This window comes from Podarcis liolepis, assembly GCF_965112155.1.
Source record: "Podarcis liolepis genome assembly, chromosome: 4".
NCBI lineage: Eukaryota > Metazoa > Chordata > Lepidosauria > Squamata > Lacertidae > Podarcis > Podarcis liolepis.
Genome location: NC_139558.1, coordinates 35990532 through 36062620, shown reverse-complemented (window position 1 = coordinate 36062620; position 72089 = coordinate 35990532). Strand labels below are relative to the sequence as shown.

The following is a 72089-nucleotide window of genomic DNA, read 5'->3' as shown; positions in this document are numbered from 1 at the left end:
GCCTCCTTATGGACCATTATTGGACAACAGTCAACATTAACAGCAATTTTCCAGAAGGGGCCTCACAGCAAGAAGCAGGGGCAGGTTTAGGACAGTGCGACCAGTTCGGTCTCTCTTATCCATCTTCATGGTCACCTGAAGGTCTTGTAATTGATATTGGGACAAGAATCGTTGGGTGCCAGCCTTCCAGCATTTGGTCTGTTCCCGTTCTGTGTAAGACATAGTGGAGCATCTCTCTTTTGAAAGAGATTGAAGTCTTTTCACATAATGTAGGTTCAGGTAATCAATTCTAGCCTGTATTGTTGTCACATCAGCTTCAGCACAAAGAAGAGCAGCTGGGGTCCCATTGGGGAGCGAGAGCCCTTTCCTGAGGAATTTGTTCTGCACTATTTCTAAGGCTTTGTTAGCCTTTGGGTCCCTGCCCCATATTGCTACTCCATGGAGCATCTGGGAAACCACTTTGCTGGCAAAGATTTACCAGTTCGGTCATACTGGGCATGGAGCCTCAGGGGGCACTGCCAGGAACACCACAACTATTATTTAGAATGGAGCATGAGAGGCAGTGGTGGAGAATATTAATGTTCAGTGCGCCATTGAAATTTGATACCCCCAAGGTCCACCACTGCAAGAAACCCAGAAATTACAGACCTATTGTCCTAATTTTGTGGAAAGCATTAAAGCTAAAAGCTCTGCTGCAGAAGAAAAAGTGGCCTCAAATATGCAAATGGATGTCTTCTGCATTTCCTTTGGGATTTCAGCAAACACAGAGAGATGGGGAATCTGACAGCCATCACCTCCCACCAAGAGGCACAAATACCAAGCACCAGCTGCATTTGCCTTTAAACTCAGTTCCCATTGTTTAATTCATATTCCATGGAGATAGGCAGTCAAGTTGTGTATCCGTAGCAGTGACCAGAGGAGAAATTACCGCTGGGAGGAGCGCAGAAAGAAGAATTGCCATGCTGCATCTGCAGCAGCACAACCAGATGCCTTCATCTGCCTTAGCTGCAACAAAACATGTCTCTCCTGCATCAGTCTCTACAGCCACAGCAGGCACTGCAACTGTCCAACAGCTTGACCTCGCCCCCCAAAGCGCACTCCTCCACTGTCTCCCAAGACAAATGGATACCAGCAATACAGTTTGCATTCTTCTTCCAGATATTCCTTTCACTTGAGAGGCTGCGTGCTCTTCTTTCTAGCAGTTAGTTTGACCTTCCAACTGTTTGTGGTATGGCCTTAGAAAAACATCACTGCTTACACTTTTTTCATTTCAAAGTGGCCTTGCAGAAGTAGCATTAAAAAAAAGAAAGAGATTCTCTATGAAGCTTGTATTGTCATGTCCCAACCAATGCCAATATATATATATTTCTCCTTGTCCTGCTTTTATGTTTGGCCTCTAAATAATCACAGAGAAAGAAGCCCTGCAGCTATGAAGAAAGGAAAAGATTTGGGATGAATGCAAATGACTTGCATTGCCAGCTTCCAATGGCAAGGGCACGAGCCAGCTTTCCTTTGATTGTATAATGCATTCATGATTTGATGCCCCAGGTAAATGAAGAAGGAAGTGATGATTGCGATATTGGTATATGCCTACCCACAGCATCATTTGGCAGGTGTGGATACACTCACAAACTCTCTCACACAGAGACACCCATTGCTGAGACTGCCTACACCTGTTTTCATATAGACACATTGTAGGGTAATCCAAAATCAATCTGCAATGAGCTTTAATTTTGAGGAAAGAACCCAGTTTTTCCATGAAGCTCTATTATTATTATTATTATTATTATTATTATTATTATTATTATTATATTTTGACAAAGTAATAATCATAAACAAATAAGAATAAAAATGTCCACCCCACCACAGAGACCATTCCATTGTCCAACCTCCCAAAATTTCAACACCTCTTGCAATGATTTGACCCCTTTCTATGTTAACTGTACGAATTCTACAAATACCTTCCATATCTCCTCGAAATCATTTCTCCTGCATATTCCCTGTCTTTCCTTAATGGAACTTGTTAATTTACCATTAATAGCTATATCCCACACCTCTTTATACCATTCTTCCATTTTATATTCTGCATGCGCCTTCCATTTCCTAGCTATTATAATTCAAATTCAATAAATTTGCGGGCAAGTCCTTGATAGGCTACAAACCTTCCACCCCATCGTAAGTTGATAATAATGCTACCTCTGGACTTCTGGTCAGCTTTAACCCAGTGATTTTTGTTATCTCCTTAAACACCCTTTGCCAGAAAAATTGTACATGAAGCTCTTTTCATGACAGAGACAGAGATTTGTTCAGCCCCCCACTAAAATTTCAGCCAAGATCCAAGAAGCCTAATTAAAAGCACTACTTTGACGACACTGGATGTCAGGAAAACTGCACCATACCATGGCCTTCCCTATCACCCATCCACCCACAGTGCTGGTGTGGCTGCAAGGAAAGGAGCATGAGTCTCTTGTCCTTATGTGGTAGGGCTGCAAACAAGTAGATGGCCTTTGGACGAAAGTCTTTTCTACATCTCCATCATTACAAACCAGTAATTAGGCCCAGATCCCACCAGAATGGCTATTTTATCAGTCTTCAAAGATGACATTTCGTCTGCACATTCCAGGGATTTACTAGCACATCTGCTGGCAGCAGCCAGAGCAGAGACAGCGCTCCATTTCAAGGACATGGCTAGCCTATTGTTTCAAGGCTGGCTGGACAGAATTTGGCATATTGTGTTATCCAAGGAGCTCACTTGCCATGCAAAAATGATCCACATCAAAGAAGAATCATTTTGAAACAATCTGGCTTCTCTTCATAGACTTTGTTAACGAACATCAGCATATTTGTACACCAGCGTTGCTCAAAGTCGTAGGCACTCCGATCTGTCTTTGGTGTATTTCATTTTGATGACTCTCTGTATTGACAATATCTTTTTATTCTGCCATATGTGTAAGGCTGATGGGTTGCTTCTAGCATTCACCTGATGTAACCTGTACTGTATTGTTTTGAGAAATTTAATAAAAACATTTCCAGTGACAAAAACGTCTGTGCAGTCCTCTAGATTGTGTGTGGACAACATAGAAAAGCCAAGTACTTGGTTTCAATTGATTCTAGAATAAAGATAATAATTTATTATCAACACAGCCTTATTGATAAGCACAATTTTAAATGTGTTGATTAATTAAGACACACATAGTAAGACACCCGTACATGTCACAGGGGACCTTTGAAGAACAGATCTGAAAGGTGCTTGTTTTATGTATTTATATACTCTCTTTCAACCAATTGGCTCCCAAGGCAGTTAACAGCAAAACAAAGCAGTAAAATGACAACACAGAGCAATTCAAGATAGCATCAGCTCCAGGGTTTTGCAGGCCTTCAAGAAAACGTCACCAGAGGTCCAACTTTTCAATGCAGCATCTCTGAGAATTGGATGATAATAAGAAAACAGTAGTTCTGATGTTTATTGTTATTCTTCTTCTTATTAATGCTTAGTTTTCATGCAGCACAAACACAGTCTAACACATCCTATAATCAGAATAAATTACATGCTTTAAAAAAAATATCAATAAGTGATTTTAAATAATTGCTTTTATGCCAGATAAGATTGCTTGGTTAGAGTAAAGCATTTTTTATTTTAAAAAAATGCTTCAGTTTTTCCAATATACTGTTCTAATTAAGTTTACTATGTAGAATTGAACGATCTCCACCCACACAGCTTAGTATTAGTAATCATCTGACAAACCCTAGGAAGCAAAATTAGTTTTGTTGAAAAGTCATTACCACCAAGTCATAAATAAGGGTTGAGAAAAGGCTTACTTCCACTCGTCCAAGAGCGTAGAGTGTGGTTGTATGAAGAGCATCTTCAAAAATGAAAAGATCTTACTTTTGCATACATAATATTCTGCAGCTTATTTAGCACAAATCAATTTAACTAGCCTACCTGATCTGGTTTAGTTCACGCTTTTAACATTGTCAGCACACCTTTTGAAATAGTCTTTTGAAGTATCCATTAGGCTAATAGGTAACTGCAGCCAAGTTATGCACCCAAACTGGCCAGATGTGTGTCCCCCAACACTATTGTGAACCATGTTCACAAGATAGATAGATGATAGATAGATAGATGATAGATAGATAGATAGATGATAGATTAGATAGATGATAGATAGATAGATGATAGATAGATAGATAGATAGATAGATAGATAGATAGATAGATGATAGATAGATAGATAGATGATTGATAGATGATAGATGATAGATGATAGATGATAGATAGATAGATGATAGATAGATAGATAGATAGATGATAGATAGATAGATAGATGATAAAGAGATATAGATAGCTATAGCTTAACAGATAGATAGACCTTTAATCATCTGAGTCAGATTGTTTGAGAATTGTAGCTCTTCCGAGTAATTCTTCAGGGATTTTCTTGTATCACTTCTCCTTGGGATGAATCAGTGGATTTTGCTAGAGGAAATCTATTCAGTCTACCAATAAATGCTCTAAAAAAGTTGACATTAACAAGCAGCAGCAGCCAGAAAAGTCACCCAAACAGCAAACACAAGGAAGAAAGGCGACATGCTTCTCTATGCTATATTTTTTTTCCTGAAGCAACATAATCAGCAACATGAAAACCTTTACCAAAACAAGGCATCATTTTATCAGAGGTTGTTTCAGACAGTTCTGCAAACATAATTTTGATGTATGGCGCCTACCTTGCAAAAGTCAGCTTTTTTGTGCAATGCACTACAAGACGTGTGCAAATAAATAGAAGCAGAAGAGAGCAAGTGTTACAAATGACTGGAATTACAGCACAGTTATGCCTGAGACAACAAAGGAAGTGGGTAATTTTTATCCTACAGAAAAGGCTACTACCATTTTATAGAAAGGCAAAAGAAATTCAGAAACGCAAGGAATAAACATTGAAAATATATTCAGTTACGTCCTCAGTTGACCTTCCAGAAATGGAAGGGACCCTGAGCCAATCGAGATTCCTGCTGGCAAATGGGGGAGAGGCAGTTCCCCCCAATTTTCCCTTCCCTCTGCAGCCCCTCACACTATCCCCATATTGCTCTGGAGGTCCCCAAACCCTCTGAGGTAAATTTGCAGGGTGGGACAGGATACTTCCCCATTCAGCTAGTGGGAGCATCCCACTAGCAAAATTCTGCTCATGTGATCTTCAAATTAAAGCCAATATATGCATCATTGCAGAGCCCCTGGCCCATTCCCCATTCTCAGTGGAAAGGATGATTGGAACAATGAGTGAAACATTACAGTGGTGCCCCGCAAGACGAATGCCTCGCAAGACGAAAAACTCACTAGACGAAAGGGTTTTGTGGTTTTTGAGCTGCTTCGCAAGACGAATTTCCCTATGGGCTTGCTTCGCAAGACGAAAACGTCTTGCGTTTTTTGCAAGTTTGTTTCCTTTTTCTTAACACCGTTAATACAGTTGCGACTTGACTTTGAGGAGCAACTCATAGAACGTGGTGTGGTAGCCTTTTTTGAGGTTTTTGGTGATTTTTGAAGCTTTTCCAAAACTTTTCCGACACCGTGCTTCGCAAGACGAAAAATTCGCTAGACGAAAAAACTCGCAGAACGAATTAATTTCGTCTTGCGAGGCACCACTGTACTTTATGTCTCTGCTTCCTCTGCTGTTGCTAGGCACTTCACCCCCTTAGGAAATATGAGCTCACCCCAATATCTCCAGTCAGTGACAGACAAGTGCTTGACCATACCATGCTGACTACAGATGTGGTGGGTTTTGTTTCATTGCTTGTTGCAGTGAAAGAAATAAACAGCAAAGCATTGTTATTAGCTTAATGTTTGCCCTGTATCCTAGGTATTCAGCTGGTGGGCTGTCACTCTTTTCAGTTGGCATTCAGTCACATATTGGCAAATTCAGGTTGTGTAATTGCAGTTGTCCAGGAGATAGGGAAAGTGATGGGTAAGTCCAGTGGAAAGTGTGGGATCCACTACAGTGGTGCCCCGCAAGACGAATGCCTCGCAAGACGAAAAACTTGCTAGACGAAAGGGTTTTGCGGTTTTTGAGCTGCTTCGCAAGACGAATTTCCCTATGGAAATTCTTGCAAGTTTGTTTCCTTTTTCTTAACACCGTTAATACAGTTGCGACTTGACTTCGAGGAGCAACTCATAGAACGCGGTGTGGTAGCCTTTTTTGAGGTTTTTTGTGATTTTTGAAGCTTTTCCAAAACTTTTCCGACACCGTGCTTCGCAAGACGAAAAATTCGCTAGATGAAAAATCTCGCGGAATGAATTAATTTCGTCTTGCGAGGCACCACTGTAGCTTTGGGGCAGCATCACCTAGCCTCCCCACAAACAACTCAGAGTGAATGCTCATAGTCAACATCGTCTTATCTCCTTGCAAAGAAATCAGGATGAATGCTCTGTAAACAGATTGTCTGGAAGCACCCTAAGCTACATTTGAGGGCTGGTGCAAATTCCCACCACCAACACCATGACATATTGTTTCCTAGCTTTTCAGGAGATATGCCTCCATCCCAAATTCATCCTTTATAACCCCACCTCTAACTTCATGCTCTGTAACTAGGCCTTTGGCTGATTGAACATTCTATGGCTTTTTAAATGTGTTTGTGGGAGGGAGATTATTGGTTTGGTTTGGTGTTGTTATGTATTTGGCATTCTCATCTTGTATTCTTATGTTGTGAACCATCCTGTGATCTTTGGATGAAGGGCGGTATACAAAATTAATAAACAATAATTATAATAATAATTTACGTCAGCATTGCTTCTCTGAGACTTCACAGGATGTGCCGAGTTGTGTCTGCATATGTACTGAAGTGCTCAGCATGCACAAATCCAATTATTCTCTATAGAGAGAATAAATTACCATTTACTTTATTTAATGGGATCTACTTATCACCAATCTTACCTATTATAATCCTATTTTTATTTAGCAGTTTGGAGCAAGGAGCTGCCATCCACTGAAGCCTAACATGTTCACAGTGTGCTCTGTGAAATATCAGTACCGATGACAAAACACGCCAACACCAGCAATGATGATAACCTTCATGCTATATCAAGACAAACCACAATCATGCAGCTGGTGAACAGTGGCAGGTATGCCTTCATTTTGGTTGTCAGTCAATTGGCAAAGAGTGAGTGATGAGTAATCAAATGCTAAAAAAACATCGGTAACAAATTCCAGAAGCGCAGCTTCATGAGTCCCTATTGGCAGGAAAGGAATACAACATCCAGGCTGCTGTTATTAGCCAGTTATCACACTTGCAAATAACACTGACTAGAAAAATCAGTCCTTCCCAAAGCTTCATTGTTGATTTCATCCATTTGTTCACAGTAATTATACAAGAATAATTTAGCATTATTCTGAACAATTGCTTAGAAGGGAACTTTCTTTTCAATGGAACTGCATGGGAACAGTGCTCTTTGTGCAAATCCATACTTGTTTAGACAGAAGGAAGTCCAACTGAGGTCAGTGAGACTTACTCTGCAGTAAGCATGCCTAAGAGTCCTCTTCAAGTTATGTTTATATGGCCAGAACCCTGACAAGTTCCCTCTTTAGAGGGTTAGCAACCAACCTAAGAAACCAACCAATCAGCCTCAGCAACCAACCTAAGCCTGGGGTGGCTCAAGATGTTATGGCCATTATGACAAATGTGGGGCTGTCACAACATGTCATCCACCTGATGATGCATATGGCAGACCTCAGCTTACCGACTGGGCAGGAAGAGGGTGATCTGAGAGTGGGGAATTTCAACACCAGTCTCTCTTTTCATGGTCAGGGTCTTCCTGTTTTAGACTTTCAGTGGCTTCCCCCTCTGCAGAAATCGGGAACAGATAAGAATGGCCTGCCCTTGGAGACTGATCGATTGACTTGGTTTTCAGATAGATCTGGGGGATTTTCCAGAAGATTTGGCTGGCCCTCCTGCTGAAGCCTTGGTGGAATATCTGTGGGAACGATTGAAGCCACTGACATGATCACCCCTGAGTAGTATAGAAATCAAATAAATAAACAAAACTTTCCTGGGTAGTATGGGATCTTTTACCTTCTGGCCCAAAGGAGGTTTGCCTCCTGTGACTTGTTTTTCAAAGCATATTGAGGATAAAATTGCCTGCATCCACTTGGACCTTGACTCTCCTATTACAGCCGGTGAACTTCAGGAGGTATCCAGAGCGTAGTCTAGTCCTGTTTCATTGGATGCATTTCAGTTGGTATGGCTCTGTGCTCTTCCACAGAGACAGATTTTATCCCCCGTGCTGCTTAACATCTAGAGATTTGAACTACATTATCATCAATATGCTGGTGACACACAACTCTGTTTTTCCTTTATGTCTGCAGTGCAGTGGTGGAGATACTGAATCACTGCTTAGCTTTGGTAATAGACTGGATGAGAGACAATAAACTGATGCTCAATTCAGCTGAGACTGGTGGTTCCCTAAACCAGATAAGTAGTGTTCCACCTGTTGTGGAAAGCATTGCACTCCCCCTAAAGAAGCAGGTGTAAAGTTTGAGGGAGCTTCTGGGTCCATTTATAGCTGGAGGCACAAATGACCTGGATAGAGCAGAGTGCCTTCCATCAGCTTCAGCTGATGACCCTGGGGTCACTGTCTGGACAGGAATAAATTAGTTTCAGTTGTCTGTGCTCTGGTAAGTGCTACGTTAGATTACTTCAATGTGTTATGTGTGGGGCTTCCTTTCAAGATAGTTTGGAAACTACAGCTAGTGTAGAATTTAACGGTCAGGTTATGAACTGGAACCAGAAGATCTAAATATCTTATGCTAATTGTGATAATTTTTATTAATTTTTCAATTCTAATCCAATGATAGCCTCATTATAACAATGCCAATTTAAAATACAATTACTAATACCAATAATTCAAATACCAAATTATATAATTTAGATAAGGTGCCCCCCCACATGCTAGAATAGATGATTTTCTTTATTTCTGTGTTTCAAAATCTTATTGATTTCAATTACATTCCATTACATAATAATCCCTTATACGACAGCTGCAATATTTATAACTGCTATTCCTGTCGACACATTAAATGGTTATAAAACTACAAGTGAGGATCTCATACTGTATCATTGTTTTGACTGTGTGTGACATTTTTCTGTCCTTGATGTTTCTTCCTGTTCTTGTAAAATGTTGTCTATCTTTTCCTGGTTGTTGCTGTTATCCATCATGCCTTCAGCGGAGTTGCTATCCCAATGTTGTTCCAAAAATGTCTCCCTCTTAAGCCAATTCTGGCCTGACTGCACTGGTTACCAGTGAGTTTCTGCCTCAATTCAGAGTTCTGGATTTGGCTTTTGAAGTCCTAAATTGTTCGTAACTGCAATACCTCAAGGACTTCCACCCCCCATACAAACCAGCCTGAACTCTGCAGTCTTCGTCAGAGGCCCTTCTCCATATGCCCCACTTGAGGAAAGTGGCCACATGAAAACAGGCCTTTTCAGTATTGGTCCCCATTCATGGAATGCTGTTTCCATGGAGATGAACCTGGAACCATCTCTGCCAGCTTTTAGGCACCAGGTGAAGACTTTTCTGTTTGCCCCAGTTAATTATTGTTGCCTCCTGTGGTGGTAGGGCTTGGTCCTTACTAATTTATTGTTGACCATTTTATGTGTCTTGACTTCCTCGGTCCAGTATATCTGAAGGAGCATCTCCACCCCCATCGTTTTACCCGGACACTGAGGTCCAGCACCGAGGGCCTTCTGGCGGTTCCCTCACTGCGAGAAGCCAAGTTACAGGGAACCAGGCAGAGGGCCTTCTTGGTAGTGGCGCCCTCCCACCAGATGTCAAAGAGAACAACAACTACCAGACTTTTAGAAGACATCTGAAGGCAGCCCTGTTTAGGGAAGCTTTTAATGTTTGATGTATTACAGTATTTTAATATTTTTTTGGAAGCCGCCCAGAGTGGCTGGGGAAGCCCAGCCAGATGGGCGGGGTATAAATAAATTATTATTATTATTATTATTATTATTATTATTATTATTATTATTATTATTATTAAAGTTTTTCTGGTTTTACATGATGCATTTTATTCTTGTTAAGTCTCTTGGAGATTTTTTGCTGCAAAAAGCGACTCATAATTAAATAAATAATAACAAGAACAATGATAACAACCTCTCCAGCACTGCTATCCTTCCCTGTATAAAGGCACGTTCTCTTCCACTCGGTGAACAACTCAATCTAACAGATGCTTTCAGCTTAGAGAGAGAGAGAGAAAATGTATGCAATAGTGGAACTTTCAGTACATTCAAGGAGACAGTTGCTGCAGGGAATATTAGGCTCTTAGTATACACTATCATTCTCCCTCTCCCTTTTGGCTGACATTAGCTACAATACATGATGGGCAATTTTGAGGGCCTAACAGAGGCTGCTTCCATGCTTTCACTGGAATTGTCACCCATCATTTGCAATGTTGTATTCAACCAACCACATGCCAGATTTTCTGTGATACCTGCCCATCTATTTTCAGGTCTGATTTGTGGTATACACTGTAACCTGTCCTGTGATCATGTGTCAAAGGGCAGGATGCACATTCTTACACAAATGAAAACACCATGCACAATCTTCTACACCTCTATTATGTTCCCTGTCTCTCACTTTTATTTTCTAAATTAACCCCCTCCCCCATATGTAGTAACTTTTTCTCATAGAGGAGTTGTTTCAGCTCCTTAATAATTTTGATTGTCCTTTCCTGAATGTCTTCAACTCTGCAGTGCTCTTTACAAGGCAAGGCAACCAGAATTGTACAAGTATTCCAAGTGTCACCACGACATTGATTTGTATGAGGGGATTATATGTTATATTTGCATAACAAAAAAGGCTGAAATCCTGTAGGCTGCTTAAATCTAGGGCTGCAATGTTTATTTGATGCATCCTTTTATATATATATAAAAGATTAACTAAAGAGGTGCCCCAATTACTGAACCAACAGTTTTTTGAAGAAAATGCTAACTTAAAAAACTACTTATATTTACTTTTATTTATAAAAGCTGCTGACCAAACTGCCAGAGGCCTGGACTTAGGCTACATTTCTAGCCCAAAGGCTAATGGGAGGAGACAGATCATCCCTCAAGTTTGCACCCCTGGTAGACTAACCAGAGCTCCTGACTGGTTGGCCAGGACAGACTCACCGAGATCCCAGCATGCATCACAGACTCTGGATCCTGGCAAAACTGCATCCTCAACAGGGGGACCAGCTCCCTCCTCCTGCTCACACCAGGGCTCACAAATTGGGCTCCCCTGGTGAGACAGGTGCCTGACATTTATAAAAACTGCAGATGGCAGGTGCCATCTTTAAAAGAGGTATTGTCCCTTCCCTCAAACATAGGCAGGAATTCCGTTTCTGTTATGACACCCATGCATGAGGATAAAAAGGTAAAGGTACCCCTGACTGTTAGGTCCAGTCGTGGACAACTCTGGGGTTGTGTGCTCATCTTGCTTTCAAGCGAAGGGAGCCGGCATTTGTCTGCAGACAGCTTCCAGGTCATGTGGCCAGCATGACTAAGCCACTTCTGGTAAACCAGAGCAGTACACGGAAATGCTGTTTACCTTCCCGCCAGAGCAGTACCTATTTATCTACTTGCACTTTGAGGTGCTTTCGAACTGCTAGGTGGGCAGGAGCTGGGAACGAACAATGGGAGCTCACCCTGTCACGGGGATTTGAACCGCTGACCTTCTGATCGGTAAGCCCTAGGCTCAAGCCATTTGCCTCAGGCGGCGGATTCAACCCCCTCCCTGCCATTATGCCAATGCCAGCTTCACCAACACAGCTGCATTACCTTTGCCACTGTGCCCTCACTGCTGCTGTGTCATGGTGGCAGCAGTGGCACAGCCATGGGTGAGGGCACAGTTGCATTGATGGGACTAGTGCAAGTGGGCACAACCACAGGGGCAGGGAGCGGGCAGGGCAGGGACCTGGATCTGTGGCAGTGGCATCAGCATCAAGATGGGGGAAATGTCAGGGCATTTTGCCTACAGCAGAAAAGCATCTTGGACCAGCCCTGTTAGTAGAGTTTGTCTGCCCTCTTCAATGGCAGCCATAATGGACACCAGCCTTTACTATAGGAAAAAGAAAATTGGGTAACGGAGATGCCCAAGGCTAAATAAATGCAGCTCCTTGAGAGCTGGCATCTCCTGCCAACTCAGTTGCCAACTTCTGCTACCTAACATGCACATAAAGATCATTTATAGTAGTACCTCAGGTTACAAACACTTCAGGTTACAGACTCTGTTAACCCAGAAGTAGTACCTCGGGTTAAGAACTTTACCTCAGGATGAGAACAGAAATCGTGTGCCGGCAGCACGGCAGCAGCGGGAGGCCCCATTAGCTAAACTGATACCTCAGGTTAAGAACAGTTTCAGGTTAAGAACAGACTTCCGGAACAAATTAAGTACATAACCAGAAGTACCACTGTAAAGCACATGTATTTCCCCAAAGAGTCCCGTGAACCATAGTTTAAAAAACATATAAATCCCAGCAACCTTAACAAACTACAGTTCCTATTATTCTTTTGGGGGGAGGGTGGGGTTCTTTAACTATATTGTGTGTACACAGCCTCACTGAAAGAAGGTTCTGGACTTATTCCCCAGTACGTGTTTATGGGGTTTCAGCCTAAATAAAATCAAATATCTTGTATACAGATGTGCTTGGTAATAATGCTCTGATTCAACAATAATAAAGCTCACACAACACAAAGCGAAGAACCGCAGCAGATTGGTGTTTGTATCTTAGGGCTATATAGCTGCAGAAAATGGCTCCTTTGTTGGAAATGAATTGTAAAAACCATGATTAATTCCCTCACCCCCCGCCTTTTTTGGTGTTTATAATCTGAAGAGGCTATTCAGCAACATCACTTATTTATACCCATCACAGCACTGAGCTATTTTATTATAGTTGCACTCTGCTTTGTGACAGAAGTCAGCAGAAGTTAGTTTAAAGCTTGTTGCTTGGTGGCTAATACACTTATTGTGCTGTATGGAAAGGAGAGGGATGTGGGAGGGTGTGGGAGGGTGTGTGTGTGTGTGTGTGTGTGAGAGAGAGAGAGAGAGAGAGAGAGAGAGAGAGAGAGAGAGAGAGAGAGAGAGAGAGAATGGAGGAGGCTTGCCTTGTCTATGCTTTCAATATGCTTTCCGGGTGGAAAAATACATTGTTCCACATGAGGGGGAAAAATACACTGGTAGTTACACAATGTAGTTTCTGATGAAGCAACTGCAAGCTTTGTAACATTCTGGGTGGTGTTTTTTTAAAACAACCTTCCTTTGTATTTCTTGGACCCAATGAGTTCAAGTTGCAGATAGGAATTGGATATCCGTTTTGGTGTCATGGTTTTTTCCAACCTTAAATCCAGTTCTCTACATTTCCACACCAGTGTGTGATTTATAAAAAAAATCTTAATTATAAAAAAGTCCCCATGAAGCTCTGTCAACATTTTAGTGTGAATTTCTCCTAATATACGGATTTCTCTATGCTGCTTTCCCAATGTAATGCATTTTTTCCCATGCTGTTTTCACTAACATACGCATTCTTGTGCACTCATCACCCTAATAAAATGCATTTTTGGACACCTTACTTGGCTGGAAAAGTGTGCAGCAGAATTAAGAGAAGTGTGAACTTTGAAGGGTGCTTGTGTTTAGCTTCACGTATTGGTTCAAGATGTGTGACTTAGGCAGCTTCTCGTTAAAACGAGGGGGAGGGGAATGAATTTCTCCTCCATTCCTAATTTGCCAGTATGCAACTGGATCCCACTCCCAAAATAGGAACAGTATGGAAGCAGCCCTAATCGTGGCCAGACTGCTGAACCCATCTCAGAGCCCCAGCCAGGATTGTGCATGATTTGTGTGGAGACCCTCCATGCAAATAGCTTCCAAGAGGAACAGCTGTTCCCTGAAACATCAAACAGAAGCCATTTTGGGCAGACATCTTGTTGTGTGAATTGGCCCTTAGAGTCTGCAGCTTAATAGAATATCGCTCTTGGACAAAAGTAAGCCTTCAAAATGATAAATTGCCCTCTGGCTTTTCCCTTTGAACCGGGGCAGCCCCGGTTGGAAAAAAAAAATACAGAGGGGAAAAGGTCAATATTACATACCTGGGGGAAATGTTATTTTTCTCCTGAGCCACACACCAGGTGTCCTGGTACAGGAGGCTGATAGTCCCTCTGGGTAGGCATGTCTCCTCAGCAATCATAGTAGTAGTAGCAATGAATGTGTGGCTCAGGAGAAAAATAACTTTTCCCCCAGGTATGTCCCCCAGAGGAAAATTCCTCTGTATTTTTTTTTCCAACCGGGGTTGCCACATTCAGATTTCCAAAGAACCTTCAAAGATGACCCATAAGATGAGAAAACGTTTGCCTGTTCGGACTTTGTATTGTTAAAATGAATGCTGTCAAGATGTTGTTGTTGTTTTCCCTGGCATCCCAGGAGAAGGGTATATGAGGCACAATGGCATTATGAAGTTCTGTTAAGATTTGAGAGATATGATCACAATAAATGTAAGCATGGAAATATATTACATACTTTAATTTTGAGCATGCAACAAGGGTGAATAACGTAACAGAGAACATTAGGTTTGGTTTCAGGGGAAGAAGGCTTGACCTACTTCCTTCAGACTTTCAAGTGCTGGCAGAATGAATTTTTAATGCATCAAAGTCTAGAAGTTCTTCTCTTGTACAGTGGAGTATTTCTCAAGGTCAACACTGGTGAGTCTTGGTGTAGGAACAGTCTCTCCTTTTTGGATTAGATTGGCAAATCCAGATTCCTAATCCTAAATAAGTTCCTTATGTGTTGTCCACTTTTTTGAGATCAAGATGGAAATAGATAGTCACTTACTTTATGGCCACTCATGCAAACTTTTCCAAATGTGGCACATCAAACTAATTTACCACAGATCCAGGGTGGCCAACTTCTGTGTCTCACACAGAGAGCAGTACCAGGCATCATGGTGGGGACCACAGTATTCACCTGACATCCCAACAACTGAGTCTCTGCTTCTTACTGGGACAGAGAGTGGGAGAGACAAGGTGGTGGGGAGGTTGGCTTGATGCAAACACAGCAGTACAGCCAATCCAATGATTCTACCACTGTGTGCAAGAGCCTTTCCACCACCTGAACACTTTTCCTCTCCTTCCCAATAAGGAGCAGTGACTCAGCTGTCAGGAGGTCAGGTAAGTGTCAGTGCCCCATCATGTAGTCCACTCCTGATACTAATTTTTGTCAGTTTGCATTTCTTAGTACTGAGAGTATTGATTTGATGTGTAGACTGATGTGTAGAGATTGTTCCTGTTCTGCTTAATTCAAGAGGGTTCTTGAAAGTTTTCTTTCTATGTGAAAGAAACAAGCAGAAGGTTCTTGTTTGGGTTATTTCCTTCTGGGAAACTGAGTACAGCTGCTTTAAACTGGTTCTGTTATCTTTCTGTCGAGGTCGTGCTGACTATAATAATAACACCAGAAGGAGCCTGGGCGCTCACTTACTTTCTCTTTCTGTCTCTTTGTTCTGGTGTGGTGTTCTGGTATGCTATAGTGTTAAGGTTTAGTCTTATTATAAGTCATTGTAAGTTTTTATTGTTAAGTGCTGCAACTGGATTTCTTATGGATAGTGCCAATCCTGAATGTATTGGATTTGTGACCATTATGCTCATTTGCCTTAAGTACCAGTAAGATGAAGTACAATTGCCTCTGGTCTGCTTTTTAGGAACTCTGCAACATGTTTAAGTTTGTTTTCCCTCAGCACAACAATTTTATCTACCAAACAAACAGGGTAGCATCCTATAGCAGTTTAGTAGGCAATTCCCCATTCAGACAGAAGATAATAAAATGTGTGTTACACAGATATTTTTGTCTTGCTATCTCATTCTGGAAAGACAGAAGACCACGGCCAGTCTATTGATTAAAGGGTTCTTTGGGGAAGCACATTTTCTCCTCAGCAACGCTTCCAAATCAATGACCTCACAAGTAATGCAAAGAAGCCATAGACATTGCCTGGCCACCCATCCCCTAGCCCACCAGGGGGGCTACCAGAAACCACAAGCAGCCCTTACTCTCACTTGGCACATTCCCCTGGCAGGAGAAGCAGTTGAACCTGTGGGAAGGTGCAGTTCAGTCACAGAGTCATTCCCACCCTTTATCAATTAGAAACATAGACTGCAAAATGCAGGCTTGATTTTGTTTGCAAATCAAGCTTGTTCCTTTTTGGTCCACTTTTTCTCGGGGAAGGGCTGCCTCTGGTGACAGAAGTTGGTCACTCCCTGCTATAGGCAGAGTGGGATAACTATTCTCAGATAAAGGGCTCTGCTGTATGGGATAAACTCGGCAAGGCAGCAATAATTTCTGCAACAATATTCCTTAGTAGCCTTTAGTTGAAGCCACAATTGAGAAAGGTACAAACTGAAACTTAGGGATTTTTTGGGGGGAAGGGGGTTCTTTTATAAATATTGTAAAAAGGTAAAGGACCCCTGACAGTTAAGTCCAGTCGTGAAAGACTCTGGGGTTGCAGCGCTCATCTCGCTTTACTGGCCAAGGGAGCCAACGTTTGTCTGCAGACAGTTCTCTCCCCCCCCCCGCCCCCCGCTCATGTGGCCAGCATGACTAAGCCGCTTCTGGCGAAACCAGAGTGCACGTAAGTGCTGTTTATAATAATAATAATAATAATAATAATAATAATAATAATAATAATAATAATTTATTATTTATACCCCGCCCATCTGGCTGGGTATCCGCCAGAGTGGTACCTATTTATCTGCTTGCACTTTGACATGCTTTTGAACTGCAAGGTTGCAGGAGCTGGGACTGAGGAATGGGAGCTCACTCCGTCATGGGAATTCGAACCACTGACATTTCCGATTGGCAAGCCCTAGGCTCAGTGGTTTAGACCACAGCGCCAACCATGTCCCTACAATAAATATTGTACTTGCTATTAAAACATACCTACCTCAGAAGCGGTTTCTAGATTTGTTTAGTTAAAATCAAATAATAAATAATGGATTCAAAACAGATGTTTGTGTTTTCTGGCTGAGAATGTCATACCGTTAATGTTTTTAAACATTTATTAGCTGCTTCAGGACTGACAACAGTCATAACGGTGAGGTGTCTGGGAATAGATGCTGAAGGTACTCCAAAGGAAATGGCACAAGACTTTGCTGCCTAAGATCACTTGGTGATGCTGTAAGCTCCAGCTATGTGGCAAAGCAGACGTTACACTCACCCTTCCCCGAATTTCAGAATGGGTCAGGAGCATGGTCATGATGTAGCCAGGTGTTTTGTTTTAGTCAGTCCGTCATTTCATTCCCATGCCTCTCTTCTAAGCACACAAAACCACGATCAAAGTGGCTTGCAATAAAGAAAACAGGAATGCCTTTCAAAACCAAACCATGCAAAAACATAATAATCACAGGTGCCAGGTTGCCCCCAAGATTGAGGGGGCCAGTGCACATCATGCAGGTGTGACGTCACACAACACCACACACAATTCCCAACACTGCGTAGGCTGAACCAGCACAGCCTAGCAGAAGGATACACTGGCCTGCATGGTGCGGGGAGACACAGCACAGGATGCTGCAGACTTCCGCTAGGCCACGCCAGTCCCCACAGTGTCGGGAGATGTGGCACAGGCCAGTCTGACCTTGTGCCAGGCCAACACTGCACAGGCCAGTGCAGCCCAGGGGCGTAGCTAGCTCCTCTGGCAGGGGTGAGCTGCCTATGGGGGTGCTGCAGCAATCTGCGCATGGGGGCGCCACATGGGGGTGGCACAGTGATCCGCGCATGGGGGCGCTGCATGGAGGAGCCATAGCAATCTGTGCATGGGGGCGATCCGCCCAGGGGGGGCATGGCAATCCACCCAGGGGGGCGGTGCGGCAAGCTGCCCACAGAGTCCACCTGGTGGACGCAAGGCCCACGCTGCCATTTCGGGCAGCGCAGGGCTCCGAGCCACCTCGTCACTCCCAGGAGAGATGCATGGCTCTGGCGCACTGCAGGTCAGCCCCTGTGGTAAGTGCAAACCCCCACGGTGTGCCATTTTGTCACACACACCCCTCAAGGATGACACCCGGGGCAGCCCACACAGCCCACACACCCCTTCCTGTGCCCCTAGTGCAGCCTTCCATTGATGCTGCATCATGCTCAGCTTAGCTATCGTCATCCTCTGCCACCTCAATATTTGGGGGGGCTGAAGGAATATTGAGGGGGTTGATGACACCTCAGCCCCCTAGAGTTGGTGCCCCTGATAATAACATAGCAAAACAACACAATAGAACATGCAATATACATAAACCAACATTTCAGTACTACAAAGATAACATGATTACATAAACAGAGGACTAGTGTCCTGTTTGGTCCAAATTTTGTTTAAAGACAAAGAACCCTAAGACAGTGGCGGAGCATCATGCTTCGGCACTGGGGGGCAGAGAGCAGGTGCAGACATGGCTGGCGCATGTTCTAGGGGCGCATGTCCTGGGGATGGGGTATGCCGCCTGCAGGGGCATGGCGCCCAGCTTGGGCAGGGGGGCAGCTGCGATGGCACCCTACCAGGATTGTGCTGCTGGGGGCGGTGTGCTCCCTCCTGCACTCCTCTTCCTCCACCAGTGCCCTAAGAGAGGAGAGCAGGGGCTTTGAAGTTGCCCATCAGTAGTTGGTCTGAATAATTTACTGAAAATGAAAAAGGCTGCAGTTGGGTTTCTGTAGACTTCCCTTCGGTATGCAAGATCAGCTTCTTTCTCCTGTTTGGTATGTGTAAAGCTTTCCACTCTCCATATTTCAACCCTGCTGGCATCAGCTGGTTAATGTGCTATTTGTATGAAGAAACACTCTGTTTTCTCTATATCACTTCCTGCCATAAACAGCATGTAAATATAAGATGCATGACAGAGCATCAGTTCAAACTACAGAGCATTGTTTATATCAGGCAGCCATCAATAAGGTCTCCTCAATGTCACAGGCTGTCTGATAACAATTATCCCTTCTGGCCTTTCCTTAGAAGAGGGATTTCATTAGAATAAGAGCAAAAATAAGCAGGCTGCCCCAGCCCCAAGAATGATATATCTTCTCTTTTGAAAATATACATGAACAATATTTATTCCAAGGATGTTATGAAAATGCATCTCATTTGCAAATGGAGAAGAATTGGGCTACACCCTTGAGATTAAAGATTTCTTTACTGCAGGAAACTGTTTTAAAGATACTCTTTTTTAATTTCCTGAAAACTTTTAATTAAGCCCCTTTGAAAACAAAGACAATTATGCAAAAAGCCAAACTGCACCAAGGCAGAGATGACGGATCTTGGAAGAACCCTCTATGTTTCAATCCTCAGGCTGTTATAAAAACAGTGACGATTAATAAATGCCACAACTGACAATGAATCTGGATTCTAAATTTTAACCCTTGGGGCACTTAAATAAGTGTGCTCATATTGACAGACATCTGGGCTGCATTTTTTATTAGGGTCAGAGATATTCCTTTCATTCAGTGCATTCCACCTTCTCCTTCAAAGTTTTAACATATGGATAAATTGTTCCTTTGGAAAAGTAACTGAGAAATATATTTATATTTAAAAGAAGCCAGACACTAGCTTAATCCCCCAGCAGATTCATTCTCTCAATAGGGCAGAGGTAGCCAATTTGGCACCTGGTAAGTGTTTTGCCTACAACTCCCATCTGCCTAAGTCAGCAGGGACATGGTCAGAGATGATGAGATCTGTAGTCCAAAACACTGGGAGGCTAGCATCTGCCTAACATCAATCTACAAATGGTTGACATTGAATCTGCTCCCCCGAGGGATAACCCCATTGATCCTCTGTGACCAATTCCAGTCAGGCTGGTCGACTGCAGTCCTGAACACCCTCCAAAAACTGGGTTTTGCCCCTCAAGCCCTTCTAAGTCTGGGCTTGGGCCAGGCAAAAGCTATGGTCAGGCAAAGAATATTAGACACTGAGAGACAACAGGACTGCGCAAGGTGCCCCGACTATAAAATTGGAGAAATCGAGAGGATATAGCCGCACCGGCAGCATATCTCTTCTTTCTCGTATCTAGAAATGCAAGGAGGGCCTTTACACTCGCCAGAAGCTCAGCTCTTCCCTCGCGGGTTCTGGATGGAGCCTTTAGAAAAGTCCCCTATGCTCAGAGACTTTGCACCTGTCCATTGGAAGAGATAGGAAGCCCAGAACACCTTTCCTTTAGATGTCCCTTTTATGAAGAGGCACGTAGTAAGATCATTGATCCCCTACTGGTGAGGCTCACTGACCTCCAGCAAAAGCAAAAATTTGACCTTTTGCTGTTAGGCAAAGATCAGAAGATGACCTGGATGGTCGCCAGATTCCGTCTACAAATCTGTAGGCGCAGACTATCGCCCAACTCAAAATAGTCCGGCATGAAAATGCCCAAACTCGGTTCCATGGGTGACTCTGAGTCAACTCCCTGGGATAGTTTACTGTTGTACATTGTTTCTAAATTTATTGTTGTACATTGTTTTAATTGTCTGTTTTAACCATATTTGCACATCAGTTTCTAATGTTGTGAGTGTCCTCTATTTCAGAGACTTCTACTCTGCAGCCTCTTATAGTTGTTTTAACTGCAAGTCTTTTAGTTCTTATGTTCTTACAGTTGTTTTAACTGCGTGTTTTTATTTGTTTTTAGTTCTTATCTGTTTTAATTATCAGTTTTTACCCATCCATTATCTGTGTTTAATCTTGTATTTTATACAGATGTTTTATCCTAGGCTTGTTTCTTTATCCTTATTTGCTCTAACAATTATCGTTTTTTTAAAAAAAAATCCTAACTGCTATTTTATATATATGTGGGGGTTTTTTTGTTTTTATCCTGGTCTGTGACCATAATAAAGTTCATTCATTCATTCACTGGGAGGCCTCTAGACTTGCTACCCCTAATGTACTATCTCCTCATGCTCCCCACCCCAATTATAGGAACAGTACTGTCAGAAGAGTTAACTGCACACAGCTAAGCAAGTACATAAATAGCTGGATTGGACTACAAAGTTCGCAACTATTTTGGTGTTGCTCTTATATGTTTGTACAGCTTTTAACATTTGCTGCACACTTTACAGCCCATCGGGGCCAAAAAAAACCTTTTACAGAGAACCTTAACTACACATTTGTCAAAAAATAACAATAATCCATGAATAATGAAGTAATCAATTTTTTGGCATTGATTAATGGTTTATACATTTGTCCCTGGTCAGTTATGTTCCACCTCCTTGGCTCATGGTATCTTGAGAACAGGCTAGTTAGTCAAACATTCACAGCAGCCTGGAGAGATGGCCTTTTTGTATTAGCCCATGATTGTTCTTTTTAGTTACTGCTCTTCAATCTCCATTACTATTTACTGAGAGTAGACACAGGCTAGGTTAACCAGAATATAATAAAAGAAGGCATTCCAAGAAGATTCTTCATGTAACCCGGGTAGAAATGCCATTTCACACCAATCCAAAACTTCACCGAGCTTGGCATTGCTATTCGTCACACATTGTTCTATGCTGTGAACTCTATCAGCTCTCAGAATATTACTTGCCGGAGCTATGGAAGCACCTGTACCCAGACTCTTGGAAGATGTGACCTAGGAAGGCAAGAATGGCTTCGGTCTCCCCATTTATATTCCTGTCCATTAATTAGAGTGAGACGCCACTGATTTAAACAAATGGTTATTTCTCCCTATATACATTGAAATGGCAGGCTGTTGTCACCAGTGCCACTCAAAATATAGTAGGCAATGGTGGACTAAATGGACTAAATGAAATCCGCAGACATACCTCCTTGTGATATTTTCTGCCTGAGGTACCCCACAACAAACCTTAAATACTCACGCTGCACCTTAACCTGGTGAGAGAGTCCAGAGAACCACTTGTTTCTCTACTTCAGGCAGCAATATCTCTTGAGCTGGCTTTGCTTCACACATTTTGTATGGCTAAATGGCCTCATATAAGTTCAAAATGGCTTCATTTAAGTTAGGTGACTTTCAATTGCTTCTCTCAGTTCTTTTGTTCTCTGTTCTCTTGCTCAGTTCTAGTCCCTTAAAAGTCAAGGGGATTATTCAAAAATAATCATTTGGAGATCACAGCTTTGTTTTGATACCCTGGCGCTTATAATCCTTTTTAGAAACTCCACCCACATAACTTTTTTATGATTTATTAATTCAGAGAGGGAAAAGGCAATAATCTTCTTCATATCTGAAGTCCAGTTATTAGGGGTTTTTTTGCTCCTGAGAAAAGATGTTTACCACTGATTTCAAAGGAAGCAGGGAAAAGCCTGTTGTTTTGACATTCATTTTAAAGTAACTAATATGGCCCAGAACAGCTGAGATAAAAAAACAAGAAAAAATGTACCAAGCGTGTTTAATTAAATCCTTTCAACCTACTTGAAAATATACTATTTGCATATCTAACTTTAAAATCCATTTTATGAGGAATTTGTCTTGTCAAATACTTCTCCAATTCTGTACTGCCTTCTGGATTATTCATTTATTCATACTTTCTTTCCGAGCATTTACCACTCTTTAGAAAAACAAACAAACAAAAAACACCCCCAAAAAACTAAGAAGTGTGTTCTGGAGCAGCAGCTGGAAAGTTATTGGCCTACCAGGGCGTAGCTGAAATCTGCCATCTTCTTATAATTCCCTTCAAGGCACATAGGCTTTGGAAGCTGAGCTGATACCATTAACCCCAGAGCAGATGCTCCTACTGTTCTTTCTCACAGGGCAAGTGGAACTGATGGTCTCTCTGAAGGGGAGGAAAGACCCGGACCACCTGGCGAGAGCAGCAGCAGAAGACAGCCGCTCCAGGCATAGCCAACAGAAGATGGCAGATGTTTAGTCTATTGTTTACAAGTTCATAATTGGGAAGGGAGGGATGGACATGCCTGGGTTAACTGCCTTGCTTTCTCCCCTTTTCATAGCCTCTGGAGCTGCCTAGTACAGAATCAGACAATTGCTCTGTCTGGCCAAGCTTGCGCCAAAAGGTACTAGCTCTCAAGGTTCTCTCCTAATACTAAGTTCCATTTTTTTGCTGAAGATACCAGACAAAGTCCTTTTATGTACAAATAAGCATGCAGCCAACCACAGAGCTATGGGAATGTGTAACCAGCATCCCCTATGGTCAGTTTTGCATTCTCTGTACCTGGCAGGGCCAAGGATGGCTTGTAGCATTTAAGACTTCTCTGTCTGGCCCTTGGAACTTTACTCAGGCCACAGCCCTCACTATCCTGACCTGCAATCTCATTGAACAAGTGCTTTTGCTTGGTTGGAATGTGTCCTTGAATTGTGAGACTGGATGGAGAGGGTATTTGTGGGTGCAGTGTGGTCCAGAAATCTCTGACTTTTGTATAGTTGGAATGCACTCTACAGTGGTACCTCGGGTTAAGTACTTAATTCGTTCCAGAGGTCCGTTCTTAACCTGAAGCACCACTTTAGCTAATGGGGTCTCCTGCTGCTGCCGCACCGCCGCCCTGCGATTTCTGTTCTCATCCTGAAGCAAAGTTCTTAACCCGAGGTACTATTTCTGGGTTAGCGGAGTCTTTAACCTGAAGTGTCTGTAACCCAAGGTACCACTGTACTGTAGAAAGGTAAGAGCAGGCTTCCTCAACCTCAGGCCTCCAGATGTTTTTGGCCTACAACTCCCATGATCCCTAGCTAGCAGGACCAGTGGTCAGGGATGATGGGAATTGTAGTCTCAAAACATCTGGAGGGCCGAGGTTGAGGAAGCCTGGATAAGAGTCAATCTGTTGCTCCACCCACTTTTGCCTCTGGCCCCACCCACCATTGTCATGTGGTCCCCAGGGGGATTTCCATGAGAGGATGCAGCACTTGGGGTGAAAATGGTGTCACGTTCCTTCTCTACTATAGACTCCTCTCAGTAAAGTACTGCAGATGAGGAGAAGGTTTGTTCTTGTGCTGTTAGTGTATTGAATCTAAAGCTAAGCATTAATGTATGAACCCCCAGACCTGAAGGCAAGCAGAGAAATGTCTCACACTAAATGATCTCTGATTTGATATTATTTCACAGTTAATACAAATCAGTCAGTGAAGCTGTCCAGGTCTTACATTACTGGATGAGCATTTCAGTTTTTAGATTCTGATGTTGTAAACAAGCTGATTGGTCAAGTCTGACCCTGGTATTAAAAAAATTTTTCCCACATCTTTTAATTTAATAGTATGCTATGATTTTAAAATTACTAGTTCTGTGTTTCTTTAAAATAAAATATTTATTCCAACTAATCATTGCTGCAATGTTTTTAATATATTCTTGTCCATTTTAAAGTCTATTGTGTTGATTTTAAAATCTCCCTATGGCTGCTTCCAAACTTGTCCTACTATAATTAAGTTTAGGGGTGTTTTTTTACTTTTTACTTTGCCCAGAGAAGTCTTGCTACTGGGTAGCTAATACACTGAATGAATGAATGAATGAATGAATGAATGAATGAATATGCTGGATTTTATAAGGAGGCAATTCAATGTTCCTTACATTGTTTAGAATAAAATTAATACAGCTTTAGATGGTTAGCCTTATAAAGTTTGTCATGGAGCATGTTTATGCACAATATACTTACTCTCTGTGCCAAAAAAACTGCAAACTAGCATTAATTGTGCATATGTGTGTGGTTCCCCCCCCCCCCACTGTGGCCTTTGGTAATGAAAACAAGATATTTTCCAAAGGCAATGGCTGCAGAAAAGATCAAAAGGAATGAATAATGCATCTAGTTTGAGTACAAGCAAGACACTATAGAATTATGCTAGAAAACAGCTCTCGAATAAGAGGGGATTGGATTAATTTATCAAAAGTGGGAATTAAGTGAAACTACCTACAGCTAAAAAAAAGAAACCATTTGCAATCCTTTTAAAAACAAGGAGGCATCTAAAGTAATGAGACATCACTGGTTACGTATTCATGAATGGTTATTATGAAGTTGTCACTTAAATTGTATCCTGTCCCAGTGCTCTGTCTGTCATTATTATTTACCGCAAGTTTCTGTTGTTTTAGAAATGTTTATGTGTTGCATCCTATACAGACATCCCTGTTAGCCTCATTCAAGGGTACAATTGCAACTGTGGTGACTTTTATGGCAGTGTGTGGGCCCGTAAAGAGGTGGGGAGACAGGATATCATGGGATGGTGATCCCAAGAGGGAGAAAGGGTTGAGGTGTTTAAAAAGGCCTTGCCCACAACAGCATAACTGTCAACTATCCTGGACAAACTGGGATATCACATTTTGTCTCATGAGAGCACAGCAGCCATTGTGGGCGTCATGAATTTGCACCGCAATTTCCCCCCAAAAAAGCAATTTTCTGGAGACGTGTTGGGGGGGCTGTACCCCTAAAAAGCATTTTTTCCAGGGGGGAAACATGGCATGAAATTGTGCAAAATCGCAACACCCAAAATGACCACCATGCTCTTGTGAGAAAAAATGGGGAAAGTAATATCCCGGTTTCTGCTTCCAACATATTGGAGAGTATGCAAAAGTTTGAGGCCATTTTGTCCCACAAGCTTCCCCTCATCCACTCTCAGCTTTAAAGCCTCACTTGGGTCACTGGTTGTCAGGGCCAGAAAGAAATTTCCCTACCAACCTCAATTGGCCCCTGAGTTGGAGTCTTTTTCACCTTTCCCTCAGTGATTCCAGTTTCAGCCCAGCATTAGATGTCTTACCTTGTGTTGTGGGAGCAATGCAGGAGACAGAAAGCATTAATCACCTGCACTTCTTTTCACAATTCTGCTCTATAAAATCCAAATAATGAACTTCTGCCAGTGTGGTGTAGTGGTTAAGAGCGGTAGACTTGTGAACGGGGTTCGCGTCTCCGCTCCTCCACATGCAGCTGCTGGGTGACCTTGGGCTAGTCTGAAGTCTCTCAGCCTCACTCACCTCACAGAGTGTTTGTTGTGGGGGAGGAAGGGAAAGGAGATTGTGAGCCACTTTGAGACTCCTTTAGGTAGTGATAAAGTGGGATATCAAATCCAAATTCTTCTTCTTCTTCTTCTTCTTCTTCTTCTTCTTCTTCTTCTTCTTCTTCTTCTTCTTCCTTCACTAAACTGTCAATGGAACTCTCTATGGTTTGAAATGCATGAAATTGTACCAGGGGCAGGCTTTGACTGTTGCAGAAGAAGTACAAAAACAGGAATTGCAAGGGATCTGGAGCATCACAAATGAGGCTTGTTGTCATGATATTTAATTTTTCTGATTCTTAACAGGCACTAAAATAAATAGAAATCCACAGCAGTCTCTGCCCACAGTCTTACCGTCTAACCACATCTGAGCCCTTCTCTTGGGCTATTTATGTCAACATCCCATCCCTGTTAAGGTGGGAGAGATGAATGCAGAGGCAAGACATCTGTAATGCAAATAGAGAATTCTGGCCAATGTAGATTAATTCACATTACAAACCAAGCGAAGAAAGAATTGCTTTTAGCCTTGCATGAATATGCCCTTGCTCTTGCTGCCTCCCCAAACCACCTTAAGCAAGAGCTCATGTTTGAAACCCAGCCACAAACCTTCAGAAACAAGGTCCAGATTTGAGGGACCCCTGAGCAAGGTGCTCTCTGATTGGCCCCCTCTTCTCTCTATCAGTCCTGGTGGACTCACTTGGTGGCAGGGCTGAGCAGAGCTAGGCAGCTGGCTCCAGCTACCATTTGAATTCTCAGAGTGGCACTACAGTGTGGGCAAGATGGGAAATTTAAATAATGGGTAGTCCCAACTATCTGGCACTGCTTGGGGTGCCAGTCCAGAAAGAAAATACTAAAGGGGACCCAAGGGAGGTGGTGGGTCTTGCTGGTGCATTCAAAGCACCAAAGGATGCCAGGGCCAGTGGCATAGCGTGGGGGGTGCCAGGGGTGCCGGCCGCACCGGGTGCAACATCTGGGGGGGGGGCGCGAGTCCAGAGGGAAGGGACAAGTTCCTTCCTCCGCCGGGCTCCCCGCCGCCACCGCCAGCCTTGCGCCCTAGCACACGCGCGCCCCCACCGCCGCTGCGGCTGCGCTCCACTCACTGCTTGCAGGAGGAGCAGCCGCTGCAGCAGCGCCGACGACGCCACCGACGCCTGGCCGGGCACGGGCAGCCTCCGCACCCCGACGCCGACGCCATCCCCTCGGCCCAGCCACAGACGGCGGCTGCTTCTGCCGACTGGGAGGGAGGAGAGCTCTGAGGGGCCTCGCCGCGCCCTGCACTCCCCAAAACCCTCCGAGAGGAAGCCGGCGGGCGGGCGAGGGTCTCCCAGCAGAAGGGGGCGCCGCTGGCTCTGGCTCTCAGCGCAAGTCTCAGCCGCGGGGGGGGGGCGAGGAAGGAGCACGGCTGGAAGCCCCCGGACCCGGCCGGGAGGAGAATAGGCGCTCGCCAAGCCCGGATCTGGAGCTCCACCTACAGCCCAAGGAGAGGAGGGGGCGGGGAGGCGCCCGAGGGGAGGGGGCTTCGGCTGCCTCGGCTCGCGGGGGCTCCGCAAATAATAAATTTAATAAATTCCTGCTGAGCCTTTGGGGGGGTCCTTGGCTCCTTCGCTCGCCCCCAGCCCCAGTGGCGTAGCAGGGTGGTGCAGGGGGCCGGGCGCAACATCTGGGGGGGCGCGCTCATACTCGAGTGCTAAAATCCACAGGTTAGGGGGCGCAAATTACTTGCCTTGCCCCGGGTGCTGACAACCCACGCTACGCCACTGCCAGGGGCTAACATTAGCCCTCGTCAGAAAGAAGGAGGATTCTGGTGCTGACAGCATGCAAGCTTTGGTCTACCTAGCCTAGCCAATCAAATTCCACAAACAAACATATGAAATCTTTGATTCCTATTGAAAGATACACTTGTCTGACATGTAAAGAGGCAAAAGCTTTCTGGGAAATGATATATAATGAGTTAAAGAAAATGTTTAAAAACACCTTTGTTTTTTTTTAAAAAAACCAGAAGCTTTTTTATTAGGTATAGTGGGTAGAGAGATACCGAGACAAGATAAAAAATTGTTCTTATATGGAACAACTGTGGCAAGAATTTTGTTAGCTCAAAGGTAGAAGCAACAGGAGCTACCAACAAAAGAAGAGTGGCAGATGAAAATGATGGACTTTGCAGAACTGGCGAAACTGATGGGAAGAATCCAGAACCAGCGAGCATTCCAAAAGCACTGGAACAAATTTATATTATATTTGAAAGAAAACTGTAAGCAATTAACATCATTAGCCAGGGTTATCTGAAGATCTGTAAGGTGAAATTGCTACCTATTCAGGTTGAGTAGTATAATATTTTAGGCAATGAAAATATTATTCTAGGAAACGAAGCGAAATGTAAAGATGTAAAGTTTAATTTTGTAAACCATCAGATGGGAAGTAGGGAAGTCATTAGGCTCAGTCAAGCCAAAGAGATAAAACAAGAGGATACGATGTTATGTAATATGATTGTATGTAAAACCAATAAAAAACATTTATAGAGAGAAAGAGAGAAAGAGAGAAAGAGAGAGAGGGAGGGAAAGAAAGAAAGAAAGAAAGAAAGAAAGAAAGAAAGAAAGAAAGAAAGAAAGAAAGAAAGAAAGAAAGAAAGAAAGAAAGAAAGACTTGTCTGTTCACAAACTGTTACCATACTTAAATCACAGGACTGGTTTATCCCATCAGACACCACAACACTGCCACAACGCTTTCCTGTGGCTCTATAAGCTCATTGCTCAATGGCTGCATGAACAGGTCTGGACTTTCACGTGAGAATCACAAGTCAAACAGTGCAGACAAAGCTGGCACGACAAGTCATCTGCTATGACTTCATTTCAAACATGGTCCTTTTCAATGGAGGAAGTTTTCATGCTGAAATACAAGTCTACTGAGTGAAAAGCCAGGGAGCAAATGGGCATGGAGTGACGTACGCTCAGGCGTGACTCATTCCTGATTATCCCTTTAATTAAATACATCGTACTCTGTCACTGCTTCTGAGTCACCAGTAAAAGTTGGCCCACAACAAATAATATAATTATGAAAAGCCAAAACATCAAATGACATGGAGGATTTGACCCTGGTTGGAAAAGAAATCTGCAAGTAACACAGGACAGCAATACTACTCATCTCTGTCATAACCCAGGGCTCCATAACTCACTCCAGAGATTCTCTCACAGACTATTTCTGTTTAACACACACACACACACACACACACACACACACACACACACACACACCCTTCTATCCTCAGACATTGTCACAGAGACAAATTACAGACTCATCAAGGATCTTCCTGCTAATTAACCCATCATCAAGACAAACCGCAGATACGCCATGTGCAGAGATGATTTATGTGCTCTGTTAGATGTTAAGATATTTCCAGTGCTTGACAAGATAACCCAGGAGTAAATAAAGGGAGTTTCGCTGCAAGACTGATTTACTTGTGGTTTTTAGCTGCTGCTGCTTCTACCTGCCAGGAGCCATTAGGAAATCTCAAAGCAGTTCTCGGCTGACATTTCATCAAGCACACAGTATACTTGTGGCGGTGGAGAAAATCACAGAGGAGGATAAGAGAAATCCATATGCTGTTTCCATACTGGATGCCACAAGGCGTTTTCTAATAAATCTTCAGTTACCCAGCATGCCTGTCTCCACCTGAGTTATATTGTGCATGAGAGAGCAGAAAATGAAATGCTAAAATATTTCTGGCTACCTCCCTCACCCTTGTTAAGGCAGCTTCTTCTGCCTATCTAAGGTGCAGTAACATGTCTGTCTTCCCAGATCACTTGCCATTGTATCAGGCGCCCAAGGTTTGTTCAAATGTTACACCGAAAGCAGGTAAAAGCAGTCTGTACACATGAGCAAGTGTTAGTCTGAAGGAGCACACACTTGTTTGTGTGTATAGCTCAGCTATTGCACATGCAGATTGTAACACTTGTTGAACATTACGTATAAATAACTATGAGTGCACAGCTCACATGTTTGGGTCCACAGGGTTAGAGATGGAAAAATTCTATTTTGCTTGTGCTTTAATGCTTTTGTTGCATTTTATTTATGGGTTTATGTTTTATTTTGCATTTAAATTGTTTACTTAATGATTGTAAACCACGCAGAGAAATTTTATGCATGCAAATGCCAAAAAAAAAAAAAATTAAAAGGTATTTTATTTCATTGTGATTTACTCCTTTCAACTAAGTTTCCTTAGGGTTGCAGCTCATGTCAGCACAAAAGCCCAAACAGATAAGAGACAGTGTGGAGGCAGGAAAAGGAAAAATTCCATCTTCTGTATATATAAAAAAAAAACTGATCAAAATGTACACATTAGCAGTCATATACAGATGAGGTGTAACCAGACCTCCAGACAATAAGAACCTCATATGAAGCATCATATGGTTTCCTTCAACCATGCATTATAGAATTGACTCTTAATTCCTGTGTTTGACAATCCAGCTATATGTCACCAGGTTTTATCTGCATTCTTATGTGAAGAACTAAGCCTACTAGTATGAATAAAAGTAATAAAATAAAAACCTATGTCTAACATATGACATTGCTGAAAATGTAAATTCTCCAGACATTTAAGCAAAGAAACTTAGTGATTAAAAGGTGCATTAGACAGCACTGTCCATGTGCCACAGTGCATGTTTTCTTTGCAACTGTCAAGCCTAATTTAGAAGGATTTCTGTTTTCCCTACTATGCAGCTCTTCTGTTTAAGCCCTTCTACAAATACTGTATGCCCTTTGGCAAATCGGCATTTTGTCGTAGAGAAATGCAATAGCTACACCCCATGGCAAGTGTGACAACTGCAGTTACTAAACAAAACCCTACGTTCTTCCTGGTAGAGCCACAGTAACCAATGTCCTCCCTTTTTAGCTGCTTTTTAAATGCCTTGCTACTGTATCATCACACTCTGAGAAGCTAGCCTTTGTGAGTGCAGTGCACAGAACAGCAGACTGACTTGATGTCCCAATTCACCCATAAAAATATATCAGGGAGCTCAAATCCTCCAGGAGATTGAAATAATGGGATAATGCCCAAGCCTGATTGATCCTTTCCTTTAAAAACCAACAAGGAATAAAAGTCCATAACCTTCTTCATTAATTTGTTCCATCTTTAAACTATTCTTAATCTTAGTTATCTTGGGTTTTATATTAACAGACAACTTCATCAAAATAAAGCATAACAGGTATAATAACTTACCTAATCTCACTGAGTAATAAAACATTTAGTAGCACCTTAAAGACCAACTAAGTTAGTTCTTGGTATGAGCTTTCGTGTGCATGCACACTTCTTCAGATACGCATGCACACGAAAGCTCATACCAAGAACTAACTTAGTTGGTCTTTAAGGTGCTACTGGAAGGAATTTTTTATTTTGACTATGGCAGACCAACACGGCTACCTATCTACTACTGAAAACATTTAGTAGATAGCTTCATTAACTCCCCATCCCTAGGACTATTGTTAAGGTTGACTTAAATCATTTCTTACTTTTGGACAGATCAAAATAGCACTGTGGATGCTTATAGTTTCTCTGTGTAATGGGGGGGGGCTGATACTCCCTGATGGGTACAGCCCTCACACCAACTTCTGGAGGTTCAAAGTGCTGTAATAGGAAGACTAAGTGCACATGAAGCCACTTTAGCTCCAAGCCACTGTTGAGATATGGCGCCTGCAATATGTTGTGTGAAGTAAATTTTATTGCTAGGTACTAGCCAGTAGCTCTGGGGAGAAAAATTCTGATTGTAGAGCCCACACACACACAAAGTAAGATATCTCTCTCTCTCTCTCTCTCTCTCTCTCTCTCTCTCTCTCTCTCTCTCTCCAGAAACATATTTTTCCCCACCCACCATTGGAATGTAGCCCTCAAGAAGGTTGGACAACTTCCAATCCAGCCCTCAGGCTAAAATATATTCCCTACCTCTGGGATCTATATAATTTCTCCTCTCTAAAGGCTCAAGTATCACTACCATACTTCGTGGAAGCTCACAGGTCCTTGGCAAAGCTGGGTTAGCAGCATATTCTCTCTCTCTCTTTAACAAACCTGTGCTTCTAGGAACATCTAGGGAGTCCTCAAATACATAGAAACAACCACTTTAAGGCGGCTATGATGCTTCCGGTTGGATAGGCACTTGACTGCCCTGAGTTTGCTATTAGAGAAGATGGTATATGCACGTTAAATGAAGTGTGAAGACATACGTAATTTCAGTAGTGAGATTGAGGTGCATCTGTGCTCACCACACTTCTGACACACATACACACTGTTCTCCTTCAGATCAGGGACAAAGCAGGCCTGCTTCTGTAGTGTGAGCAAAAGCCAGATTTGCGGTGCTGATTGGACAGCTCCAATGTCACTCGTGAAGCAGCTTCCCCCCTGTCTGGAGCAGGGCACTGACTGGTTGGCTCTTATGTCAGTCACAGAGTCACCTCCTCTTTTCTCAGAACCACTAAAGTATATGTCTGGTCTGGAAAGTGTTTAGGAAAGATATTTAGGTGAATAACCATGGAAGGTGCTTTGGGAAAAAGGGGTGGTTCCAAAGCAAGTGGCACACCTGAAACATGGGGCAAATGACAGCATTCAGTCTAGAAGATAATAGAATTATAGAGTTGGAAGGGACCCTGAGGATTATCTAATCTAACCCCCTGGAGTGCAGGAATCTCAACACATGGTCCCCCATCCAATTTGAAACCTTTACAGCAACTATATCACATAACATGTAAAAATTAAAAACCAGATATCCTCAGCTAGCTATTGACAGAATATGCCTTCTTAATTGTCCTAAGGTTCCCAAAGCACGGTAAGAAAGCCACACTGAGATTCATGTCTCTTAGTCCTAAATGTCCCTCTAAATCAGGCAAGGGTGCCCACCTGTCAATCAGATGCACATGAGTTGGCTGAGGAACAAAAAGGAAGACACCTGCAGAGTTTGCAGTTTTGAGATATATCACTGTCAACCCATCAGTGTGGAAACAGTTCTCATAAACTGTTTAGGTTAAATTTTATTGTACACAGTGACTGGGATCCAATGAAAATAATTAGAGAATAACTTGAGTTTAATCTCCGAAGATCAAAAACCAGATCAAAAGACATTTTTTTCAGGTTTCTGTCACGTAATATATTTTTCACCCTTAACAAGGACAACTCAGTTTGACACACTTTTTTATGTTTCCATTGACTAGCAGAAAAAGCCAGACTGCATTGATGACCCTCAGAGGGAGAATAACCGACATAAATGAATAGATACAAACGGTTCACAACAACCAATACTTTGCTCACTTCAAGAGGGAATCAAAGGAGATATTATGCTGAAGCGGCATTTCAGAAAAGTAGATTGAAGGTAAAAAATGTTCCTGGCCTATTTGTTAGCTGGCTGATGCCACCGTATAGTTTCTTTTTCCCTGTTTGGCAATAGTACTGTATTGTAAAAGGATGTTAAACGCAGTGAAGCAGCTGGATACTTCCGGACTCTACACTTACTGCTCTTAACAAGCATTCTGTGCGTTACTTCAGTTGTAAAGCACAAAATTAACATTTCTCTTCCCATCGTCATTCCATGCTTTACAACTGCTTCTACATACCTATTAGAGCAAAAATCCCCCCACTACTCAAAAAACAACAACAAAAAACACAACTCTGAAGAAAAATAATATATACGCAGGCTTCCCCCACCAGGTCTCTCTCAGGAAGGTCCACATATTCCAGCAGCCTATCTCACGATTTCCCACTTACACTAGTGGCCAAAATTGTAGAAAGCTTTTGGGGAAAGTGTATTTCTGAGGTTTGATGGCTCATAACACCAGTTCTTTTGGAGTAATACCATAAAACTATATATCAGTGGAAAGATAATTTAATGAACAATCAGGTAGCTAGCTGTGTTGGTCTGACACAGTCAAAATAAATAAAAAATTGTCCAGTAGCACCTTAGAGACCAGCAAAGTTTGTTCCGGGTATAAGCTTTCATGCGTATGCACACTTCTTCAGATACATCTTATACCCAGCTGCTGGGTGACCTTGGGCCAGTCACACTTCTCTGAAGTCTCTCAGCCTCACTCACCTCACAGAGTGTTTGTTGTGGGGGAGGAAGGGAAAGGAGAATGTTAGCCGCTTTGAGACTCCTTAGGGCAGTGATAAAGAGGGATATCAAATCCAAACTCTTCCTCCTCCTCCTTGTAAAGTAACTTGCACACACATGGGTTATGTCAGTTGAGCTAGGGTAAGGGACTTATCTATTGATGAATCAATGTGTGCCTGAGATATGCTGAACCCAAACGCTCCCATCCTACCAGGTCTTGGGTTTGGACTGTGCTGTCAAAGCAATCCTTTTAGTGAAATGTGTCTGCTGTTTTAATGCAGGGGGCATGTGATCCAGCTCTCAGACATCTGGGAAACACTAAACATCATCCCTTTCTCTTTCATAAAGAGCACATGCACTCCCTTGACCTAAGCAAAATGGCTGCTGTCAACTGCCGTTAAGGAAAAGCTGTGAGTCAGCTACTCTTTTTAGTCTGCCGCTCAGTCTGTTCCATTTTTAGTAGCGTCTCTGTGTTTTCTACACATTCACTACAAAAGGTTGCTCTATTGTTTATGGAAGCGGGTGCACTCAGAGTGAATTACTCATAAGGAAGAGCAGCTATTGGCAAGGTCACCTTTATGCCTCATAACTCTCAGGTACATCTCTGAGTTTCAGAGATGAAAAGCAGTAAAATATATATCTATAAGTTCTGTTCTACCAAGCACTCCTGCATAGTATGGATCTGTGGAGTTTTAAAGCCTTAAGGCAGGAGGGAAAGTACCTTACATAACCTTCCTAGATAACCTCACATTATACTCCATGAGTGAAATCCAGAAAAAAGCAATAAATCTCCCTGTCTCCATCCCACAAGATCTGTAGCTGCAGCAGGCCTGGAACTGTAGGCTGTTGAAACAGACATGATAGGAGCAAAATGCAACTGGAATTCCAGAAGATTTTATTTTAGAACTTAAAACTGCCCAAAGAAACTTGATTGGATCAGCAGCTAGAGGAGGGGGGCACCTTTTCCCTGCACTGCTTTTTATCAAAATGCTACCCACTACTAGAAAAATAATAATAAAGCCATGATACAGGCACAGTGGGGGGCTAATAATTGTTTAAAGCAGACCAGTAGAGCAGGCATCCCCTCCCTCAGCACCACTACTCCAACCGAAACCAGAACCTCCCTCACATTAATATATCTTTAAAAGTGTGGAGAGATCCTGTCATGTATCTTCTATTTTATGTCTGTTTCAGAGCTGTGCTCAGACCAGAGAAGCCATATTGTTACTGGACTACAACTCCCATCATCCCTGACTATTGACCATGCTGGTTGAGGCTAATGGGAGTTGTAGTCTAGCAAGGTCTTCAGGGCCACCGGTTCCCCGTTTGTGTCACAATCTAAATTACCCTGCCTTTATTACAAGTCTAGAAAGGAAATGTCTGCTTTCTGTCCAAGCATCCCACTCCCACCTTTTCCCTTGTGGATGCTGCAATGCTGTCATATCTCTGTTTTGATACTAGGGGGATGGCACTGGTTCTTTCAGGAAGAATCTGCAAGTCCCGGTAGCTTTTGAGTTGTTTCAAACCCTGAATTGACTGTTTTTGCAGAAAGACACACTTCCACGCATTCACAAGGTATTGACAATCGTGCTAACAATAGCCTATATTCTCACATCCTGCTCCTTGTCTACTTGAACATCTCCTGTCGCTGTTACCAGCACCCACTCTGCATTCAACACTCTTATTGATCCAGGCAAAAGTCTCAGTCAATCGTTGCAAAGCAATATTGCTGAATTTTAACAGTTTTAGAAATGGCATGCTGCTTCCTCGTTTGAATTCCAGCCATGCTCTCATTTCAGGCAAGCAGAAAATGATGCACAAGCAAATAACTGTCTAGCACCTTTCACTTGGGTGCACAGCCATGGAAAGCATCTAAAATTACTTGTCAACTGACAAGGCACGCAAGCCTGTTTCATTCTCATCTTGAACCAAGCAGGACTACTTTGCTTTACAGTATCAGCCCAGTAAAGCAAATATATTCTAGAGAGCAATATTTGTGGAGTCCTGTAAAATATATATAGTATAGTAATTGGATATATTTTGTGAATATAGGGTTCCATGGCTCATGAGACAAGTGTTGTGAGAGGATGGAGGGCAGCCATTTTGGAAAATGGCTTCCATAGACTTCCCTCAACATGTTCAAGATGTTTACTTACGTTTATATTGCTTCAAACCAGGGATTTTGCCTCATATAGGTCAGCCATAAAATTCCTACATTGGTTTATTCCAGAGACATGATTAATAATAACCTAAGAATTACAGCTACGTTTCATTTTAAAAGCCACTCCTAAAGCCATTTAAAGGCCTGCTGAAATAAAAAATGTCATGAGAGATCTGGTCAAACGAACTCCTCAGACAGGGTCAGGCCTGGAAATGCATCACCTACAAGTAGAGATGGAGTAGAAAACTGATTTTGTTTCTGTTTTAATTCACGCTTCTTGAACCAATATGCAAACCAAAATACAACTGCCCTTCAAAATTTGCATTTCAAAATTTACGCCTCTTTGAATTTTCAATAGTGTTCCCCAACCAAAGAATATGTACAAAAATCATTATATTAGTGGGGAAATGTGCATAAAAACATATATATTAGTGAAATGTGTTTTTAAAAAATTGCTTGTTCATTGGTAAATGCATTAAAAAACTGACACTGACAAGCTGGTGAATATTCACTAGGTTCTTTTGTTTCGTTTCTTTAAAAAAATACAAATTGTTGCAGAAATGCAGAGAACTGAATTTAAGACTGGAAAATTTAGAATCTTAGAGAACCAAAACTGACAGATTCACCCATCCTTACCTGCAAGTTTTGTCCAGGTCACCAAGACCTCTGCACCAAGTAACTGTCCCCTCTTCTTTCGTCCAGAACTATACAAGACTTTGGATGAGTTGCCACTTGGTGGTAGGCTAAGGAAAAGCTTTAACTGTGCAGAATACAGCCTGCAGCTCATATCCTACCCTTTCCTGATGAAGGCACATGACAACCCCTGAATATAAATTGACAGCTACCTGAACATTATTGCAAAATTATGTATTTTTGGTTGGACCAAAGTATTGCTTTGCTTTAGCCAGTTTCTTACATATCTCTAGATTGTTGAATCTGTAGAACAGTTCTATCTTCAAATAAATGGTATCAGAAAAGTAAATTTTTGTATGTACGTATACCTGGAAATAGGGACGCGGGTGGCGCTGTGGGTAAAACCTCAGTGACTAGGACTTGTCGATCGTATGGTCGGCAGTTTGAATCCCCGCGGCGGGGTGAGCTCCTGTCATTCAGTCCCAGCTCCTGCCCACCTAGCAGTCCGAAAGCACCCCTAAGTGCAAGTAGATAAATAGGTACCGCTTTATAGAAGGAAGGTAACGGCATTTCCGTGTGCTGCGCTGGTGCTGGCTCGCCAGAGCAGCTTCGTCACGCTGGCCACGTGACCCGGAAGTGTCTTCGGACAGCGCTGGCTCCCGGCCTCTTAAGCGAGATGAGCACGCAAACCCAGAGTTGGACACGATTGGCCCGTACGGGCAGGGGTACCTTTACCTTTACCTTTATACCTGGAAATATAGCATGTTACTTTAAAACTATGGAATGAGATTCCACTTACATTTCACAAGGAAACACTCCATGATAATGGAATGTTTGCTCTGCAGAATTAAGGAGCAGGGTGTTTACAGCGGATTTGTCTTGGTTTTAGCAACTTGACCTCAGTGCTGAACGTCATCCTTGAATGTAAGTGGAGAAGTGCTGGCCAGCATAGACATTTCAGAACCAGTCACAGGGTACAGCTGAAGTATAGAAGAACAGCACCATCTAATGGCGAATGTGATACTGTTTCGTGAGAGAAGTGTTGGTTTGTTTTCAAGCTCAGTGCCAACTTGCTCACTTACCTTCTTAAGACATTTTAATTTACATTGCCTCTCCCCCCCCCCAGCCTCATTGCTTATAATGTCACCTGCCAACTTAGGATGACACTTCACGTGTCTGGTGTGATGAAGTAGACTCCAATTCAGCAAAGCTATACTGAATAGCTTTAAGGTAGCCTCCTCCAAGCTGATATCCTACAGATTTGTTTGGACTGCAAAGCTCTGGAGGGCATCAGCTTGCAAGAGGCTGCTTAGAAGTGCCAGAATGCTCTTTGTTTTGACTGCAACAGACTGTCCCCCCCCCAAAATCATTACACAATACAGTAGCACATACATCCATCTTCCAGGACTGTTTTGCATTTAAATAAATCCTGCTCATTAGTTATTTCTATTAACTAATCCAAGGGTTAAAGTATTTAATTGATAAGTCTTTTCTTTCTCTCATTAACGAATTGCCATTTGCAAAATAATTCATTTCAGAGAATTTTATTATAGAGCAGGGCTAGTCTGAACAAAAAAATAAGATATCACCATTTGTCAAAAGGTTTTCTTTTGTTTCATTTATTTTTGGAATATACCGCCCATATCAGAGTAATGTGGTGTTCCTTAAGGGGTGAATCATGCTCCAGAAATGAATTAACACATTTTTAACTATTAACTACTTTTGTTTTCATTACTGTGTATTTTGTAATAATGTTTTAAACTTCTGTTAGCTGCCTTGAATCCAAATTTGGGAGGCAGGCAGGATATAAATGCGTAAAATAAAATAAATAAAACAATTAAGTCTCATTCTTTGCAGGAAGAGGCCATGGAGGCAGAGTGGAAGAGACATAGGGACTGGATTTCTATCATGAAGCCAGCAATACTAATGTCCGCTTGACAACTGCACACACAGAAATGGGCAAGAAAACATACCCCACCATTTACCAGACCCCATAGCAGACTTGGAATTTGCTTTTCAACATGTGAGCGAAGTGTCCTCTGGCCACTGACTCTATCCTAGCCCTCTATCATGACCCACCACCTCATTGACCCTGCATCTCCTGTACGTCTGTCTTAAGACATCTCCCTTCACCTGTGTGATGTTTTCATTTCCCTCACTAGATTAGCATTCCATGACTGATTTTTTGTAACACTTCACATGACATCACAGTGGCCCAAACCAATGTCTAGTAGAATATACCTATGAATATTCACTATGTGGACTGTAAGGCATGCTTAAGCTGAAAGGGATTCTAGACTGAAAAGGCCAAGCAGGCACTCTCTTTCCCTAGGCTGCAATTAAATAAATTAGTACTGTAACATTTGACAGTTATTAGATTGCTATTGATATTATAATTGCGACTGTGAGTTGGATAGATATTTTTAACTTAAACCAAACCCTATCATTATTATTCTTGCTTTATTTGCCACGTCTGATAATAAGCTGTAGAGACTATATTATTTTCTTCCTAAAATGGCATCATACAGCTTTCCAGTTTTCTTGATTTCAATCTCCCTGAAGCCAGCTGCTGTGAGGAGGCTGCTGTACTCTGCAGGGGTCCGCTCTTTCCCTTCAGTCTGAACCAACATATTAATGGAATAGAGCTGGCTTTCTAAAGGTCCGCTTCTGTCTTCATTCAGAAGTGTTTCGACTAGTAAAACGCCACCACCTGGTTGGGGAAAACAAGATTCATTTTGACACATTGCCCGGCCTCTTCGTAATCCTATAATGAGTCTATAACCTCAGCCTAAGATTTCAAGAAAAAGAGAGCACCCAGGAATGAAGATGGAGCTACGTGAAACAGAACAACAAGGATTTAGACCGGTAAGTGAAGTATGGATCTCAATACTCATCCTATAAACCAGAGCTAGCTAATGTGGTGCCCTCCAGATACTACTGGACTACAACTCCCATTATCCCTGACATTGACGCCGATGGGAGTTGGAGTCCAAAGCCTCTTGAGGGTGCCAGGTTGGCTATCCCTACTATAAACTGAGCATCTTCCATTAAAGTAAAATGATGTATTGTTGCTGCCATTATAAAATAACCAAAGACTTTTCAAGACATTATGGAAAGACTAAATTGATTGATAAAAGGAATGACAACATCATGTCATACATGTGACCACTGTGAATTCTATAATATGACTTGTAATTGTGCTGTTTATCTTTTCTTTTCTTTTAGTTGTTTATCTAATAGTGTTTTTATAAATTGTAATTGTTTTACTGGTGATATGTTAATTATTCTATATGATTTGCATTGCATTTGTAAGCTGCTTTGCAATTCACTTGAATGAAAAGCAACACAGAAATATAATCAATCAATCAATGTGTAGAAAGAGAGATGCCAGGATATTCAGCCTGCTATCACAATGCCACTGCCCCCATGTCCATTTAGTCCTTCCCTAACTTCTGAAAGGGGAATACAACTACAACTGCCACTAACATTTACCGGTAGCTACTTTATTTCTAATGTCAAGGAAAAGCTACGTAGACAAACTTAGGAGTTTGTACATGCTTGGTGGGATTTTTGAATATTTCCTCCCCCTTTTAAAAGCAGGTTCCCATAGGCTACCACAACTATTTTTGAAACCCTTCTGAAAGGGTGGCAAGAGAAATGCCTGCTTTGATAGTAGGAAAAAAGCTTATCTGTGCACATGGGACTAGCTGCTTGATGTTTTGAATCTCGGCTTTCTTTTTTAAAAAATAGCACAAATAGAAAGGATCAGTAACAGCTGTAGAAAAACTCAAGAATGAAAGAGACAGCTGCACAAATAGATATCGTTCCCAGTGTGTTTTCAAGAAACTTCTTATCGAGCGATATCTTTAGAGCTTCTTAATAAAATCTGTTTGGGGAACATTTGGTGCTGCAGCTCACCCCCTGATAAAAAGTTTCTTTGAAGTATGTTGAGAACCAATAACTTCCACCCACCTGCACAGCGATACTTCCCGTTTCTCTTCTCTCTCTCTCTCCCCTCCAGCCTCAAACAGCTTGTAGCCCCCCAGTACATATTGAAGGGCTACAGGGAGAGGAGAGGAAGGAGAAGCCTTATTGCATGAGTGATATCTACTTGCCTAGCCTGCCACCAATTCCACCACCCCTCCTTCCGTGGTTGCAAGAATGCTAAGTGACAAGCTGACGTCACAATTAATGGAAAGCACTGAGCACATTAAACAGTCCCAGAGAGATAAAGGCACTTGGTTTTTTGAAGTGATGAATGCAATGTATAGCCAGGCTCTTGTACGTTATTATACACATGTACGTACCAGTTTTGCAAGTCTTCTGCACCTTTTTGAGAAGCTGCACACATTTCTCATCTGCCCAATCGTGGAGGATCCTTGCTAAAATATACAGGTCAGCTTCTGGAACTGGGTCTGCAAAAAAATCTCCTGTATCAGGCAGAAAACAAACATTAATTTCTGATTAACCGAGAATCCAGCATGTCAAGAAAACATGGAATGGGTCCAAAGTAGCTGAGATCAGAAGAAGATTCGCTGGTGTTTGTTTTCATGCTTCATGCCCGGGGGGGGGGACAGGGGACAGGTTTTGTAACTGTTTGTAACTGTTGAGACGCACCATGTTAATAAAAGCATCTAAACTACATGTTTTCTATTTGTTGGACACAAGGCATGTGTGAAAGAAGGAACAGTAAATCCAAGCAATACAGGCACTTTCTGTATTGGGTTCCATGTGAAGATGGTCTATCCTGTAATTAATTCGGAGAATAGAGGTTCTAATATTATAATTTAACCTATTTCATTCTTGAACAGCATGGGTAGTATACAATCATCTTCATTAATTTCAATGGGTCTTCTCTGATTAAAAAGTAGCTGAATATCACCCAGAGTCTTGGGATTTTAAGAAACATTCATGCAAGCAGCCCAAACATTTTTCTGGAAGAGCCAACTCTAAAAACCATCCAGTGACTTATCTGTTAGGCAGTGAGAGCTTTTGCAGTCACACACATATATATAAGCTCTAGCTCCAGGTCACACTTGTATGACCCTTCCGAAATGTGCAACAAATAAAATATTTCAAATGTCAGGAGGAGGAAATAGCCTTAGGAAAAAAGGCACAGTATTAAATTATGGGGCTACTTTCTACGGAGAGGGGAAAGGAATTTACAGTAAAGAGCAATGTTCTCCTCCTCATCCTAGTTTTCTCAGGAAACACAGAAGAAATCACCATCTTTACCTTCATGAAAAGTGATCCGCTGTTCCTCAGAGGACACAAAATGCTTCTTTGCTGTTTGTACTACTTTAGGCAGGTCGAAAATTGTGACTGAACAATTTGGATATAGTGAGACACATTCCTGAGCTAAAGCACCAGCGCCTCCTTTTTGAAGAAAAAGGTAAAAAAAACACAGTAATGAGTTCAGAGGAGGAGGCGGAGGTGGAGAAAAATAACTAACCAACTAACCATATTAGCAGAGCACTATTTTGTTTCTCACATCCTTTTTTGAGTATGGATGGGCCTGCCTCTGGGTTTCTTACCATTTCGGGCAGGGAATGATGCCTGCTTCATCTGAAGTGGCGTAAGAGTTTCGACAGTCTTGGCCTGGACAGGACCACACCCCAAGCTAAGGTCCCCTGGTATGCATCCAGCATGAATTGAGGTCACATTCCACAAACCTCTTTGATGGCACAAGGGGTGCTGGGACTTGAAATCACCTCTGCCACTACTAACAGGAGCCAAGATACACAAGGAAATACCGTATTTTTCACTCTATAACACGCACCCGACCATAACACGCACATAGTTTTTAGAGGAGGAAAATCCGTAGGCTTGCCACCCATAGGCATTCCCTCCATAACACGCACAGACATTTCCCCTTACTTTTTAGGAGGAAAAAAGTGAGTGTTATGGTGCAAAAAATACGGTATTTGGTTCCTCTACAGAGAAGGCCCTCACTAGCCCCACTGAGTGCTGCAAACTGCATTTCCAAATCCTATAGGTATCACTGAGGCCAACATGGTTATGTACTAGAACACGCCAACCACTATAGTAAGGTCAGGTTTGGACAGCTGCCCAGTAAGCACACTGGTACTGCTGAGTACTGGATTGCCTCAAACTGCCATATGAGTAACTGCTTGCAACTCTTAAAATTCATGCCAGTCCATAAAATAGGCCCAGTGTATTCTTAATGCCTTCATTAAACCGGGCAGTTGTCTTAAAGTGCAAGTTTTTCCATGCAAGATTTTAACATTTCTGTGTGTGTATGTCAAAGAAAAACTACTGAAACGTATGAAATGGCACTTACCTCCAAGATCGTATATGACAGGGAACAGAGAAAGATCAAATGCAGCTATCACATCTCTGCCACAAATGCTCCAAATTGCATTCAATCCATACATGAATTTTATCATTTCTTCCTCTGATCTAGAGATTTGAAATTGCACAAGCAGTGAGCTTGTTGCAAATGCCCACAATGATGTACTGCTATGTAAAAGACATGGACAGCTTTTCTGCCATCCTGATTAAAAGAATTGCATATTCTTTAACACACCCATGAGATCTTTGTGCAGACAGCCCCATTCATTTCTGTGGAAGGAGCAGCTCTGCAAATGGACACATGGATCTGCTGTTTCTATTGCACGAGCAGAAGAGCTTGTATATGATTGTGCTCGGAAAATCTCTTAAGAAACCAAGAATTGGACCATGACACCCTGGCCTCAGTTAGCCATATACTATTAACCTCCAAAACAGATTACTGCTGTATGCTCCCCCCACAGTTTAATGACCTTCACACTAACCATTATTGCTATCAAAAACAGTGTGCACACAGAGACATTTGATCAGGGGCAATCTATTGTGTTTTAGATTAAACTATTATAGTGGAAGCCTTACCTGTAAAGTGCTTCGAAGACATCTTTTGATGAAATGCCAAATGCTCTCTCATATTGGTTTTTCCCCTCCCTTAAATTAAGGAGGGAAATTCTTGATAAATTCAACAGCTAACTTTAAAATGTCATTTATATTACATAATACTGCCATACTCAAGAAGGATCCTGAACAAAAGCCTAAGAATGTTTGCATGATGTTGCTTATAGAGTTCACTTTTTCACAGGAGCAGTGATCCTGAAGTAAGCTAGCTTTAAAAAAATAATAATCATCAAAACATTCCATAACCTCCCATCCTTCCTGGGAACCTAAGAGACAGAAGTATGCATATATATGCCTACATTCCTAGCTGTATCAAGAACTATAAATGCAATTTAGCGATGCCAGAAATGACCTCTTCTGGAATACAAATTTGCCCAGCTTATCATTCTTAATATTGCAAATCAAGCTTCTCACCCCCTAGGTCTTCTCTGATTTGGAATGTAAAACAAGATTCTGCACACACACACACACACACACACACCCGACACAGACCCCAACTATTCAGTGGCCTTGACAACCAAAGCCAGATAAGCTTTGTAGACACATGCATGAAGAAGAAGAAGAAGAAGAAGAAGAAGAAGAAGAAGAAGAAGAAGAAGAAGAGGAGGAGGAGGAGGAGGAGGAGGGGGAGGAGGAGGGGGAGGGGGAGGGGGAGGAGGAGGAGGAGTTTGGATTTGATATCCCGCTTTATCGCTACCTGAAGGAGTCTCAAAGCAGCTAACATTCTCCTTTCCCTTCCTCCCCCACAACAAACTCTCTGTGAGGTGAGTGAAGCTGAGAGGCTTCAAAGAAGTGTGACTGGCCCAAGGTCACCCAGCAGCTGCATGTGGAGGAGCGGAGACGCGAACCCAGTTCACCAGATTACGAGTCTACCGCTCTTAACCACTACACCACACTGTGCCCAATGAAACTCTCACAGCTGTCTCTGAACTGTGTGAGCCAGACAACCTAACCAAGCAGCCTTTTGCTTGGCACGTATAATCTGCTTTGGGTCAATTACTTTGATTTGTTCCTTGCGAAGGTTTCATGTAACTGATGTTTCTCACCCAGCTCTAAAAACCCTTTCTTTCCCCACTGAATGTATTTACACGGTTGTTGCTGTTGTTTTGGCTGGGAAAGGTGGAGGTAAATTTCAAGGCAGCTTTCTTCTCAAGCAGACATAAGATAAGGTGCCTATCTGCAGAGCACCACCAGTGAACATGTGCCAAGAGAGATCTCTTAGAAAACAGATGTGTGTTTTTTTCCAAACGCATGCCGAGGAAGCTTGTAATTGCCAAGTGCATTCTTAATTGAGCCAAAGGGAATTGTTCCATCACTGGTGCACATGGGTGATACAGGATGCTTCTCTGCCAGAGCTACGCTTGATAGTTGTTTTGAATTGAAGGGAAATATGGATTTAGTTCCGCCTTCTACTCCTTCTGAAACAACTGACAGGTGTTAAGAGGGTCTCCAAAATGTCTTGAGCTAAAGTGCCTTCCCATTTTTTAATATTTATTGCTTTCTCTGGAAAGTAATAACTAACTAAATATTACTTTCTCTGGAAAGTAATAACTAATAATGCAAATGACCAGAACTTGAAGATAATGGAAATTTGTTGGGAAGCTTCTACTTGGAAACTGAGCAAATGGGCGATCTTAAATTTGCATTAATTTCCGGTTGCAGCTGAATGTGGAAAATCCTCTTACACAGCTCTCAACCATCTGTGGTAAAGAACTTAGTATTACTAACAACAGTTACTTCAAAGTAGAACCATATAGTGGTCCTCATTCGCTGAAAAATCCACCCCAATTTCCTTTGTTTTCTTCTGGCACAGAAAATAGAATCAACTGGTATCTCAACACCTTCGTGCCAGTTCCTCATTGCTAAGCATCCTCCTGAGAATTCTCTCGGTAAATAGTGCTGTTATGACAAAGCATTCCCTAGCTGGTTTCCACACACCTGCAAAGAATGAATCTTCTTAAGCGTTAACAATATCACAGTGCTACCACTTGGTGTGTGGTATAAAAAATAAAGTAATAGTGTAACAATAGTAACTCTATACCAGTCCTGTTTGAACTATTAGCACTTCAACATTCAACAGTAAACAGTAGTTTTCCTGAAAAAGGGAATAATGCGGTGGTTCACTGCAAGGTTTTACAAAGGTTTCATTTTTCAATTATCAACATAAACTTCCTCATCGTTCACCTTACCTCACAGCATCTGTCAAGTAGTGCCAGCACAAATAGATGGTTTTGGAATAGTACATCAAGTTATGATATTGAGACTTCGGACTTGATTTTGTGAGGTAGAGATTTGATATTTCCGTGTTTCCATAAAATGCTAAAGAGGAAAGAAGGCAAAGTCAGTATTTAGCACAGTGGTGATGATATCTGTGGCACCATCATCTTAAGTACAAGAATAATGCATCTGCACAATCTATTTGTCCAGCTTAAAAGCAGTTTTTGATGCAATCTTCTTAGAAATCTACACTGACTCTGCTTGCCATTTGCCAAAATATACGTCAAATTTTGGGATTTAACAGCATCCTTGTTCAGCTCAAGGTGAAACTGCCTGGAAGCAGAGAGAGATTAGATGCCCTCTTGTGTATGTGCAACACACACATTCACCCTTGAATGTTTCACAAAAGTCTTTCTGTTTTGCAGGTGGGAAACAGACAATCATTTAAAAAAGAGCTAGAAGTGGTTTGAGAGTCACCTTCCATGGTGCATTCATGCATATATATATATATATATATATATATATATATATATATATATACTCTCGCATGTAGCAAACACAGCTTGCAGATTATCAAAACAATATAGAAATAGGCAAAACCTATTTACCAAAGCTGAAAGACAGCTGAGCAGGTGAACCAGAACCAGCAATCTCTATTTCAGAATACCTTCAGCGTAGTAGTAGTAGTAATAATAATAATAATAATAATAATAATAATAATAATAATTTATTTATACCACGCCCATCTGTTTGTTGCCCACTGGCAAGCAGAAGGCTCCAGGCTCAATCCCTGGCCTCTCCAGACAGGGGAAGACTCTGCCTGAAACCCTCAAAAGCCAACACCAGTCAGGATACTGGGGCTCAGTAGGTGGTTTGGACAAACTTGACCATTGGCCATTCTGACTCAGGCTGATGGGTATTAAGGTCCTAAACATTTAGGATACCCAGGTTGGGGGCATCTGGTGTGGGCAGCTGGTTCCTTCTTATATTCTTAAAAAACGTTATGGTCAGTTTCTAGGCACAAAATTTGCAGAGGCCAAAACAGGGGTGGCTGGTCATGTTAGATTCCTCTGACACAGTTACCTCCTTCCTTTTTCACTTCTGCTCTCAGCAGCTTTAAACCCACACAGGCATCTAGCAACCTCTCCATTCCCTGGAAGCTGCTGCCCAGCTGCTCTGCAATGGCCTTCGAGGTCAAGAGATCTTCTGACTCTCTCAGCAGATCAAATACTCCCAGCTCACAAGCAGCAAACATCACCTAAAACCAAAGGAACGGGCAGGGATGAAAGAAGCAAAGAGAGAAAGCACAGCAGCAGCTAACAGTGCAGTGACTTCTCAGAAGTAAGGCTTATGGAATTCAATGAGGCTAGCTCCCAGGTAAGCAGGGTTGGTTGGGACGGCAGCCTACAGTCGAATGGCAGAAATAATTTCAAACTGACCTCTGCAATGCATTGTTGAGCTTCATCTAAGTCTTTATTAAACTAAGCATACATAGTCTGAATGCATATTTTTGTTGTGGAACTTTTATTGTTGCCATACACAATAATAAAAACGGTATGTTGAAGCCACAGCTGCAAGTCGATGTCCTCATTGTTTTTATCCTAGCAACAGACTCCTTTTAAAAAGAGCAACATGATCTCTATACAGTATATGCTTGCTTCAATATCTTGCTTTACCACCAATTTTGAAGGGATAATTTCCCCCTTGGGGCTAGTTTCAAGTTATTTATTGATGATTTTCTAGCATCTTTGAAAACTTTACTTGTTCCCAGCTTCCTTGTGGGTTTACAAAACCTTTGCATTTTTCTATTGATTGGAATTGCATATCGCCTACAGAAGAGAATCTCTTTTCTCTCTCTCTCTTTTAAAAAAGGTTAGAATCATAGAATCATAGAGTTGGAAGAGACCACAAGGGCCATCGAGTCCAACCCCCTGCCAAGCAGGAAACACCATCAGAGCACTCCTGACATATGGTTGTCAAGCCTCTGCTTAAAGACCTCCAAAGTAGGAGACTCCACCACACTCCTTGGCAGCAAATTCCACTGTCAAACAGCTCTTACTGTCAGGAAGTTCTTCCTAATGTTTAGGTGGAATCTTCTTTCTTGTAGTTTGGATCCATTGCTCCGTGTCCGCTTCTCTGGAGCAGCAGAAAACAACCTTTCTCCCTCCTCTATGTGACATCCTTTTATATATTTGAACATGGCTATCATATCACCCCTTAACCTCCTCTTCTCCAGGCTAAACATCCCCAGCTCCCTTAGCCGTTCCTCATAAGGCATCGTTTCCAGGCCTTTGACCATTCTGGTTGCCCTCCTCTGGACACGTTCCAGTTTGTCAGTGTCCTTCTTGAATTGTGGTGCCCAGAACTGGACACAGTACTCCAGGTGAGGTCTGACCAGAGCAGAATACAGTGGCACTATTACTTCCCTTGATCTAGATGCTATACTCCTATTGATGCAGCCCAGAATTTCATTGGCTTTTTTAGCTGCCGCGTTCATATTAGGAGTTTTCCTATTTCACACCTGTGAAGAATCTCAGATGTATATCAAAATGGAACTGTGCTGACACCTCTTGCTCTCTTTCCACAGTGAAATACTGTTGTTAAGAAACAAGGCTAGCTTCTTCCTGGAGGGCACAAGCTGTAAGCACTAAAGCAATTGAGCTCATTCTACAAGCAGGCACTGAAAAGGTGGGAAAACTCTATGTGAGATTTACATTAAGCGACATCTTAGCTTGGTGCTGGATTTTTCCAAATTTGATATTCAAAACATGCTTTGCTTTTAACCTAAACATGTATGGACTTTAGATTACCAAGAAATGACTGCAGGTTTGGAAATTTTAGTTTATAAGGAGCCCTGGTTCAACGGAGATGATTCAAATGGTGGGGTTTAAGATTTTTTACTTTGATACTGGTTTAAATCTCATTCAATGCATTCATCCCAGCACATTTAGTTAACACCTGTTGTTGCAAGCTGTTGAACACAAAATTAAAACAGATAAATTAAAAGATTCACCTCTATAGATGCTCTAGGTTCTGCACACATCCACAATAAGAAGAAAAAAGCATCACTTCCTAGTTTAAATTTCCTTGAGGCATATCATTTGTGAGCCTTACCTTTGATATTAAAAATCCATTCTGGTACTGAATTAAGAGACGAGGATATTCGAGGTCCTCTGCGGAGCTCATTTTTGTTCACTGCACTGTGAGAAATCCTCTTTCCTTCTTCATTTAAATAAGCCTCTTTAGCCTGTAGGCACAGATGATTCTGGGTAGTCCACTTTAACTGTACTAATACCACTCCAGACATATTTAGTCTTATTACCACAAATGTGCTGACGCAAGCTCTCCCTTCCAGGGCACGCTGTAGTCAGTGTTGTGGGTTCATTTGCTCGAATCAAAAACTCCACTAGCCAAAAGAAGGGTCTGAACTATTGTTAAATATATTAAAATGTGACCACCGAATAGCTTCAATTGTGCAAGACCAGTTGACTGTGCGAAAGAGGCATTTTGCATTCTTTTTATTTATAGCTTTTATATATACCATGCACGTCCAACTCCCAAGAGACTGTGATCTACTCCCAGTATTAAAAAACTGGCAGTGATCTACCCATTGTCATTGGAGGGAGGAGGAGCGTGCGTGGGGTGGGTGGATTGCCCAGAGTTGTTGAGCCCAGAGTTGCTGAGATTTTGGGGGGTAGGATTGCCCAGAGCTCTTCAGCTTTTATTTGTTAACTTTCAGTAAACTTTATTTAATCCCATGATCAATAAGGGTCCCGTGATCTACCAGGATCAGCTGGGGATCTATTGGAAGAGCATGATCTACTGGTTGGACATGCCTGATATATACCAACGACTCAGTGTGGTGTACAGTAATTTGGTAACAAAGGGTTACAACGAAACAAGTCATTCTGCTAGCACATGGATTTCCATGTTTGGAAGAGAGCTTCTCAGATCTGCTCTGGAGGGTTGGGGGAAAACCCAGAACAGATTTTGGTGACACACAAGGAGAGAGAAAGGTGATAGGAACTTCCACTGTGTAAGTGTAAGTCTTTGCACTAGGATCAGAGGTGTACCTAGACCACAGCTGTCAACTTTTCCCCTTTTTTAAGGGAAATTCCCTTATTCCAAATAGGATTCCTCGCAAGAAAAGGGAAAAGTTGACAGCTATGACCTAGACTCCCTTGCACCCTTGGCAAGAAGCTGTATTGGTGTCTCTGAAGTTGCAAGAGACCATGGACCAGAAACTCAAAGCGTTTGCTTTTGTCTCCTTTTGCACCCTGCCAGTGACTTCCTCCATGGCTATTGGGTTCTCCTCCATGTCCCCCATCTGTCTGCCTCCCTGCCTCCTCTTGCTGCTTTGCCCTTCTACCTCCATCCTTCCTTTTTCCTCCTCCTGAAACTCTGGCCTGTTCTCTCTTTCTTCCCAAGCCCCACTGGAGGCTTGTCTCACACTGCTAACAGCAGTGGTGGCTGACTGGGGAGGGGGCCCCCATGCCAGCAATTGAATTCCTCTGCTGAGGCAGTCAGAGAAGCCTGTGCACCTCACCCAGCAGAGGAGCAGCAGAGGGAATACACAGACAGATGGATGGGTTCCTAGCCTCTCCAAGCCAGAGTAGAGGGGTCTGATTTTTTGCATCCTCCTGGGCTTGTGCCCTTGGCAGGGGCCAATCTAATCAACTCCTAGGTATGATGCTCCAAGCTAAAATGGAACAAGACCTTGCCAGCAGTGGCCCCAGTAAAGGATTCTGATTCCAATTAAAGTCAAGATGAGGACGCAGGTGGCGCTGTGGGTTAAGCCACAGAGCCTAGGGATTGCCGATCAGAAGGTCGCGGTTTGAATCCCCGTGACTGGGTGAGCTCCCGTTGCTCGGTCCCTGCTCCTGCCAACCTAGCAGTTCGAAAGCACGTCAAAGTGCAAGTAGATAAATAGGTACCGCTCCGGCAGGAAGGTAAACAGCGTTTCTGTGCGCTGCTCTGGTTCACCAGAAGCGGCTTAGTCATGCTGGCCACATGACCTGGAAGCTGTCTGCGGACAAATGCCGGCTCCCTCGGCCTATAGAGCGAGATGAGCGCGCAACTCCAGAGTCGTCTGCAACTCGACCTAATGGTCAAGGGTACCTTTACCTTTTTAAAGTCAAGATGATAGGACAAACACTAAAATAGATACCTGTGGGGTTGTCTGAAGTGAGTAGAAAGGGATGAGGAAAAGGAATAGCAAATACTTTGCTTCTCCAGTTTCTGGAAAGTCATCAGTAGAGGCCTCAGACTAACCAGCCTGATCCCTCAAAATAATCCGATTAGCCTACTGAGATATGGCTAAGAGAATAAGCCTTGAATCTGAACCTCTGGTGTGAATTCATTAGATTACCTTAGACAAGCCAATCTCTTTCAGCCTCAGCATCCTCCCCTTGAATCTGAAGTACCATCTTATGCCAGGGATAGCCAGTGTGGTGCCTTCCAGATGAACTCCACTTCCCAACATCATCCAGACCATCATCATTCCTCAGCATTGTTTTCTATGCATGTGAAGCACTTTGAACATCAAAAGTGCTGTACAAACATTATTGTTGCATGATTATTCCACACAGAAGACGCGTGCTGCAAAGAGAAGTAAGAGGCGCATGGGGCTTGTCAACCTGGGAAGTTAGCCCATCTAGAAGAAGGAAAACCTCTTTAAGGAAATATTAAACCTCTGCTGCCTTGCAGGTTATCTTTGGGGGAATAAAAGGCTCAGGACCCTACACAAATCCAAAGTGGAGTCCCTAAGACAGTTGGATGACAACTTTGCACCTCCTTCCAGCAACTCCTGCAGCCAAGCTGGTGCTAAATGTATCACTGTGTTTTCTATGGACCACACCAGCAAGTCTGAGTAGAGCATCTTCTTGTCTGGGCATCTCAGGACCTCCATACCACGCTGCCCAGGCTTGTGCCCTGAGGTGGTCACTTTGGTATTGCTAATGCAGCAGTCTGACTTACTCCTGGAGGTACACTCCATTGTCTCTTGAGACAGATGGGTGCCAACAGTGAGGTTGCTATGCATATGCAGATAGATAACATTTGGAAGAGTCAACTCCCTTTTCAGTAAAAAGAAAGTAATTTTGAAATCTACATTATAGATAGATAGATAGATAGATAGATAGATAGATAGATCCAGAAGCAAACAACACTTTCCTGCTATGGCTCAAATGGCATCTGTCTCTTTAGGAGGCCCAAGATAATCAGCTGAAAAGATTTACTCGAGTAGTGCATCTGAAAGAGGATTGAAAGTTCCAATAACTAAACTGATTGGACACATTGCAAAGGTTGTACAAGCTGCTTTTTCTCCTTATTATCATCTAAGCTCTCATTAGAATATGAAGATAAAACGAGTTTGGTTTCGTTTGCCAATAATATTTTAAGGTGCTCAAACCTAATGCCCGAAGTGCTTGTTATGAAAGTATTTTCCGTTTTTGTGGATACCTCTGGTTATCCCATCTCAGAACGGATATGGTTGATTGAGAAAAGACTAAGTAAAGGATTGGAGCACCTTCCTAATGAGGAAGATGGAAGCAGCCAGTAAGCAAAATTTGTGCTTCACTTGTGACAAAGGGTAATCCAGTCCTCACATATTTATAGCCAGATTAATGACAAAAAACACAGGCTTCTGAGGAATGCGCCACATGTTTTCTTTTAATGCTAATTAATTAATTAAAATTAAAAGATAGGAAAGCATCTCTTCTAAGGAAACTGAACTGTGCAATAATAATGTGTGCTCCTGCACAGTACAATCACAGAATGTGCAGAGCTAGAAACAGGTCAACATTTTCTGCAATGTAGCATTTGGACTACATACCACATTTGCATACTACATTGATTCCAAGTTCTATGTGCATTAATGTGAACTCTGCCCCATTTCTTCCTCACAACTATTGTGCAAGATACAGTGAGCATGCAACTTATGCACATTTAACTTATGTGAACTCAGCTTTACACTTGGCCAAAAAAATTAAAAGGGGGAGGAAAGGAATCTGGTGTCTGTGGGGGAAAAGAGACTTTGGCAATTCCACCTGCCATTGCACCCAATGCATGATTTTGGCTTCAGGCATGATCCCCGGAACTTAACAACATGCAGGTTGCAGGCTTACTGTACGTTAAGTTCTGAGAGAAAGTGTGCTGAGCTTCAAAGCTACGTGTGGATTTGAACCCTAGTTTCTTTGATGCAAGTCCAACTACCCCATGTTCTTCTGATGCATGTGTCAAACTACAAACATTAAAATTAGTGGGCTGAGGGACTAAAGCATATTTTATTAGTGAGCTACTGTTTTGGATGTTCTAATTCACTCTGATTTTCTTAAAACGGCCTTGTTTTCTAGCTCCATTTCATCAATCTACATCTGTATGCCAGACATGGCTCTAATCTGCATCTGGTTATGCAACATTGTGCACATTACTGTGTGAAGTGGATGGAGTGGGTTTTAGCTTGTAAACATGCTCATTTCGTTCTAAGAGAAAATTCTCGCCTGAACACTCAACATTAGAACTGCTGGAAAAACCACCAGTGTCACAAATTGTTTTCTGCAAAAAAAAAATGCAATGTGCGTAAGTAACTATGTTCATGACGATACCTTTTAAGAACCTGGCCCAATTAGCCCGAGGGCTAGAAGTTCACAGCTAAATTTGTGTTAACAGGAGTATGTCTTTTAAAGCCATCAGAGATGGCAAAGGGAAAAAAAAGGCTAAGTGAGGGTGAATTCATTCAAGGCTATTTAGGTCAAAAGCTACAGCAGTTATGTGGCAGCTACTCTCAAAAAAACATTTATTTAAAAACCCTGTAATTTGAGATGTTGCTTTTAAGTTCATAGCACAGAAACCAGAAAGTATGTGGAACACTGTCAGCAGTGCTTGATCTCATTTTGGATATGCAGGTGCACAGATGTTCTCAAACGCAAGCATGGCTAGAAAATTTGACTGAAGCATTACGCTACCTATTATCCACCATCAAGGGGCACACATGGAACTCTGGAGTACTTCCTGTTCAAGTGCAAACTTGACCACAGACTCCAGAAGACTATGAGGTGGCTTCTGGGCAGATAGCAGGACTTCCCTAGCCTGCTCTTACCACTGCAGCCCATGTGCCCCTAAACAACCACTCACAAGAGTCAGGGGATCTTGCTGTACAACAGCTAACATGGTTGCAAAAAGGAAACTATGGCAAAGCGCTATGTGTAGGATGAACAGCTTCACACAGAAACAGGGCATTTGAGGTCCTGTCCCCCAAGCTTTCAAATTTGTGAAATTCTGGATGCAAAGAAAGAAAACGTGAGCAAATAATATCTGAAATCCTTTGACCCCACAGTTTAGGTCAGATCATGCTTCCATGTAGATACAGCTACATTAAACTGAAATGCCACGGAAAGTATTAAATATTATATACAATAAGATCAAGGCATTGTTGTAAATACAGAAACAAAAAGGAGATTTCTAGTATTATGCCAAAGGTCAAATGTGACCTCACAGAAAAAGTTATTGTGCAGGAAATAAAACAAAAATCTTCATCAATGTGAAAGAACAGCGGGAATGTTCCTGCTTCTGGGAAGAGCAAAATAGCAGATAAAAATGAAATTATCTTGTAAAAGAGAAGTAGCTTTAAAATAGAACCACTTTATGTTAAGGACTCTGCATAATCAGTTATTAAAACAAAAGACAAACCAATTCCTATTTAATGGTGTATATATCTTTTAATGTACCGAAATACGAAACAGTAATTTGGGTTCACTGGCAATGGCTTCTGTGGTTTTACCATTAGATGGTAAAAAGCTGGTTTTGCACTGCAACGTTAATATTTTGGGGAAATTCCCGAGCTTCATTTTCAGAAGCAAAGATATTATTTAAAAAGTTACTTAAGAGAAAGTACAACTCTGAACCTGAACGTAGCACATAAAAATAATTTAGCAGGAAGGCCCCTCTTTCAAAATAGACACCTGTGAAATTGCATGTAGAAGAATATTTCAACCAATGGTTTGAACAAAGAAAAGGTCAAATGTGAAGACTAAAACTACAGCAGCCTGTGTATCTGCTTTCCAAAGGCTCCAAAACCCTGGCATATTTCCTTCAAAATGGAACAAAATGTTTAAAGTAGCAAACACAATGTCTATTCGGGCCCTGTAACAATCTATCAAGTTTGCAATTGTCATAATAGCAAAGAAGGCATCACAGCAGTGTATAAAAAATATGGTTGCATCTAGCACCAATTAAGATAGCAAAAATCCTGGATGGAATTACTTATTCCCTGTGAATCAAGTAGGTCAACGTGTCAAGTTTACATTTCCTTTTAGAAACATACACATGCCAGTCTCTAAACAAAAGATTGCTGTGGCTGCAATCATTAGAAATGAAAAAGGACCCAAGAATTTTTAAAATGAAGTGAAATGCTGAATGCCTAATTAGGCAGGTTATCACAGAAAAAGCGTGAGCAAGAATGATCAGAATTTATAGCACTGTAGAAAGCCAACACATTGCTGACAGATAAAAGAAGCCCCCAAAATATTTCTGAAAAGCGCAGCTATATGTATTGGACTCCATAAACTAAATTCAAGTAAAAAAAAGAAGTCCCAATCAGTTTTCTTTTCCTCCCTGGACCGAATAATGAGAGCTCCACTACAGTCCTTTCTGAGATAGCCCTTACAAAAGGCCAAGTCCTTCATTACCTACTCCAAGTGCTTCTTTGGTTGCTCAAAGATCTCTTCCGGTGCTTTTGTTTCTTGCTTGTGCTCTTGTGGCCATGACTGCGCCCTCTTTTATCTTCCTTCCTGTCTCTGCTTAAGGATCGCCTGTGCCGTGCATATTCCCGACTTAAGCTCCTCAGGCCAGGACTGCTCCCTTTCGCAGAGTATTTCTTATGGAGGCGCCTTTCTTTCCTACATTTTTCATCATCGCTACTTAAGTCTCTTCTGTGCCTGCTTTTTTCAGTCTTATCCTTGCTATGATGGTTGCCCATGTCTCTGCACAAGCGAGTCTTCCCCTTGCTCGGCTCCCTATTGCATTTGCCTTGCTCAGACAGCAAGTCTTTCTTGCAGGTGTTCTGCTCACGGTCTGGCGTGGTCTTCTGTTGCTGATTTGTAGGAATGCATGAAAGGACACCTGAACTACTTTCATCAGAAACGGTGTCCCTGCTACTGACATTAATCTTAGTGTCTTTGATGAGAATATCCTCATGCAGGCTTCCATTTAAGTACTTTGGCTGACTGCTCACACTTTCATTAGCCTTTATGCTGCTAGGACAGAGCTGCATCGGTTTGGCTAAAGGAGACTGAATGGAAGTAGATGCAACAGAATGGGGAACACCCACCAGCACTTTCAAAGGCATAGGCTGCAGTGCATTAACTTCACTCTTCTTCAGATGGGTTTCTTCTACCTTCTTATTCATGAGATTGCTCAACAGTTTCTCCCTCAACTCTCTTTCTTTTCTCTGCAGTCCAAGAGCTCTCTCTTTTTCTTCCTCTACCCGTCGGAGTTCAGCTTCTTGCAGCCTTCTCCTTTCTTCCAAGTGCTGAAGGCGGATTTTTTCCTCGTTGTGCTCCTGTTCCATAAGCTTTATTGCCTAAGAATATAGAGAGAAGAGATTTCCCTTAGTTCTGTATCAAATACACTCGTTCCATGGCAGGGTCAACCTTGAACAACTTCAGAGAACTGTTAGAAGGGAAACTATTCCCCAAAAAGGGAACTATGCAGACCACAAGTAGGCAAGCTGCATCCCACAGAGACCTTCCCTACAGCCCAACTCAATACGCCCCATCAGCCCAACAAACAGATATATGCAGGGAACACAATTTACATAGGTAGAAAGGGCTCCCTCCACCATTCGCTTTACCGCCTATTGCAATAGTGCTTTCCTCAACCTGCCAAACAGCTGTCTGATGAGCTGGAGGAGCACGTTGCCCAAGCCAATGAACTGGAGAAGGGGGAGGCATGTGATAGGACCTCTGCCTATCATGTGCCTCATCTCTCCTGCTGCTCAGCTGACTGGCACTGGGAGGAGCTGAGAATTCATGGACAATGGGTGTGTGTACCCACTGGGTTCGCTGAAAAAAAGGTTTGTGAGCTTGCATGTGAGTGTGTGTGCTCTCCACCCACCAAATGCAACTCTCAGGGCCAAAAAGAATTGCCCATCTCAACACTCACCAACACACTAAAGGACAGAACTGTAGCAGATTTCCTGCTTCTCATTCTTAAATTGCTAATGCAATCCAGCAGCCTTTCTGAAATAGGTTAAAAGCAAATCAGTTCCTAGGAAACAAGTCTGAACAACCCAACAAAGAAGCTCATAAGGACCAAAAGATAAACTCTACTTTATACTGATCAACTTTTGCAACAAATAATTTTGCACTGTTGTCAACTTGGTGACATGAAGACTTTAAGATTTAAGAAAGGCTTGAGATTAAGGAAAGTCGGAACTTTATTTTAGTTTTTTTTTATTCTCCTTGAATGGATTGCTAGATTTTCCTAGGATTTTAAGTCTCTGTAAATTACTATTCAGGTCCTAACTAAATTTGTAAGCAGAGTGATCTCATGAAGCTGACAAATTGTTATTTGTGCCACACCAGCAAAATCAGTGTCCTAAACCTTGCAAATGAGCACATGCTATACATGAAAAGGTCCTTGATACAAACACATAACAACCTTCACTCCTCAAATGCAACAACTGCATTCTTATGAACTCAGAAAGGCCTTTGATGCGGCAAGCTTCATGACTATCCCAAGGCTGGTCAATGATCCCTTACTGGAGAAACTCAGGTAATGGCACAGGATAAAGGGAGACCCTTGATGCCCAACTCCCAGGTCTTATGCATGCTTCCTGGATAAAGTGGTACCTCGGGTTACATACGCTTCAGGTTACATACGCTTCAGGTTACAGACTCCGCTAACCCAGAAATAGTACCTCGGGTTAAGTGCTTTGCTTCAGGATGAGAACAGAAATCATGCAGTGGCGGCGCAACGGCAGCAGGAGGCCCCATTAGCTAAAGTGGTGCTTCAGGTTAAGAACAGTTTCAGGTTAAGAACAGACCTCCGGAACAAATTAAGTACATAACCAGAGGTACCACTGTACAGGTTTTTGTCCCGTTTGCACAGATTGCATCACACACTGGTTCAGCTTTATGATGTAGCCTATTTGTCCTTCAAACAGGAAAGAAGAGTGAAGACAGGGTTGGGCCTAGCCAAAATACAATGCTAACAGCAAGGTGCTATGAGCAATATTTAAAATGGAGTAACTGAAGAGGCATCATTATAAAATAGAGAGAAGAAATCCGTGTGTGTGTGTGTAATTTATCAAATCCTCACTTATAAGGTGCTTGGGTTTTTTTTACTGCTTTCCCATGCACACCAAACCCTAAAAATAAAAAAAACAGTTACCTTCGCTCTGCTCAGCAGTTCAGCAATTAATCGAATAGACTGAAGGTTTCTCTGAGCTAAGAGAAGCTTCCTCTCCTCAAGCTTTATTTTCTCTTGTAGTTTTTTTTGCTCTTCAGCTTGTATTTTTTCAAGCCGCTTTTTGTTTCTACGAATTTCACGATCCTTCTGTTTCTGCTCTCTTTTGCGCAATTTCTCTTCTCTCTTTCTCTCTCTCTCCAATTCCTCAAGTTCTTTCTGTTTCCTAAGGATAAAGATTGCAGTTAGTCGCAATAGGTACAATTTTAAAGGGTTTTAAAGAATTCTTCAAACAAACAAACAAAACTACTACTAACAGCTTCAAATTCATTTGGAGGTTAAACCTCACCAATTTCAAAGGACTGCTCCAAGTTAAGGATTGAAGTCTTACAAAACAGAAGTAAGAAACAAAGCCATATTGAGCACAAAGCAACATTTCTAAATATTTTCCCAAGCCACAACAAGAAGGTAAAACAAAACTGATACTATTTTGATCATTTGATGGATCAGAACGTGGTATCAAGAACACCATGAATCACCATGAATTTGTTAAGTCTAATACACATTAACAGAATTGGCTATTAAAACACCTGTTTTCACCAGGAAGGTGGTAATGCAAGGTGTGAGAAGAACTGCTCACATTCTGATATGCTGTGGATAGATGCCATGCCTTCTATCTGGCATAAAGCTAGCTCTGCATCAATATGTTTGGGTGTAATTTATGCAGCTAAAGCCATCAGTCTGCAAGAGCTGTGCTATTAACATCTGTAGTGATGAAATGCTTTGAGAGATTGGTTCTTCAACATCTTAGGACATGTTTTCCACCGGATTTTGATGAACACCAGTTCGCTTATTGGAGAAATAGGTCAACAGATGATACCATAGCCACAGCTTTTCCCCTTGTAGTGAGTCATCTGGAGAGACTGTAGAATTATGTCAGAATGCTGTTTATTGATTATAGCTCGGCTTTTAATACCATCCTTCTGGACATTCTTATTAAAAAACTGAGGGACCTGGAACTTTCTTCTACCATCTGTGATTGGATTAAAGACTTTTTGAGGGATCACACACAAATAGAGGATTGGGCCTGTTACATCTACCTCTCTGAAGCTCAGCACTGGCACCCCACAGGGATGCGTGCTGAGTCCCTACCTGTACTCATTGTATATATGACTGTATCTCATCCGATCCATCTACTGTAATTATTAAGTTTGCAGATAATAACACCATAATGGGTCTAATTACAGGTGGAGATGAATCAGTGTATAGGGAGGTTCAAAAAGTCTCAACACGGTGCCTAGAGAACAACTTGCACCTAAATATCAGTAAGACAAAGGAGATGGTGTTGGACTTTTGGAGGAAGAGAGGGGAACTAGCCTCATTGTATATTGGGGGGGGCACGCTGTGTGGAGATAGTCTCTTCCTTTAAATTCCTGGGAGTCTACCTTAGTGAGGACCTCACTTGGAAAATCAATACAACCCAGGTGGTTAGGAAGGCCCAACAGAGACTCTATTTCCTCAGGGTCTTGCGAAAGAAAAATGTCAAACAAAAACTGATGATCTTCTTCTACCAGTCCACAATAGAAAGTGTCCTTTCATACTGTACTACAGTGTGGTACGTTGGTTTGACAGCCATGGCATTGGTTTGACAGCCACGGACAGGAAGTCCCTACAGAGGGTGGCGAATACAGCACATGACATCCTGGGCTGTCCCCTGAGTTTGCTAGATGACATCGCAGGAAACTGCTGCCTCAGGAGAGTGAGGAAAATTCTTAGGGATGACTCACACCCCGGCCAGCACCTTCAGGCAGGAGACACAGAAGTATAGTCAGCCGTACCAACAGGTTAAAGAACAGTTTTTATCCGTGGGCTGTTGGGCTGCTGCATGGAAAAAAATAGTGGTGCAATTGACTTCCGACAAGCACACAGAGTGCGAACCAGATTGAGTGTATGGGAGGGGGGGACGCTCATTTAATTTCACTGCACACAGGTGGTGTAGTGACAATAAAGATTTATTATCATTTATTATTATTATTGCAATAGAACACTGCCAAGAGTATCAAAGAGCTACTGAAAGCCATTTTATGCTATCCATATTCAAAACAGAACCACTGAAATCAGTGGACTTTATTTCAATGGGCGTCCTTTGAGTATGTCTAAATGGTATCACCCCATGGTCTAGAACAGTGTTTCCCAACCTTGGGCCTCCAGCTGTTTTTGAACTACAATTCCCATCATCCCTGACCACTGGTCTTGCTAGCTAGGGATGGTGGGAGTTGTAGTCCAAAAACAGCTGGAGGCCCAAGGTTGGGAAACACTGGTCTAGAATCATGGAATTAAACATGTTTGGTGGCATATTAATTATCTCCACCCACAACCCAACAAAATATACCAGCCTTATTCGTAACATGCTCAGTAACACTTTGATAAATTAGATGCTCAAGAGAAATGTATAGAGTAACCATTCACAAGAGTGCAGTGTCAGTGAAACTGCTCTGAAGTAATTTCATCAAAGACTGCAGCTTGGTGTTCTATCAGAAGCTTTAAACAGATTGGACTAGACCAGGGGTAGCCAACATGGTCACTCCAGATTTTGTGGAGCTATAAACCCTTGTCATCCCAAACTACTAGCCATGCTGGCTGGAGCCGAAGGGCGTTGTAGCCCAACATCATCTTGAGATCACCACGTTGGCTACTCCACAGTAGACCTACAGCAGCTTAACTAAAGACACATATTAACAGGATCAAGTGTGTTAAGCTTAATTAGCTGAAAGTGGAAAAGGCCTTGTTCAGAAACTGTTATTTTCTTAGATTGATTTTACTGTCAGAAGCAACAGTGAACAGTCTATTGTTGTGCTTTCTAGATGAATAGTAGCATTTTCCAAAAGGTTGTATCACACACCCCAATTTATGGCTTCTTAATGTAAACATTTACATAAAGCAAAATACAAATGGTTTACAATATTCAAAACATCTGAGTAGTAAACAGCCCAAAATATAAGAACAGAAATAACTATGTTGCATTTTACAAGTACAAAAACATTAACAGAGTTTGTTATTTCTTAGGAAGGAAGCGTACCTTTCCTCCTCTTTTTGTCTTTCTTCAGCTTCTTTTTCTTTACGTTTTTGTTCTTCTCTCTGTTTTTCAAGCTCTTGGAGCTTCTGCCTTTCAAGCTGACGTTTCTTAATTGAAGCATCACTCAGGTGTTTTGTTGAATCAAATGAAACCTTTTACAGACACAGAACAAAAAGTATTCACATTAAAGTACACTGACAGATTTTTAAGTGTTCCATTTGATTTCATTGTGCATTTTAGAATGGAACACTTGTGGTTACCGGTTACAGAAGGTTGAAAACTAAGCCACATCAGGTCTGTCCACATTAGTAGTCACTAACTTAATGTATATTATCACAGTTAAGGATATTTATTCTTAACCTTTAATAGTCCTGAACGACAGTGGTTCTCATATTTTGCCGCAGTATGCCTCCTTAAGTAATTATCAAAAAAGCCTTGCAAGATTTTTGAACAGTAAATGACAGGCTTCCTAGTGTTTACTTGTCCTTAGGAAGAACAAGGAAAAGGGCTGCCCAGAGGACATTATTGACTAGGTGGTATGTAAATACAATCCAATTAATCCATCCATAAAATGAGAACACTGAAAGATTCCAATGTTGGATGCATCATTATCAAAATGAATGGCAAATCTCTGCTCACATAGGACTGCATTCAATGCACTGCATTCAAAAGGAACACAAAGGTTGCACGCCTGAAACCATATTGCAATGCAGATAACAGCGAATTCCCAGTAATTGAGGGGCTGATCCAACCATTTTCCTAGATGCCCACTCATACTGTTAAAACCACTAACTTACCCACATGCCTTTCTAGTTAAACTGAGTATCTGCTGACTAGATAAATACTGTTATTTCTAAATGCAAACTCTAATTTCACATAGAGTTCACTCTATTCTTTAACAGAACATATTAAACAGGGAATTATATACTATTAAAAAAAAATCAGCTGGAAAGATAAACATGAATAATGCCAGAACAATTGCTCTTCTTTTCAGTGTTATGATTACATGAAGGGGAAAAAATTCATGATTACATGAATTGGCAAAATAACTTTCATTTTAAATTGGGAATTGCATGATATAGTGTATGAAATGCCCAACCATCAGTCTCTCACAAGACAACTTTAGCATATTTTCTTATGTCACTCCTACTCTCTGTTCCCACATGTAGCAGAGCCCTATTTGGGTGTTCAATTCCCCAAAGCAATTAGAATAATATAAGGGAGACTGGAGACACAGCAGTTGGTCCAGCCCCCATAATGTCCCCATACCAGGCTCCATGCCCTTCTACTTCCCTGGATGGTGAATATGTGCAGCGGGGAGCTTGCTTTACTCATGAGATGCATGTGCAATTTAGAATCATGCAGAGTTTCAATCCCATAGGGAACCTCTATGAATGCAGCAAGCTCCCTGCTATAGATATTTCCATCCCTACGTTGACGGGGAACAAGGGTAGGCACAGGTGAGCACTAGAAGGTGAACACTAGAATATAATGGAGAAGCAGCTAGGCAACATGTTCCCACTCTCTCTAGTGTGTGAAACAGCATGCTTCGATAGGGCCTAGGAACATACTTCAATAAAGTAAGCACAGAATGAAGCACAGGAAGCAACGCAAAAGGCAATTTAGGATGCCACAAAGTACTCAGGTTTAGAAAAAGACTGGATATTCTTTTAATGTATTTTTTGATATCATCTGACTTAAAAGAGACTATGGGTGAGATCAAATGTAGGGTAAGCGGGCATCCACACAGGAAACAGGGCTTCCCTTCCTATCCTCCCACTACTGGAGCAGATTTATTATTTTTACTTTTTTGAGGGGGGCAGGGATGCTGCTGAAGGAGAAATAAGAAAACCAGAAGCACTTTTGTGCAAATGGATTTCTGCTGCACAAAGAGAAGCTGCACTGGCAGCTGCTCTATATATTTAGTCTTTCAGACGTCTGCTACATCATTACAATTCATAAACTGTATGCCTATATCTTGTTAAGAACTAGTGACAGCACATTCCCCAATTCATACTTAACAGTTACTATAATTTGTGACATTTTCTTTGCGAGTTGCTTCTTCTGTCATATTCAAAGTTACACTCCCCACACCATTTAGTTGGGCAACGCTTTGGGTACCATTTGTGGAAAGGTGGCATACAAATGTTTAAAATAAATACCTCTAAAGGTTCACTTATGGGGTGCATGCACCTAAAACTGGTAACTTAAGCACCAGCTCATCAAAATATAAAGGAAAAGAACATGCAATGTTTCTTTGAAGAATTTTCTACTAGGAACAGCTCAACAGTATCTCACCTTTAAGTTACAAGCCACTGCTTTGCCATCTTCACCTTTGTACATCAGCTTCATCCCTCGTAAAGCGTTCATAGCCTTGATGAAACCTGCATATTCCTCATACTGAACATAAGCTTCAAAATTCAAATGGCCTCCAAAACTGAAGGTATGAAAATTTCTGCCAGTCATTTCTTCCCTATATGGGTCCAACATGGGTATGTCCACATTCCGTATTTCCCCAAATTTACTAAACACTTTAATAAGAACTTCTTCACTTGGTTTTTCTGAGCCAGAGTCTTTCTGTGCAAACCATTTACAAGGCAAGCCCTCCAGATGAATAGTGTCTGGCCTTTCCCCTGGCAGAGTTTCATTCATATCTTTTGCATCACGAAAAAAGGAGTCCCAGTCATGTCGAGTAGGAAAGTCAATTTTGTATTCTGCAGCACGGACTTTTAAAATGTCTGAAAAGCCACTAAGTTTTATAGTTTTGCCATCCAGGCATGCAAGGAAGGATTTAACCAGACTCTTATTTTCTACCTCTCCTTCAAAGCGGATGAAATCCATGGTGCTTTTAGATATCCGCAAGGTTGAGAACTGATGTGTTTGCACCATTCCTTTCAGCCTTTCCATCACTTCCCAGTTTGAAATAGACTTCCCAGGCTGCTTTAACTGAGGAAGTGCCACACTGATGGTCATTTTTGTAATGGGCTTAAGGTATAGCCCATAAGGAGCACAAAGCTCCACTGCTTCTGATGTGTCATGAACTATTGTAGCAGCTGCCATAGCTACAAAAAAAAGACAATAAGCATACAACGGATAGTAGGCTTATCTGTGATTTAGACACTGACAGAAAGTGGTTCCTTTCTTAGAATAAATGATCATTTTAACAGTTTCCTGAAAGCCGCATTCAAAGGCTTAAGAACAAGTCCTCTGTTAAAATTTATCAAAACAATATATAGAGAGTCCACAACAAAATATTATGCTCTTTCCTAATCACACTGCACTTCTGTGCTCCAGCTGCAAGCAGAGAAACTGCAAAGCTGTGTGGTGGGTACTAAGAAGAAGTGTTTAAGAAGGAGAAACTGAAGATGCAGAGAAACAGCTGTAGTCTTTTGCTTCAAATTCATTGCAGGTTGTTTGATGCATCACAACTGAGATGAATTCGAGTGGATACAGAAACCAGAAATCTGTAAATTGAAACAAATGAATTAAGAGTCTTACTTTCCATCCTATTAAACCAAACACAGGATTATTTTTAGTTAATGAAGCACTGAAGAGCAGCAAACACCTCAAAGCCAAAGTTACTATAAAATGATTTCTGGGAAAGTATTAAGTATAGCATGTAAACTATATATTTGCTATGTAGAGCAAAATTTACAAACTATTGTTACACAGTGAGAATACATCCAGCTAACAAGTACTGCAATCCTAACCCTGTCTATTCAGAGGTAAATCCTACTGAATTAAATGGGGCTTACTCTCAGGTAAATGGGGTTAGGACTACAGCCTAAGTTGATAATATTTTCATTAGCATTACCTGTATGAAACATAACAAGTTTCAGCAACCCTAACTTAGAAATTAACTACAACAGTTAAGATAAAAAGAGAATTTACTAAATTGTCATCCAAGTTAATACTGTTTTACTGTTTGTAAAAGGTGAATAAATATATTCTACTTTCAATTACTGTAACAATTAATTTAACACCATAAAATTAAATTATGCAACTACATAATATGATTGCATGCTGGTCAATGGGGAAAGCAGGAGAATGTAAGGAGAGTCATGCTGGCTCAGGCCAAAAAGCCTATCTAACCCAGCATTTTGTTTCCGACAGAAGCCAGCCAGATTGTCTCCTGGGAGCATGAAGGTGACAGCTACCTCCAGTTTGCTCCCAGTATTCAGTGCACACTCCCTAAAACACAAGGAAGAAGAAATGGGGCAATGAATCGGGTAGGCCCCACTTTTCAGGCTGGTGCTCAAGAAGGGTTCCAGGTCCGATACAAAAAGACTGACCGCACAATATGCAACACAGGCAGTGTGTGGTGTACTAAGGCCAGTGAGAGAGACCTGGGTTCACATCCACCCCCACCTGGCCATGGACTAGAAAACGGTCCTAGCCTGCCTCAGTGCTGCTGTGAGAATGAAACCAGAGGAAGGCTTATTGATGCAAACCCCCAAAATGTATTTTCTATGGTTAAGTTTTTACCTCTATCTTCAGTACATTTTATTTTATTGCTATGGCTAGTGGCTGATGCAAATAAAGATTCTTCCGAGGAAGAAGAGGAAGGGCAGGGAAGCCTAGTGCCCTGAGCCCCTGAAAAGGAGGGCGCAGGTGAAAGGAGCCACCACGAGCCTGGTGAAAGGAAGAAAGGAAGAAAGGAAGAAAGGAAGGAAGGAAGGAAGGAAGGAAGAAAGAAAGAAAGAAAGAAAGAAAGAAAGAAAGAAAGAAAGAAAGACAGACGACGTCGTGCTGGGGCTGCAGGCTTAGAAAAAGAAGCTGTTGGAGAAAAAAAGGGGGCGATGAGCACAGAATAGAGAACTTGAGCAGAGGACATTCGCTTTTTTCGCAGGTGGGCTAAGTGCCACAACGGGCCCGAAGGCAGGCTGGCGTCTCCCGCACAGACACGCACCCAGGAAACGTGTCGGTCCTGACACACGCACAACAGCACACGCGCACTGTGGGCGACTGGCTACAGGCGGAGCGGTGGGCGAGAGGAGGCACCTACCGCGCGCCCGGTCCTTGGCACATCTGGCCTCCGCCAAACTGAGGAGGAAGGACCAGCCCCGCGCCGCCGACGCCCGTCTTCTTCCTCCTCCTCTCCAGGGTAACCCGCGGTCGCCTCTCTCTCTCCCTCTCTCTCTCGTCCGGCCTCCCGCGCACGCGCGCACCTCACCGGCCTTCCCACAGTGCCCAGCGCCACCAAAACAAAAGCACTTCCGCTTCCTCCGAGATAAACGAGGGCGGGCCCGTGGGACGCCAGCTATAGAGAGAAGGGAATGCCCTTATAAGGGCTTGGTGCACACAGAGAGACGGAGTGCGCGGAATGTAGAGGGACACGCGTGATGCGCACTTCAGGTTTCAAGACGCCGAGGGGAAAGTTTTCTGAGTTGCTCGCGGGTCGGCGGGACGCGCGGCTCCTGCTGCATGCATGCATGCGGTAGAGGAGGAGGAATAATTTTGGGTAGCTAGAGCTTCAACTGCAATGTGACGAGCGTTTTGTCTTGGGATTATTAATAAAAAAAAAATCAGCAGTCTCAGGTCTCATCTTACAGAGTCATAGAATTGGAAGAGGGTCCGAGGGTCATCTTGTCCAACCCCCTGCAATGCAAGAATCTCAGCATCCAATTTGAAAGCAGCCCGGACCCTGCTTGGCTTTGCAAATGTGCTAGCAGTTTTATTGCCGCTCCACTTCAACTTTGTATGTCCCTCAGCCAGCCTGACGCTCAATACAGCGGACTATGATCTTGCTTTTCTTTAATTCTCAATCATACCGTTCTCTAAATTTGAAGCATCGTGGCAATGGATCGCGTTTGCTTTAGAATTTGCACCGGTGGGACTATTATTATTTTTAAGCCATTCATACAAAGCAAGACCGCAATTAAAAGGAGTACGGGTGCCTTTTTTTGCTGCTAGTAGTCTGCGACTTTTTGATTCTGAGTGAGTGGGATCGCGCTGGTGTCTAAGCACAGCCGCGATACATAAATAAATGTAAGTTAAAAAAAAAACAACACGACTCCCTAGATTCAAATCTCGTATTCTAATCTGTGGGAATTTGTCACTTCCAAGGAAAGCTGCAAGAATGATTTTTCCAAAGTTAGACCAGGTATTCCTCCTGTTGAGGCAAAGATACGTTACAAAGATTCTTAAAATACTGTATATAAATCTATGGAACTAAGATCATAGAGTTTAAAAAGAATTGGGCTTCCCAACCGTAGAAAAATCTGTCTTCCTGGCGTTACATCGTTAAAGGTGGGCTGCCATCTAGTGGTTCAGTGCGAAATTTCAACGTATCATGTCAAGCGAAGGAAAAGACGTTGAGACTACTTTGTTCTTGTTTTAAAATTTCCTATTGACCATATAGTGGGTTTTTAAAAGAAAACTAGACAATTTTTTATGTGAGAGAGCTGAGTTGTGATAAATTCAGCAGCCAACTCCACATAAAATCTGACCCATGTTGACCGTGACATACAGCAGTGTCAACGTACATCACACTGAATAAGGGTGTACTTACTTAATTTTATTTCTAATTGTTATGTACTGAGTTGAATAGGATCCAAACTGCAGCAGTCTGATTGGTCCTAGAACAATAGGATCCAAATTGCAGCAGTCTGATTGATCCTAGAACAATAGGATTCAGAATGCAGCAGTCTGATTGGTCCTAGAACAATGCAGCAGTATGATTGGTTGGCAGGAACCACCCAATCATGCTCCAGATATAAGTGAATCCACAACCTGATTGGCTTGCAGTAGAATTCCAATATTAGCCAATCATGTGCAGCCCATTGTGTAAATAATGTACTAATTATATCTCACTTTCTTCCAAGGAGATCAAGGTGGCATACATGATTATCTTCTACAACAGCTCTGTGAGGTAGGCTAGGCCAGAGCTTTCCAAACTTTTCATGTTGGTGACACAGTAGTTCAGTTTTACTAGCAAACCGGAGGTTATACTAACTTCTTTTCAGACTCTGGAGGAATGCAGGGAGCATTTGCGCGACACACCTACACACTGCAGCCAACACACAAACGTGCCGCAACACACAGTTTGGAGAGCTCTGGGCTAGGCTGACAGATGGTGGCCGGCTTAACGTCACCCAATGAGCTTCATGGCTGAGTGGGGATTTGAAGCCCGGTCTTATTCCATGTGTGTGCTTTCATGTGCTTTAATAGCTGCTGTGTTTGGACCATTAAGACCAGCATGATGCTTTTCATTATATGACAGCTCATAAGTAAACTTGCAAGTTGTTTCCACTGACCAGTATTAGTTTTGCTGAAATGGCAAAACTAACTGGAAAGCTCAGAAATCAAGATGGCAAGAAATTTAAAAAAGAATGGGAAATGTTTATTATGTGTTTACAAATGTATTGTAAACAGGTTAATACATTGGCAGGATTTTAAGAAATAATACAGGAAAGTTGAGGTAGAAAAATAATTTCAAGTAGAAATGATATGCAGTTGAAAAGGAAATTTAAGGAACCCGGGGGTGGGGGGGAGGAAAGTCAAGAGATTCCCTTTGGATTTGATATTGTTTTTGTGTATATTTTTCTTTGGTTGTGGTTGTTGTTTGTTTTTTATTTTTGTTATTTCTGTTGAAAATTTAATTAAAAATTTATTTTAAAAACAAACCAGTATTAGTTTGGATGATGTATATTGAATATAATAAATGCCTCATTAAGGGAAGTTGTGCTCCATTTGGCTTAGAAAGTGAAAGCACTACTGAAGTCCCTTCCTTAGATCCTTATGATCAAGGTGACTAGAGGCCAGAGTCTAGCCTTCCTTTCCTAGACCAAATGGTTTAGCAGACTGTGGCCTGCCCATGGTGTCTATTTCTTTCTCATATGCAGGTCATCAAGCAAGTATGTAGATAACAAAAAGCTTAAATCAGTTCAGACTCATTTCCCAAGAAGAATAGACTATTCTAGTTCCCCATATTGACATCTTACAATTATTCCTTTGCAAATAAAATTCTTGCCAGACTACATCTGTCTCTGATTGTGTGTGGTTTTTAAAAATTGCTCTGTCCACAAGCTCTGACTTCACCCCCCCACCCTATTTAAAAATACTGTCCAGATAGTTGAGAATGGCTTGCCACTTGCTTCACTCTTTAACATAGTTTTTCAGTTACCTGGGAGTAAGTTCCATTTGACATAATAGGACTTACATTTTAGTAAACCCCATTGAACAAGCATATGGCTGATTATATTGCATGTTGTTAAATACACCATCACCATTCAGTAAAACTAATTTATTACATTAGAACTCCACTAGAGGAAGCTGTTTCCATGAGATTAAGCTTTGAGGAAATCTTAACTTCTTGAAGCTGTTTCATAGTCTTAGACTCAATTTACAGTTGGCAAAGGAAACATTCAAAAAAGAAAAATAGGTCTATCAATGGTTATTACCTGTGACAGCTAAATGTCATACAGTCAATAGTAGCAAATCTTTCAGTGCCGTCTATAGATAGAAAGCAAAATTCTTGAATTGAACCTCCTTCCTTTGTTTCGTCTGTGCTACATTTTAGATTGCAATCTACTGAGGGCAGCAACCTGTTTTGCTGTGCAGCGCTATACTTGTCTACTCATGAAAAGGTCTGCAGTATAGGAGAGGAGGGTAGCTTCAGAATTGGGTGGAAGGTGGAAAAGGTGCAAAGAAGTTGCAATGTGTGGGACGAGGAAGATGCTGGATTGTACAAAAGGAGGAGGTAAAAACAGAAGCAAAATGGGGCTGGAAAACAAAAAAAAGAAGCAGTGTCAGAATAAGGGGTTGGGAAGGTGAAAAGTGAGCTGAGTAATTGCATGGGGTGGGAAGAGGAAGCTTTAGGAAGTTAATGTGGGGGAAAGGTAGGGCGGCTGGCGAGCAGAGGAAGCAGGGATGCAGCTCCTAGTTATAAATGCAATTCAAGTCCATTGCTAAAATTGCCACTTTTCAGGGTTTATCCAGCTCCCACTGGTTCTTTAGAAGTTAAATCTAGTTTGTCAAGTACAGTATGTTGAAAGATGTTAAAACATCACTATTTCCCTCACAAAAGCACAATATAGATCTCTGTCAGCAACTATTAGGGAACGTTCACTAAAAATTGTGGCAAGATTTTTGAGTGACGCCATGAAATTACATCACCATTAAGAGCCATTTTTGTACCTCATGATGTCTGGAAAGTTTTATCCTAAAGTATCTCCTACTATCGAAACAAAATAAAAAAATCCTTCAAGTAGCACCTTAGAGACCAACTATGTTTGTTATTGGTATGAGCTTTTGTGTGCATGCACACTTCTTCAGATACGTATCTGAAGAAGTGTGCATGCACACAAAAGCTCATACCAGTGACATACCACACGAAAGTTCATACCAATAACAAACTTAGTTGGTCTCTAAGGTGCTGCTTGAAGGATTTTTAAAATTTTGTTTCGACTATGGTAGACCAACACGGCTATCTACCTGTATCTCCTACTGTGTTTCGTTAACTGTGTTGTGTTCTGATCCATGTATATAATGTACTTTTTCTATGCCAATAAAGGAGATGATTGATTGATTGATTGATTGATTGATTGAGGAAAATGTACATTAATGGTATTTAACACTGAAGTATCTATCTTATATATAAAGCCCAATAGCTCTCTGTTATGTTGGCAAGGGTGCCAAATTATAGGTACATACAAACATCTGTGGTGGAAACGTCGACAAATTTTTGAAGGAAGCTTCTACAGAGATCAGATTACAGCTCAGACAATTCCAATAACCCCAGTTTTAGACTTACTGTATATACTTAGACTGTATAAACTTCAGATATGGACCAAATAAAAAGTAAGGAATTAATAACACATTTAGTGTTAGAACAGTAATAGCCAGCACTTAGAAAACCTTGCAATTAATGAATATTGATCACTGGTGTAAAATAGTCTGGCAAAAAGCCATAATGGAAAATGTATTGCAAAAAAATAAAAATGAAGGTGGCAAGGGGAGAGAGAAAAACGATACTGTTTTTTACACTGTGTGGTATGGTTTTATTAAATATACAAATGAAACAATACATGGATGAGAAATACCTACAGCATATTGCAATATGGCATAGATAAGCAGGCACCGCTCATTAGCTCACTTCTACAGTTCTTTTTTCTGAGTTGATTTATTGAAGAATTCATTGAACTGGTTTACTGTAATAACTTTATTATTATGTACTGTAAAACAATATGTTTAGTATTTACCCTCCCCCATGACCCATTTTTTTGTCAGCCGTGTCATGTTTCATGATTTATGTGTGTACAATTTTGTAAAAGAAGAATATATATACACACAGATATTTTTTTAAAAAACAACAACAACGGTGTATAAAATTGATGAAATAAAGAATACATGACTGTGCTGTATTACCACTCCTCTTTCCTACCACTTCACAGACATACTCTGCTCACACCTAATGCATGCAAAGTCTGGGCCACTGCAGTCGCCACTTTTCCATGTGTGATGTTGCATCCCTGCAACATCCTGGGTGCTTTTCTGACACCTTTACTGATGCAATGGCCTTTCCCTTAATCCTATATGTTTCATTTTTGCCTAGCACACTAGTGGACTGTGCCTCCCATTTTAGCTGTTGGGAAGTGAAGGGGTGGGGAAAGAGACCACAACCAGTTGGGAATGCCCCGGCCACTGAGTGCATTATTATTCAGAGTACTGTCAGACCACAATGGAAATATAGAGAACAATTTGTA

The 72089-nt window shown here is 41.9% G+C and overlaps 2 protein-coding genes across 4 annotated transcripts; both read right to left on the bottom strand.

Annotated features, from left to right (window-relative positions):
* Positions 1-38289: 38289 nt before the first annotated feature.
* On the bottom strand, positions 38290-51692 carry ASMT (acetylserotonin O-methyltransferase). 3 transcript variants are annotated; one of them, XM_083502063.1, is made up of 9 exons: positions 51271-51692; positions 49017-49149; positions 46986-47160; positions 45875-46004; positions 43650-43718; positions 43063-43181; positions 41997-42137; positions 41069-41191; positions 38290-39471 (listed from the first exon to the last, which is right to left on the bottom strand). In XM_083502063.1, the coding sequence occupies exons 2-9, from the start codon at positions 49086-49088 to the stop codon at positions 39260-39262; spliced, it is 1041 nt and encodes a 346-aa protein (XP_083358189.1). In that variant the 5' UTR covers positions 49089-49149; positions 51271-51692; the 3' UTR covers positions 38290-39259. The 3 variants fall into 3 exon arrangements, with proteins under 3 accessions (XP_083358189.1, XP_083358190.1, XP_083358188.1); XM_083502064.1 differs by lacking the exon at positions 51271-51692 and adding an exon at positions 51070-51087; XM_083502062.1 differs by lacking the exon at positions 51271-51692 and adding an exon at positions 50272-50448.
* A 2907-nt stretch (positions 51693-54599) lies between these two features.
* AKAP17A (A-kinase anchoring protein 17A) lies at positions 54600-66590 on the bottom strand. Its single transcript, XM_083501933.1, has 5 exons — positions 66389-66590; positions 63682-64847; positions 61387-61535; positions 58293-58533; positions 54600-56481 (listed from the first exon to the last, which is right to left on the bottom strand). Exons 2-5 carry the CDS (start codon positions 64441-64443, stop codon positions 55585-55587), a joined length of 2049 nt encoding a protein of 682 aa, XP_083358059.1. The 5' UTR covers positions 64444-64847; positions 66389-66590; the 3' UTR covers positions 54600-55584.
* Positions 66591-72089: the final 5499 nt, after the last annotated feature.

Bases quoted from the DNA above. Each gene is read 5' to 3' on its own strand.
- ASMT (XM_083502063.1), bottom strand. From the start codon at position 49,088: ATGAGCTCCGCAGAGGACCTCGAATATCCTCGTCTCTTAATTCAGTAC. The intron at 46,005-46,985 runs GTAACTGTGTCA...TTTCCTCTTTAG, and splicing joins AGAAGTGAAAAAGGAAGGAG to CATTTTATGGAAACACGGAA. The intron at 43,719-45,874 runs GTAAGGTGAACG...CCTTAATTTAAG, and splicing joins TACTTGACAGATGCTGTGAG to GGAGGGGAAAAACCAATATG.
- AKAP17A (XM_083501933.1), bottom strand. From the start codon at position 64,443: ATGGCAGCTGCTACAATAGTTCATGACACATCAGAAGCAGTGGAGCTT. The intron at 61,536-63,681 runs GTGAGATACTGT...TGTCTGTAAAAG, and splicing joins CAGTGGCTTGTAACTTAAAG to GTTTCATTTGATTCAACAAA. The intron at 56,482-58,292 runs GTAACTGTTTTT...CTATATTCTTAG, and splicing joins AACTGCTGAGCAGAGCGAAG to GCAATAAAGCTTATGGAACA.